The 72,089-nt window shown below is 41.1% G+C and overlaps 3 protein-coding genes and 1 pseudogene across 4 annotated transcripts; 2 read left to right on the forward strand and 2 right to left on the reverse strand.

The window, feature by feature from the left end:
- The first annotated feature begins 6,397 nt into the window (after nucleotides 1-6,397).
- Nucleotides 6,398-7,333, forward strand: LOC102926593 (olfactory receptor 1N1-like). Its single transcript, XM_006996829.1, has one exon. It carries the CDS (start codon nucleotides 6,398-6,400, stop codon nucleotides 7,331-7,333), a length of 936 nt encoding a protein of 311 aa, XP_006996891.1.
- A 23,604-nt stretch (nucleotides 7,334-30,937) lies between these two features.
- On the reverse strand, nucleotides 30,938-35,477 carry LOC102903182 (olfactory receptor 1J21-like; annotated as a pseudogene).
- Nucleotides 33,593-42,480, forward strand: LOC102926285 (olfactory receptor 1N1-like). 2 transcript variants are annotated; one of them, XM_076568773.1, is made up of 2 exons: nucleotides 33,593-33,707; nucleotides 37,298-42,480. In XM_076568773.1, exon 2 carries the CDS (start codon nucleotides 40,412-40,414, stop codon nucleotides 41,606-41,608), a length of 1,197 nt encoding a protein of 398 aa, XP_076424888.1. In that variant the 5' UTR covers nucleotides 33,593-33,707; nucleotides 37,298-40,411; the 3' UTR covers nucleotides 41,609-42,480. The 2 variants fall into 2 exon arrangements, with proteins under 2 accessions (XP_076424888.1, XP_006996890.2); XM_006996828.3 differs by lacking the exon at nucleotides 33,593-33,707 and adding an exon at nucleotides 36,044-36,069 and having other exon boundaries at nucleotides 40,675-41,613.
- A 3,005-nt stretch (nucleotides 42,481-45,485) lies between these two features.
- LOC102925980 (olfactory receptor 1J4-like) lies at nucleotides 45,486-46,424 on the reverse strand. The gene has a single exon (XM_006996827.3). It carries the CDS (start codon nucleotides 46,422-46,424, stop codon nucleotides 45,486-45,488), a length of 939 nt encoding a protein of 312 aa, XP_006996889.3.
- Between the last annotated feature and the right edge of the window lie 25,665 nt (nucleotides 46,425-72,089).

The raw sequence follows: 72,089 nt of genomic DNA on the forward strand, positions 1-72,089 counted from the left end.
ACTGCCTAGATGCCTCTGAAACACATCAAGCCAATCAACTGTCTCACCTATTCAGAGGGCCTGATCCAGTTGGGGGCCCCTCGGCCTTTGGTTCATAGTTCATGTGTTTACATTCGTTTGGCTATTTATCCCTGTGCTTTATCCAACCTTGGTTTCAACAATTCTCGCTCATATAAACCCTCCTCTTTCTCGCTAATTAGACTCCTGGAGCTCCACCCCGGGGTCTAGCTGTGGATCTCTGTATCCAGATTCCTCAGTCTTTGGATGGGGTTTCTAGCATGACTATTAGGGTGTTTGGCCATCCCATCACCAGAGTAGATCAGTTCCAGCTGTCTCTCCACCATTGCCAGCAGTCTATTGTGGGGGTGTCTTTGTGGATTTCTGTGGCCTCTCTAGCACTTTGTTTCTTCCTTTTCTCATGTGGTCTTCATTTGCCATGGTCTCCTATTCCTTGTTCTCCCTCTCTGTTCTTGATCCAGCTGGGATCTCCTGCTCCCACAGGCTCTCTTTCGACATGTGGACCAATGAAATCTAATTGAAGACCCTGACAATCCGCACACCTATGAACATATAATTTTTGACAAAGAAGCCAAAACTGTACAATAGGAAAAAAAGCATCTTCAACAAATGGTGCTGGCATAACTGGATGTCAACATGTAGAAGGCTGCAAATAGATCCATATCTGTCACTGTGCACAAAACTTAAGTCCAAGTGGATCAAGGACCTCAACATAAATCCAGCTACTCTGAACCTGCTAGAAGAGAAAGTAGGAAGTACTCTTGAACACATTAGCACCGGAGATCACTTCCCAAATATAATACCAGTAGCACAGACACTGAGAGAAACAATTAATCAATGGGACCTCTTGAGACTGAGAAGCTTTTGTAGAGCAAAGGATATGGTCCACAAGGCAAAGCGACAGCCTACAGAATGGGAAAAGGTCTTCACCAACCCCACATCTGACTGAGGACTGATATCCAGAATATATAAGGAACTCAAGAAATTAGACATCAAAATGACCAACAGTCCAATTAAGAAATGGGCTATAGAACTAAACAGAGAATTCTCAAGAGAGGAAACTCAAATGGCTGAAAGACATTTAAGGAATTGCTCAACATCCCTAATCATCAGGGAAATGCAAATCAAAACAACTCTGAGATACCACCTTACGCCTGTCAGAATGGCTAAGATCAAAAACACTGAAGACACCTTATGCTGGAGAGGATGTGGAACTAGGGGAACTCTCCTCCACAGCTGGTGGGAATGCAAGCTTGTACAACCACTTTGGAAATCAATATGGCGCTTTCTTAGAAAATTGGGAATCAATCTCCCCCAAGATCCAGCTATACCACTCCTGGGCATATACCCAAGAAATGCTCAATCATACCACAAGAGCACTTGCTCAGCTATGTTCATATCAGCATTGTTTGTAATAGCCAAAACCTGGAAACAACCTAGATGCCCCTCAACTGAAGAATGGATAAAGAAAGTGTGGCACATATACAACATGGAGTACTACTCAGCAGTAAAAAACAATGATATCATGAAATTTGCAGGCAAATGGATGGAACTAGAAAATATCTTGAGTGAGGTAATCCAGACTCAGAACAAACATAGTATATACTCACTCATAAGTGGATACTACATGTGAGAGAAGGCATGGCCAGACTGCAAACCACAGCTCCAGAGAGGCTAGCTAACAGGGAAAGATCCTAGGAGGGACACACGGATGACCCTGCAAAGGAGAAGTGGATGAGATCTACAAGAGAGGACTGGGTGTGGGTGGGTGGCAGAGGGCGAGGTGTGGGGGATGAGAACATAGGGAAATGGGAGTGTCAAGCTGAAACAGGGACAGAGTGGGAGGGCCGGGAGGGAGATACCATAATAGATGAAGACATCATGGGAATAAAAGAGGCAGGGTGCTGGGGAGGCTCTCAGGAATCTACAGGGATGACCCCACCTTGGTCTGCTGGAAGTCTTCCAGAGGGTACCTGGAATGGTCTGCTCTGGTGACCGGTCTAGCGAATAACCTAGCTGTCATCATAGAGCCTTTGTCCAGTGACTGATGGAGGCCGATGAAGAGATCCATGGCCAGGCACCAGGCTGAGCTCCGGGAATCCAATTGATGAGAAAGAAGAGGGATTCTGCAGGCGGGGGACCTCGAGATCATGATGGGAAGATGTGCAGAGATGACCGGCCACACTAGTGGAAGCCCATGAACTGTAGTCTAGTGGCTGTGAAGGCCCCATGGGACCAGACTAGGCCCTCTGGATATGGAAGACAGTTGTTTGGCTCGAACTCTTTGGGGGGCACCCAGGAAGGGGGTTCAGTATCTGTCCCTAGTTCATGGGCAGGCTTCTGGGAATCTTGTGCCTATGGTGTGATGCCTTGCACAGCCCTGGTGCAGTGGGAAGGGACTTGGACCTGCCTAGGCTCAGTGTTCTGGGTTCTGTTGACTCCCCATGGGAGACCTTGATTTGAGGAATGTGTGGATGCAGGTTGCATGTGAGAGAGGGCTGAGTGGGTGGGAGGATTGAGGAGGGTGATCTGTGGGTGGTATGTGGAGTAGAAAATTTCTTAATAAAGAAAAATGAAAAAAGATAATATCCACCATAAAAAACAAATAGCTATTTACATCAATACTTTTTCACTAATCCATGCATTCTACATTTCTTTTTATTTATTTATTGATTTTTTAGGAAAGATTTTTTTTTAAGATTTATTTATTCATTATATATACAGAAGAGGGCGCCAGATCTCATTACAGATGGTTGTGAGCCACCATGTGGTTGCTGGGAATTGTACTCAGGACCTCTGGAAGAGCAGTCAGTGCTCTTAACCTCTGAGCTATCTTTCCAGCCCAGCATTCTACATTTCTTAGATCTTAACATCTGTTGCTGGTGTTTCTACAACCCTGAAGCAGCTCACAGTTAGACATCAGAGCTCTTCAGCAAAGAGCTTGTTAACAAGTATTCTAGAAGGCCACAATGGAAGCTCAATGATTTCTGAAGCTTATGGAAATCTAAGAATCATATATTCACTGCCTTTTTTTGGTGGAGTAGAGACATTATTTATAGTTACAAGGCTTCTAAAGTAAATGTAAACAGAAAGGAGTTCAGGAGCTTACATCTGGAAGAAAATATCTCCAAATTTCCATCAAGTTGAGGGCGACATTCAGGTTCACTGTTCTATCTGGATTCCAACTTCAAAATTTTTGTTACTATAATTTACTCTCCTTGTTTCTTTTGTTTTTATGTCATTTGTGCCTTTGAAAAAAGCATCACCTATAGTAATTATGATTGGAATCAGATGCATGAGTTTAGTATAACATCTTTAACCATAAACATGAAAATTCTTCAAAAAATTCATGCCCTGTGATGTTAAACAGTGTGCATGGTGGACACTGGCAGATTTGGAATTGCTTTGATAAGAGTTTAGGAGCAGGGTCCTTGTTCCATGGAGATATGCTTATTTTCTTACAAAGTACATTTTTACTATAACTAACATTATAAATCAGTACAAATAAAAAAATTAATGTCACTACATAGGAAAAGAAATAAACTGTCACTTTGAAGTGACACTGGTGCTCTATTAACTTGGTCAGTTACAATACATAGAGAGTCGTGAGATAATTATTAGTGTCTGCACGAACAAGGCTCATGGGACTCTGTCCCCTGACTCTTTATATGTGTAGATGTCCAAAGTGGGGACTTCCAAGCCTTTTCTAGGGAATATACTGATGAGCTAATGTCTCTCTTTCTCTTTAAGTTCAGGTTTGAAACTAAAATTATACAATGCTTTAATATGCCTGAAGCTCTGGTTCAGGTGGGATCTGAGCACCATGTGTTCAAGGTCATCTCCAGGGGTCAGCTCAAACCCTGTCCTCTTGTGCTCTTTTTCTTCCAGCCAGAGAAGACAGCTGTGACTGCAGCAGCCTCCAGTTCAGGCCCATCCTTGACTTGACTTTGCAATCCTTTGCGAACCCGCTGACTCCTTACCTAGAACCGTCATCTCCTTTTGTCCCTACCATTGTCCCTTTTAAATTATATTCTCAATCTAATTTAGATATGTGATTTCTGGTCGCTTGCTGTTTGTTTTTATCAGTTATGATCATGACCCATAATTCCAATTCACAGAGTCTGTCAGGAAGACTGCGCATTCTCCTTGGGATTAGGGAGCATTTGCACTGCTTCCTGTTCACTGACTAGGGTAGAAGTGAGCACTGAAACTTGAGTCAAATAGCTCAGGCTAGCACTACTTTGTCTGCCATCCTTGAGCCAACTCTTAACCTATTTTGATTGAAACAGTAACAGAAGAAACTGAAGGTAAGTAAAATTTCTTGTCCTTGGATGTCAGAGAGAGAGAAAAAAGAGGTTTCCCCAAGTCTCTGGATGCACCTCATTGGTGTTTCAAAAATCTATATAGTTTTCTGAGGCCACAAATATTACAATAAGGGTAAACTTTTTCAACGAAAGAGTGAAGTGTAGGGTACCAGTACCAAATGCTTGAAGAGAATAACAAGAGAAGGCAAATGCTGGCATTAGGTGCATTCAAAGAATTTGGGAGGTGGTTCCTACACTAATATTCCATGCCATAGACTGAAAAACACCTCCATATAGCAGTGGGATGACCAATGCATTGCATGCTGGCACAGCTAATACAAGACTCATTGTTCATTCCTAAATTGATTTATAATTTATTTCAAGAGACTCAATGGAAATGAATGAATTTCCCTGATGAAGAAAGGCATATTATATAATATATATGGGTATATATTATATAGAATACAAAGGTATATAATGCTCTCTTATATATCCATCATCTTGATGAAGTTTCATTTCATTGGGTTTTAAGAGAGTCTTTCTCATTTTAGAATTTGATTATGTGTTAAATACCAGATTCTAGCCTATATGTGACATGGTGTTCCTCATCATGAGATTGAGTAGGAAAAGAAACAGCTTTCAGCTCTTTCTGATTTCTCTGGAAGGCTGTATAATTCTGAGATGTTATCCAATTCAGTTAGTGTATGATATAGGAGGAGAGAAATATGTAAGCACTTTCAGCTATCCCTCCTGCTAACATAGGAAATATTGACTTCAAAAATGAATCATATTTAGATATCTCTACTGATTTGCAGGTAAATTGTTTTCTAGGTCTGGACTCCTACTAATGAAAAGTGGGACCAACTCTGACTCAGTAGAGCACCAATTGAGAGCCTAATACAATAAACTATGTACTTTGTTATTTGATGTATTCTAATGCATATTGAAAACTTTTCAATCACCTCACACTTGAACTTAGCTGTGACTCAAACACACGTGTCAAACATAAAAACAAAACAAATCTTGACATGCTTAAGCATCAGAACACTCGAGGAAGATTTAGGTTTCAAGAAAAGTTTTGCAGACTGTATCATAGAAAATATTAGTTTAATAGTTCTCAATGGAGGATAAAATTTTATATTTTTAACAAGCTTTTGATGTGGTTTTGATAAGCTCGTCTACTGCCAAAGGCTGCAAAGTCTCTGTGCCAGCTGATCTCTCTACTCAGTTCTTCAACATCACTTTTGCTCTACTGAAGTCAAGGAGACAAAGTAGTGGGGGACAGAGACACAAAGTTGTTAAACTAGGAATCCTGGGAGGGTAAAGATGAGTTAAGTGATAGAGAGATACTCTCTTTGTATTGATTAATGACCAAACTCCAGGTATATCTGTATTTATGAATGGTGGGTGCCTGTGAAAACCACTCAAACACCTACACCCCTACCCTCCATAGGTAACAGTGCTAGCCTCTATGCCTCAGTTCACTTAATGATGAAGAGAGTCTGTGTAAGTACTTAACAGTGCCTGACACTTAACAACTGGCTAGAAATTGTTACCTAAAGGAAGAAGGTCATGCCAAGGGCAAACCTCATATTCAGAATTTGATATCTATGTCAGAACAAGTGATGAAAATAAGTAGACAGAAGTTATTCAGACACATACCCTTTAGTATAAAAGGAAGTTTTCTCTTTCTTTGTCCCTGTCTCTCTCTCTTTCTTTCTCTGTGTATGTGTGTTAGATCATTTCCCCCAAAAAACATATAATTACCCCACCTCAGCATATTCATGAATACACCATTTTGCACTATTGGAAATGATAGGAGTTGTAAACCTAGGCTAACGTTTGATAATCCTAGATAGAGCCTTAAAGATCTTGCTGTGTATAAATGTCTAATATGGAGAAGAGGGAATATGAGAGTCATCAAAATGACATGAACATGAAAGGTCATGCTGTAAGTAAAGAGACTGAACTTAATACAGACTTGAGTATTGGAAGGCTCAGAAGCCAGTGCCTACAGCTTAAGACTCAATCCTACATTCTGACTATCTTTTCTGACTCCCAGATGCTTTAGGCTCATGGAAAACCACTCCAGCATCTCAGAGTTTTTCCTGCGAGGAATAACAGGGTTTCCAGAGCAACAACAGCTACTCTATGGGCTTTTCCTATGTATGTATCTTGTCACCTTGACTGGGAACGTGCTCATCATCCTGGCCATTGGCTCTGACCCACGTCTCCACACTCCTATGTACTTCTTTTTGGCCAACCTGTCATTTGCTGACATGGGTTTAGTATCCTCTACAGTGACGAAGATGCTATTTAATGTTCAGACTCAGCACCACACCATCTCCTATAATGGTTGTCTAACACAAATGTACTTATTCATGATGTTTGGTGATCTGGATAGCTTCTTCCTGGCTGTGATGGCCTATGACCGTTATGTGGCTATCTGCCGCCCTCTCCATTATTCCACAATCATGAGTGCCCGATTCTGTGTGCTGATGCTTGCCCTGTGCTGGGTCCTCACCAACATAGTTGCCTTGACTCACACTCTCCTCGTGGCTCGACTGTCCTTCTGTGTTGCTGGGGAAATAGCCCACTTTTTCTGTGACATTACTTCTGTTCTGAAGCTATCATGCTCTGACACTCATGTCAATGAGTTAGTGCTTTCTGGCTTTGGAGGCACAGTACTCATGGTCCCCTTTGTAAGTATTGTCATCTCCTATGTCCACATTGTATTTGCTGTCCTTAGGGTTAAGACTTCTGGTGGGGGTACAAAGGCTTTTTCTACCTGTAGTTCCCACCTCTGTGTGGTCTGTATTTTCTATGGGACGCTCTTCAGTGTCTATCTGTTCCCTCCCTCTGTAGAGTCCACAGAGAAGGACATTGCAGCTGCTGCAGTGTATACAGTGGTGACTCCCATGTTGAACCCCTTCATCTACAGCCTAAGGAACAAGGACATGAAGGGGGCCCTGAAGAGGCTCCTCTGTCATAGGAGAACTTTTTCTTCTTAGATATAGCAAGAGCAATGTTTAATGAAGAGACAGGGCTTGAGTCAGATAAGTGGCTTCAGTTTGCTAGCTGAGGTTGTTGTCCAATTTATTCAACTTCAGTGAACTTTAATCTTCTCATACATAAAATTAAGACTATGGATAATATAGAGATTCTTTCTGAGTTTTTTTGTTTGTTTTTTGTTTGTTCATTTTGTTTATTTGAGATGGAGTCTTTTCTATACTGTAGCTCACAATAGCCTGAAACTCATAACCCTCCTGCCACAGCCTTCTGAGTTTTGAGATTACAAGCATGCACCACTCCTGCTAATTCAAGATTTTCTATTTAATGAGGTGGAGGGTTAAGTAAAACACAGCATAAAAGTGTATTTATTGGTAATACAGTCACAAATAGTAAACAATAGGTATTCAAAAATGATGGCTGCTGCTGCTGTCCCTCCCATGACTCCCTCAACTCAAAAGTAACACCTTCTCTGAAGTTCATTTATTCAGCAGGTGTTCGCAGAGTATTTACTGTGTCCCTGGGGTCAAGATCTAGCTCTCACATAGCACTAAATAGGTAAAATCCCTGCTTTCCTGCCATTTCAGTCCAGGTTAGTAATTGTCAACCTTCCTAATGTTGTGACCCTTTATAACAGTTCCTTTTGTGTGGTGACCCCCAACCATGAAATTATTTCTTTTGCTACTTCATAAACTGTAATTTTGCTACTGTTATGAATCATAATGTAAAGATCTGATATGTAACCCCCAAAGGGGTTGCAACCCACAGGTTTAGAACCACTGTTCTAGGCTATCAGTTAGTAGATGAATCAAAAGTAAGAAGTACCGCCATGTTTATCGGAGTAAGTACGGGTTAGGCGTGAAGAAGCAAAGAGTACAGTGGTGTCCCTGGAGAGACAGAATGGACGGAGGATCGCCCAATAAAGGAAACTTAATCTTAGGTTTCTGTGGTGGTTGTCCTGCTTCCCATCATCTGCCAAGAGCTCATGGAGGATGATGTTGGAACTTCTCCACTGCTGGTCAAAACTACAGCTTCCTGGGACCACTGGGTGAGAATCATGAGAGGCCCTCCCTATATTTGTTTATAGCTCTGTCTCTGTATCTAAAATGTATTCCAGCAGTTTAAAAATCATTTGAGAAACAGAAAAAAAATATTCAAAGACATATAAGCTGGTATTTCTGTCTCCAGGGATTTTAGAAATACTAACTTAAAAATCTGGGCCAAATAATTTTGACTATTACATTTAGTGTGGCTACTGCCCACTGTTTACCTATGTCCCTCCTTACTGCCGTCTCTATTTTCAAACTAGTCGTTCTAAATAAAGAGCTTTGGATCAGCAAACGTTAAATTGATTTAGTTACTTGTTTCTTCTACATGGGGAGTGCAAAAACAGTACAGTTACACACAGCCTGGATTCCCATATTTAATACACTTTTGAAGAATCACCATTCTCCTGGGCTTTAATGTAATTCGGAATATAAAAATCAAGCAATGCAATTTGGCAGTCTTCTGTCTTGCAGACTTAGGTGAGTTTTCTTTCATCTCTAAGAGTCCACTGCAATCACAGAATGCAAAACACTTGCCACTTAAATAAGGGGATTTATTTAACGGTTTTACTCTCTGGCCGGGGTTTAAAATGTTACAGCAACTCTGAAAATTCAGGTGTCCTGTGGGAGATCAAGGTACCCCTCAAGGAATTTGCCATCACGTGCAGTTGATTTTGGCCTAATTTCCCATTTATTCCTTTAGAAAAGAAGATTTCAGGATGGCCCTTTTTGAAATATTACCAAATTGTGTAAATGAAAATTCTCTGAAGGTGTCATTAGTTTACTCAACACTGACCAACCTGCATTTACATACTGGCTTCCTAAATGAAAATTGAGAAAGAAAACTCAAACCTTAGTGTGCATAGGCATTCTTAGAGAGCTTTCTTTATACTGAATCCAGTCCTGAGATCTACAAGCACAAATTCTGAATCAGTGTTTCTGGGATGGATTCCCAAGACTTTGCATAAGTGCCTCAGGGCCCTAAAGAAGGGTGACATTGCAGAACAGTATTCTCTTTCTCCATGCTGATTCCCAGCCCACCCCATAGTGTAATATATGTCTTAAATTCAACTTATTTCCCACAAACTCAAAACCAATTAAGAGAGCTAAGAGTGTGTTGAATGTGTTCTTCCAAGTACTACTGTGGCAGTAAGGAGGTCTGTCAGTTCAGAGCATGCAGAGGACCATCAAGGGACACTGTCAGTTAAGAGCACAGAGGGAACCACCAAGGGACACTGATGGCCATCACTATTTATTGTTCTAACACTCTAGATTCTGCTCGGTCAAAGTAACTACCACTGGGTTTGAAGTTCTAAATTTCTCCCTTGATATTGTAGAAATAGCCATCCTAACAAGAGCAATCTACTAATTCAATACAGTATTATAAAAGGTTAAAGGAGAATAATGGAAGAGGAAGGCTTAAATCAGGCTGGAGTAGGGCATCAGGGTAGAGAAAGGGATACACTGAGGGATAACTAATATTAAAAACCTTTCAAAAAGGTCATATGGAAACTTACTATTGTGGAAGCTTCTGAAAGTACATACATATACACATTTAAAATAATTTAAATGGAGTTATACTACAACCAGGTAATAATGCCCTTCTCAACACCAAAGGTTACAAATAAAAAGCCCAGTGACAGAAATGGGTTACATCTTTGGGAGTTATTCAGTGAGGGTCCGTGGACCCCTAAACATTACAGGCTATTATCAATGCTCTTGTTTACCCTCAAGAAGGTGGCAATAGGATCTTATTGCTAAAGATACCATATACTTGAAATCATGAAAAAAAAAATCAAGCTGGTGTTTACTTGGAACTTCATCCCTACTGGCTAGCTTTCATAGTGCTGGAAGGTTCTGTGCATACCACTGGAGGAAAAAAGTAATCACTTTTCTTACATAGCTATGAACCCTGTGAGCTACAATAATGAGTGACCTGGCAAGACATATCCTTTGGTGCCATAGTGGCAAAAATGTCATGGGAGTAACTAATCACTTTCTGATTGGATTTAAGATCCATTCCACAAGGTGAAATCCATACCTGACACTATTTTCAGGTGCAAGGACCTAGGGGAAAACCTACTTATTATTGCTTTGTTAAATGGGCACAGTATTAGATTGACTAATGACTTAATGAGTCTCTAAGCCTTCATCAGAGTAGCCCTTTTTTTGAAGCAGATAGTAATGAACACAGAGACTGACAGCTGGCCAAGGTACAAAAAAATAAGAAGCTGCAGAATACTTAGCCACAAATGGGACATATATATCACTCCCACTCTCTGGAGATCACTGTGGAAGAGGAAGTTGAAAGATTGTAAGAGCCAGGGAAGATGCACATACAAACTCACAGTGGTTGTGATCAAATGCACGAAATTTGCACAAGCTCAGTCCAGACCAAATCCCAGTGAGGAGGAGGGAGGTGATCATGACATTCCATCCCTAACTAAGGAGCTATTGGCAATTGATAGCTGCTAAAAAGAGTCAGTTTTCCTCCAGGAGATGGGACCTGAGAGGCTGTTCATGCTCCAGTAGATAGTCTCATATCCATGTGCATAGAGGCAACCAACAATGGACTCAGTAGGTTTGGTGGAAAAGAACATATGATGTTAGGAGAGAAATGTGGTGGAGAGATTGGTAAGAGATTAGAGGAGATGGAATAGGGGTAGATTTTTATTAAAACCCATTATACATGTATGAAATATTCAAGCAATATAAAAAATCTATTTGGTTTTATAAGACACAAAAGAAATTTATTTTAAAACAATTCATTGTTATACACATAGAATTCATCATTTATTAAAGACAAAAGAAAATTTGCATTCTAATGAGATAGCTATGCTTCTTGGTACAATACAAAAAATGCAATATAAAAACACACTGATATGGTACTTACATGTTGAAGTATTATGGTAGGAAAATATTGTCTTTTTATTTCTGTAATTAGGCCATTACATTTCTATAAGAATAGAAAACTATACATAGTAAAATGCTGCAATTTATAGCATATAGTAATCTTGAATATGAGCTGTAATACAAATCCTAATTGGTCTTAATAAAAACCCAGAGCCAGATATCAAAGTGAAAGCTGAAATAACAGAGAAGCAGACCAGCCAGCTACTTCTGAATCTACTGAATCCTCAGACTGAAAGGGCCCCAGATCCTGTCTTTACCCACCTTATATTCTTGTCTCCACATCCCTAGTGCTGGGATTTAAAGGTGTGAGCCACCACCACCACCTGGCTCTGTTTCTCTTTTAGACTGGATCAATCTTGTGTACCCAGGGTAATCTTGAACACACAGAGATCCATCTGCCTCTGCCTCCTGAGTGCTGGGATTAAAAGTGTGTGCCACCACTATCTGGCCTCTATAGTTAACTAGTGGGTGGTTCCACACTCTAATCTTCAGGCAAGCTTCATTTGTTAGATCATAAACAAAGTTTCACATTTTCCCTTTTTGTCTAAAATAAAAGAGATTATAACTAATATAAGAGAAACTATATACAATAAGCACAATAACTATATACAATATATTGTGGTGATATTGTGTTCCCCAAAATATTGTGTACCCTAATAAACATATCTGGGGTCAGAGAATAGAACAGCCACTAGATATAGAGGCCAGAAAATGGTGACACACACGCACCTTTAATCCTAACATTCCATCTGGATCTCTGAGTTCAGTGTCACACTGGAAATAGCCAGGCATGGTGACACACGCCTTTAATCCCAGGAAGTGATGGCAGGAAGCAAAAAGGTATATAAGGCATGAAAACCAGGAACTAGGGTCAGTTAATCTTTTAGGATTTTGAGCAGCAGTTCAGCTGAGAGGCATCCAGTTTGAGGAAACAGGATCAGCTGAGGAATTGGCGAGGTGAGGTAGCTGTGGCTTGTTCTACCTCTCTGATTTTCCAGCATTCACCCCAATAACTGGCATCAGGTTTGATTTTATTAATAAGACCTTTTAAGATTTATGCTACAATATATACAGGCAATAAATACAACAACAGTTTCTAGTCCATTAACATTTGACAAAATCAGAGAAAATACTCCATCATTTATCCTATTTTGGTAAGTCCAAAACGTTGTATCTAATTTATTTTCTTTTCTAACTTGCATTACCAAAACTATCTTTTAATGTCTCTCAACCCTATACACTTTACACCTCTTTAGTGAATTTCTTTTCTGAATCTGGTAACAAGGAAAACTATAACTATAGTCTTCAATTCTATCAGAGACCCAAGAAGGAAATAATATTACCTGAATAAGCAGGAAGTGCAAGCAAGTGACTTCCAAAAAAATATGAGACATGACAGAAACAGCTGGCTACCTGGACAGTCACCCAAGGTTCCTCTACAGTGTTGGACCATCCACCTTCAGCATGCAGGCCTACAATATCTGACAGACTAATCTATGAACCAGGATTTTCTGAAGGGCTACCCTACCTTGTCTTGGCAAAGTTCAGCAGTCCTTTCTTTTGTTTGTCTCATTTGGACAGTATAGTGTCAGTAGTTGAGGCAAGGACACTTTCTTGCCCAGTGGCTAATTTTTGTCACAAAGAAAGTAAACTCCATGTGGAGTTTCTTTGATGCCCATCATCTTCTCTGAAGTAGATTGGTGCTGCCATGTCTCATTGTCATAAAAAAGAACCTATATTGTTAAAACATCTTAAATACCATATTCTGTAGATCTCTGAAGTGTCTGAAGATGACGTGTCTATCTAAAAAATATCTGTTTGACCTTGATAACATACCTAATATGACAACAAGTTTCATTGAAATAGGTGACTAATTACGAAGCTGCATTTCCTTATTAACCTAAATAGTTGGTAATAATAACTTTCAAGGACTAGAAATTTGAATTACATTGTTAAATGAGTTGTATAAGTACAATATCTTGAACAAGATTAAAAATATATGTACCGTATGTTCTAACAAAATTAATCTCAAATTTGTATCAATATACAAAATTTGTAATCAATATACAAAAATCCATTCCAGTGTTATTGTTGGACCCTAATGGCTTCCTCCAGGGTGAGGGTGAGAAGGCACAGCATCAATGACACAGACATCAGGAGTCAGGTCAAGGCAAATAATGAACTCATTTATTCAATAACAGGGAAGACCTTATATACCCTCCTCCCAGCACCCAGTATTGGGGACTATGGGGGTCCCTTGATAGTCCCCTCCCAGGGTCCGGGAAGAATCTACAACCAGCTGATAATTAATCTTTGATGAGAAGAAATGAATCTATGTACATGAAACTCCTTAGTTCATACACTTTATTATTATTCTATGATAGTTCTCTCTCTACACAGCTTCTATTCTGCTCTCATGCCTAGCTCCTTCCTTGCCTGATTTCTCTATATTTGTCTACTGTCCCCTCTAGGTTCTATATTAATTCCTTCATCTAGTTATGTCCATTCTAGGTTCTCATCTATCTAGTTCTTTCCCCTATCAGCTCCTCTCCCGTCTCCTTCTCTCTCATCTGGTTCTTCCTCATCTTGTTCTTCCCCATCTGGCTCTTCCTTATCTTCCATCTCGTTCCTCTAGTACTCTCTTCTAGCCCTTCAATCTAGTTCTTCCCCATCTCAGTTCATTCCTCTCAAGTTCTTACCCATCTGGTTCTTCCATTCTCTTTTCTCTTCTCTGTCCTCTTGTGCCCTGGGAGTCCTGGTATATATACACTTACAAGCAGTATTCCCTTAGCAGTGCAAAACCAGGCTTCCAGGGTCAAATGGAGGGGTGATAAGAATCACATAGGGAGGCAATAAACATTAATTACCATTTGCAACCCCAAAGGGAAGTGACCAATGGGGAAATGGATTAACTAAAGGCTAAATTCAGGTAATATCTAAGAAGAGGGCTCTTATGTGCTCAACTATAATCTTAGAAAGTGTTAAGAATCTATAAGTTGCTAGGTCAATGGGAGAAAATAAAACTGTCTTGTTTTTTTTCTGTGGCTCCTATCTGTTCAAGCTATCTGCTGTTTTTCTGCAGGGTGGGGGAAAGTGTGCTCAGTCGCTAGGCAACCTGTGTACAGCTAGATGCCTCTGGTGATAGTTAAAGGGAGATCTGGAACTGGAGGTAAGGTTTGGGAAAGGCTTAATTGGCACATCCACCAGGCCTTCTCAAACAGGTAGGCTGGATGCTTAAGTCTATTCTTAGAAAGTATGGAGGTATCTCTGATAAGGTACTTTCCTCCATCTGGGGATGGACCTGGCTGGATGCTGCCAATGATGATAATTACAGGGAGGCTTGAACTGGGGTTCTGGCTGAGCATAGCTGTCAGCGCAGAAGGTTATCTAAATATTCCTAGAAGTGGTTAGGTAAGGAGTTAGCGGTCTATAAAGTTAGTAAGGCTGTAAGAAAGGAGGGTCCGAGCTGAATTGTGTAAAGCTATTACTTAACATCCACCTGACCTAGGTGGTGTCTCCTTATGGAATTTATCTTAAATCAGGAGAGTTACATGTGGACTGTTATTACTGCTAGTCCTTGAAAGTGGCCAAGGGAGAATCTGATTCCAGAGAAAGCATTTCCTAAGGCAGTTCTCCAAATACCTGGAATGTGTATGTCCAGAGAGTGATCAGTCCATACTGTTAGCCCTTCTTAGGGAAAAGTCAATTGGGAAAGCTATGAAGGCACACATGATTTTCATAACAGAATACAACTGATATATAACAAGCCAAGTAACACCAAAAACTCCTTGGGATTTGGCTTCCTCTGGAGGAATTCCCTGATTCCTCCAGGTAGTGACTTTGCCATAACCAGCTGAGTTCTTATGATATTCCTGCTATTATCTCTTCTTTGAAAATTTGGTAGAATTCTGTGCTGAAACCTGGTCCTAAGCTTTTTTGGGGGGGTTGGGAGACTTTTAATGACCATTTCTATTTTCTTAGGGGTTAATGGTCTATTTAAATAGTTTATCTGGTCTTGATTTAACTTTGGTATGTGGCACATATCCAGAAAACCGTCCGTTTCTTTCAGATTTTCCAATTTTGTGGAGTACAGGTTTTTGAAATATGACTTGAGGATTCTCTGGATTTCCTTGTTGTCTGTTGTTATGTCTCCATTTTCATTTCTGATTTTGTTAATTTGGATGCGTGCTCTCTCTCTCTCTGCTCTTTGGTTAATTTGGATAATGGCTTGTCTAATTTGTTAATTTTCTCAAAGAACCAACTCTGTGTTTCATTGATTCTTTGTATTGTTTCTTTCTTTCTATTTTATTGATTTCAGCTCTCAATTTGATTATTTCCTGGCATCTCTTTCTGCTGGGTGAGTTTGCTTCTTCTTGTTCTAGAGCTTTCTGGTGTGCTGTTAAGTCATTGGTATGAGATTTTTCCAAGTTCTCTATGTGTGCATTTAATGCTATGAATTTTCCTCTTAGCACTGCTTTCATGGTGTCCCATAAGTTTGGGTTTGTTTTACATTCATTTTCATTGATTTCTAGGGAATCTTTAATTTCTTTCTTTCTTTCTTCCTTGACCCATTGGTGATTCAATTGGGTATTATTCAGTTCCCATGAGATTGTAGGCTTTCTGTAATTTTTGTTGTTGTTGAAATCTAAATTTAAGCCTTGGTGGTCTGATAAGATACAGGAGGTTATTTCAATTTTTGTATCTGTTGAGGTTTGCTTTGTGACCAAGCATGTGGTCAATTTTGGAGAAGGTTCCATGGGGTGCTGAGAAGAAGGTATATTCTTTTGTGCTAGGGTGGAATATTCTGTAGATGTCTATTAAGTCCATTTGAGTCATAATGTCTGTTATTTCCCTTATTTCTCTGTTAAGTTTCTGTATAGCAGACCTGTCCATTGGTGAAAGTGAGTTGTTAAAAGTCTCCCACTACTAAAGTATGGGGTTTTATGTGCAATTTAAGCTTTAGTAATGTTTCCTTTACAAATATAGGTGCCCTTGTATTTGGGCATAAATATTCAGAATTGAGACTTCATCTTGTTGGATTTTCCCTGAGATAAATATATAATGTCCTTCCCAATCTTTCAATTGATTTTTAACTTGAAGTCCATTTTATTAGATATTAGTATAGCTATACCAGCTTTTTTCTTAAATCCATTTGATTGGAAAGTCTTTTCCCAGCCTTTTATTCTGAGATAGTGTCTGTCTTTGAAGTTGAGGTGTGCTTCTTGTATGCAGCAGAAGGATGGATCTTGTTTTCATATCCATTCTGTTAGTCTGTGTCTTTTTATAGGTGAATTGAGACCATTGATATTAATGGATATTAATGACCAGTGATTGTTAATTCCTGTTTTTTTTGGTGGTAGTGTTGTATTTTTCCCTTCTTTGGTATGTGTTAGTGTGGAACTATCTATCTATTGCCTGTGTTTTCATGGGTGTATCAAATTCTTCAGGTTGGAATTTTTTCTTTCGAGTGCTTTCTGTAGGGATGGATTTGTGTTGAGATATTGTTTAAATCTAGTTTTATCATATAATATTTTGTTTACTCCATCTATGTTGATTGAGATTTTTGCTGGGTATAATAGTCTGGGTTGGCATCTATGGTCTTTCAGTGTCTGCATAATGTCTGTCCAGGACCTTCTGGCTTTTAGAGTCTCCATTGAGAAGTCAGGTGTTATTCTTATAGTTCTGCCTTTATATGTTACTCGGCCTTTTTCCTTTGCCTCTCAATACTTTTTCTTTATTCTGTATGTTTAGTGGTTTAATTATTATGTGACGAGTGGACTTTTTTTTGGATCTAGTCTATTTGGTGTTTTTGGTGATATTGTGTTTCCCAAAAGATTGTGCATCCTAATAAACTCATCTAGGGTCAGAGAACAGAACAGCCACTACATATAGAAGCCAGAAAATGGTGACACACACGCCTTTAATCCTAGCATTCCAGAGGCAGAGATCTGTCTGGATCTCTGTGAGTTCAAAGCCACACTAGAAACAGCCAGGCATGATAACAAGAGCCTTTAATCCCAGGAAGTAATGGCAGGAAGCAGAAAGGTGTTTAAGGTGTGAGGACGAAGAACTAGGCCTGGGTAAGCTTTTAGGCTTTTGAGCAGTTCAGCTGAGATCAGTTCTGGATTAGAACTCAGAGGCTTCCAGTTTGTGGAAGCAGGAACACCTGAGAAGTTGACCAGATGAGGTTAGATGTGGCCTGTTCTGTCTCTCTGATCTTCAAGCATTCACCCTAATACCTGGCTCCGGGTTTGTTTTTATTAATAAGACTTTTCAAGATTCATGCTACAGGTGTTCTGTAATCTTCTTGTATCTTTATAGGCATTTCCTTCTTTAGGTTGGGAAAGTTTTCTTCCATGATTTTGTTGAATACATTTTCTGTGCCTTTGAGTTGGTATTCTCCTTCTTCTATCCCTATTATTCTTAGGTTTGGTCTTTTCATGGTGTCCCAAATTTCCTGGACATTTTGGGTCATGACTTTGTTGGCTTTAGTGTTATGAAATGATTTAGTTTAGAAATGATTCTATTTCCTCTATCATATTTTCAGTGCCAGAGATCTGCTCTTCCATCTCTTGCATTCTGCTGGTTATACTTGCATCTGTTGTAGTTCCTGTTCATTTACTCAGAATTTCCACTTCCAGCATTCCCTGAGTTGGTGTCTTCTTTAGTGTCTAGATTTCAGTTTTCAAATCTTGAACTGTTTCCCTCACTTGTTTAATTGCTTTCTCTTGGCTTTCTTAAAGGGATTTACTGATTTCTTCCCATTTTTTTTGTTTGACTTTTCCTCAAATTCTTTAAGGGAATTTTTCATTTCCTCTTTAAAGATTTCTATCATCTTCTTAAGGTCATTTTAAGGTCAATTCCTTCTGTTTCTTCTGTGATGGGATGTTCAGGTCTTGCTGATGTTGGTTCTGATGGAGCCATATTGGTTTTTATGTTGTTGACTGTATTTTTGCACTGGCATCTATCCATCTATTTCTCCACTTGGTGCAAGTGGTGTCTGTGTCTGAGGGAGCCTCTCTTTGTCTGATAAAAACTCTTGGTTCAATGGGAGCTCTTGGTCTAATTGGTTCTGATGGACTCGTTGACTCAGGGAGAGCTCTTAGTCCAATCTGGCACTGGCAGGCTCTGTCTCAGTGAACACTTGCAGTCTCAGAGGGTGGGTGGGATTTGGGGGAGGTGGGTCTTGTGGGCTACAGGGTCTGATGGGGGATGGTGGTAGTCTCACCTGTCTGCAGTAGGCCTGCCTATTGGCTTGAGACTGGGACTGCAATGGGTGGTGGTGTGGGAGCACAGGGTTGTGCCCCTGGGCCCAAAGCCTAGGGGCTTGTGTGTTCATGTATGAGGATAAATACTTACCTCTTAGTCCAATTGGGTACTGGCAGGCTCTGTCTCAGGGAACAGTTTGTAGGTTACATTTTAAATAGCAACTCTTTTAAACCAGACTACAGAGGGGTATATCTAATGAGTCATCTACAGTAAGTTCTGTATATTTGTGCACCCTTGAGTAGAGTATGGTGGTGCATGCCTTTAATCCCATCACTCAGGAATAAGATCTCTATACATCTAAGGCCAGCCTGGTCTGCATAGTGAGTTCCAGGCCAGCATGGTCTATGTAAAGAGATGCTCCTGCTGAAAATTTCTACTCTACTATCTCTCTGCATTTGTCCTGATCTCACATCCCTTCACCATCATCTAGAAAACAGAATTACAGGATGATTGACACTTTCAAGGTGATTTTATAGAAAAATCCTATTAGAATTTTATCATAATGATGCATTAATAATTTTAAGCTTATAAAGTTAAGCTTACATTACATATGTAAATCTTAGGCATTAAGATAGTAGAAGAACTATGGTGTTCAAAATAATGGTCTTTAAATAATGACACAATTTGCAATATATAAAATGAACTAAAATTTTCAGATTTTATCAAAATTATCTACAGTGCAGTAATGAAAGATGAAAGCAAACCTTTTATTTATATGTGTAAGGGAAACAATGAATGTGTAGCATTAAGAATATATTCTGGGCATGGTGGTGCACATGTTTAATCCCAGCACTCGGGAGGCAGTGACAAGTGGATCTCTGTGAGTTCCTGGCCAACCATGGCTACATAGTGAGACCCTTTCTCTAAACCAAACAAACAAACAAACAAACAAAGAATATAACTCACTTTTTACTGTCTAGTCTGATACTATAGTCAAGTTTTCATTTTAACTGCAAAAAATAATTGTCTATTGCTGGGGGACGTCTTTCTGTATGCTGTGAATGTGTGTTGCTCCTATTTGCTAATAAATAAAGCTGTTTTGGCCTATGGCAAGGCAGCTGAGAGGCAGGTGGGAAATCCAAGGAGAGAGAAAGGCAGAGTGGAGAGATGTGAGCCAGCTGCCAAAGGAGCAACATGTAATGGGACACATGTAAAGCCACAGAACATGTGGTGGTATACAGATTAATAGTTATAGGTTAAGTTATAAGAGCTAGCTAGTGAGAAGTCTGCCATAGGCCATATAGTTTGTAAAGAATATAAGCCTCTGTGTGTTTCTTGGGTCTGAGTGCCTGCAGGACCATGGGCGAGGGGAATTTGTTTGGATCACAGGGGGCTGGGCAGGACCTTACAGCTTACAGCTATAGTCTGTTGTGACAGAAGTGAGAAAAAGGAAAATAGTATCATAAAAGGCCATGACCATTTGTGTCATATAAATAGGTAGCAAGAAGGGCTATAATGGGGACACTTGGGCCCAGTCATGGTCTACCCATGACTTTATCTCCATGGTAATTCAGGAGTCTGGTATAATTTTCTCCAGAGAAGCATATAATTTGATCCTACCCATAGAAGACATCATTTTCTTAATGTTCTGATAATAGTCAGACATGGCTGCATAATCCTGCAATCCCAACACTTTAGGAGGCTCAGGCAGGAGGTTTGTCCCAAATTCTAGGCCACCCTTGACCACATAGTAAGAAGTATGTTTTCCAGGGTTATACAGCATGACCCTGACTCTTAAAATATAAAATAAACAAAATTCATTGTTAGGAAATAACATCTTCTTCATACTAGGTCATGGCACTTAGAAACTTCTATTAGGAAAGGTGCCTCCTGCCTTGCCCCCTATGAGGAGGAGATGGGGGTGATTTGGGGGGGAAGGGGGACAGGAGAATGGAAGGGAAGGGGAATAGAGGTTGGCATGTAAAAATGAAAAAATAAATAAATAAAAAAAGAAAAGAAAAGAAAAAAGAAAAGGTGCCTCGTATGGCAATCTGACATCAGTACATGTGGTGGATAGCCAGCCATCTTTCATAATGAGTGAATTGCAGTTCAGAGAGTTTTCCTTTATTAATGAGCATGGAAATTTAAAGTAAAAGCACAATGAGATACAACTGTGGGTCACTACACTTGCAAAAACTTAAGATTATTTGTAGGCAGAGTTTTTGTCAAGACTACCGGCTCCAAAATAAATGCACAGAGACTTAATATGAATATAAATGCTTGACAGATAGCTCAGGCTGGTTACTAGCTAACTCTTACATTTTAAATTAACCCATATTTCTTATCTACCCTCTGCCTCATGGCAGTATCTTCTTTCAACAGGGGACTTTCATCTTGCTTCTCTCTACATCTGCTTGTGACTCGTTAGACTCTGCCCTTCTTCCCAGCATCCTCCTAGTCTGGCTCTCCTATCCAATCTCTTCCTGCCCAGCTATAGGCCAGTCAGTTCTTTCTTAACCAATGAGAGTAATACATATTTACAGTGTGCAAAGATTGTTCCACAGAAATTATTTAATTACCAAGTGCTGTTTAACAGGTAAAATAATACAAATGAGCATATATTGAGAAGCTTACATTGGAGTGTGAATATCCTGTCAAGAATTGTAGACTGTGTTTAGAACAATTTTATACTTAACTGAAAATGCTGAGTAAAAAGTGTAGGCCTTTCTTCCTACCCATGGACAGTATTATAAGTTTTGTTAGCTTCTGATTATTTAAATCTAGAGCTCGTTAAATGAATATACTACTCAATGATGTTATTTAAAGTATGGTTACCAGTTATAAATACAAGCACACATATAGTGGGGAAATATAACATCATCCATAAGTGTATGTATATTACTGCATATGCTATGTGTGTTGTTTTGTTTCTAGTTTACATTAATATTATTTTTTGGTTTTTTGAGACAGGGTTTCTCTATGTAGTTTTGGTGCCTGTCCTGGATCTCACTCTGTAGACCAGGCTGGACTCAAACTCACAGAGATTCGCCTGGCTCTGCCTCCTGAGTGCTGGGATTAAAGGTGTGCATCACCACCACCCAGGCACACTAATATTTTTATAAAGATTAAGGTAAATTTTTGGGTAAAAAGAGTAATTGGGGAGATTTTCAAAGTATTCATAACTCAGGATTTTATTCCATACACACAGTGGTTTGAATTCCACTCCTACTACATGTTGCTAGCTTAGTAGAATGGGGCTAGTTAGAAAGCTCTCAGTTTTAATGTCCTGTGTTACAGAAGCTTCTAGAACTAGACAAAGTAATGACTATGGAAAGGTCCATCATGGAATCTTCTGAGAGCAGTGAATTTCAGAGCCTTTGCCTTGCAGAGAGGTGTTTTCTAAAGAACTGAAGGCAAAAGATTTACCATTCTGATGTAGAGAGGCAACTACATTATTGTAGTTGAGCATAGAAATACATTTCCCTTATTGAATACTAAAATATAACTGAACTAAACCGCACTCAGGTTGTCCTGGCTCCTGCATCCTGCCCAGCTTTGTTCCGCACATACACTTGGTGACTGAATCTGGCCAACTGGAAGCCCTTTGGTACGTCTCTATGCTCGCTGCTCTCAAAACCCTATACCTTGCTGGCACTAGCATATTCCAATCAAGTTTTTGTTCACACTTGGGGCTTACATTAATTCTGTCTGGAACCTTACCTTGGCCTTTTTGTCAACTCCTTTGTAATCAGGCTAATTAATTTTGAGGAAGATCAGGTTGTGCCTTTCCTAATCCTTAGACTGTAATGAATGGATTTAGTACAGACATTACCAGTATGTAGGCAATAATGTTTTTTTCCAGCAGATACTATAAATTAATTTATAAATATAGAGTTGTATTAGCAATAGTCATAAAAGTCCTTATGACTCTTCACATACAAAAATATTAAGAAAAAATTTTTATGCACCAAGTTTGAGACCAAGTAGTTTCTTTGGTTATATTTTTGCATAACAATTAATAAGCAATGGTGATAGAATTTGTACATCAAGAGGCCATTAAAATTTTCCATACATTTCTAAAAAATTTAAACTAAAGCTATGAGTTTTAATATACAGGGGGCATAAAGCCTATCTTAAAACAACAACAAACAAACAAAAAACAAAAAAACACCACCACAGGGATTCTCCTGTGCCCCCCCACAATTTCATGAGGTTCCTGTTTCATGTCAATATTAAGAACATGGTAGCATGGGAACTTGTAGATATTACCTTCATTTTAGTGGTGGGCTGTTCCTGTAAATCCAACAACCATTCCTGACTGTCAGCAGCATTCTTTGAATGTGTTCAACTAATGATGACCAAGCATTTCCTGCATGATGCTGTGCTAGATTCTCCCCACTACAAAATGATTCAAATTAAGTTACCTTAGAAGTGAGGTGGTGGTGGTGTTGAAACAAATTTATATACAGACAACTTTTAAAAGAATTTGATTAGAATAGTTTCTTATTAAAAACTGTAAGATTAGTCTCAGAGGTAGATCTCTGTGAGTTTAAAGGCCAGCATGGTCTACATAGTCAGCTCCAAGACATCCAGGATAAGCAGGATCTTGTCTCAAAAATCCAAACAAAAAGAACCTGTAAGATTTCACTGTCCTGGCCCAGAGCTCACATCTGGCCCAGAAGTGAGTGACTCGGTTCATACCCAGGGAGGCCTACCCCTAGGTCCCATCCCTGGGCCTCAGCCCTTCCCAGGGAAGGCCCGCCCAACTCGGCCCTAGTTGCCAGCCAGCGGGCAGGGCTCCTGCAGGAAGATTCCCCTTCTCTAAGACCCCCCAGCGGACCCTGTAATCTACACACCCTGCCTCCACACCCATCTGCCTGAGACCCCTGCCACTTCCTGGGGAGACCAACCCCCAGCTCCCATCTGGCCCAGAGAGTTCCCATCTGGCCCAAAGAAAGAGAGAGCTCCCATTAGACCAAGAGAGGCTTCTTGAAATGCAGAATCTGTCAGCTCTGACTAGACCAAGAGCCCTGATAAGACTAAGAACAAATCCATGAGTCACAGAATCATGAATCACAGCTTGGGTTGACCCAAGAGCAGCTCACTGAGACACAGAAGCTACCTGCTCCAATCAGACCAAGAGCTAAGATTAGATCCAGAAGGGCCCCCTGAGACACAGACACAACAAACACAGAGTGGACCAACAGCAACTCGCTCAGATACAGGCACCTCTTATACCTATAGATGAGGAGATGGGCAGACATCAAGGCAAAATTACATACAACAACATAATGAGCAATATGGCAGCACCAGAACCTAGTCCTCCTCCAAAAGCAAGACCTAAATATTACAATGTAGAAAAGAAAGAAGAAAGCAACATTAAGAATAACATCATGAAGATGCTAGAGGCCTTTCAAGAAAAAATGAAATTGAGGAAAAGACAAACAAAAGAGAGGAGGAAATCAATAAAGAAAATGAGAAAAAGTCAAACAAAAAATGGGAGGAAATCTATAAAGAACTAGAGAAAAAGACAACTTAAAAAGTGGAAGAAAACAATAAATCCCTTAAGAAAATCATGAAAAAGCAATGAAACAGGTGGGGAAACAACAGTCCAAGACCTGAAAAGGGAAATAGAAACAATGAAGAAGACACAAACAGAGGGAATGCTGAAAATAGAAAATCTGAGAAAACGAACTGGAAACACAGATACAAGCATAACCAACAGAATACAAGAGATGGAAGAGAAGATAATTGGTGTAGAGAATACAATAGAAGAAATGGATTCGTCAGTCAAAGAAAATACCAATGCCAAAAAAAGTCATAACACAAAATGTCCAAGAAATCTGGGACACCATGAAAAGACCAAACCTACAAATTATAGAGATAGAGGAAGGAGAAGAATACCAACTCAAAGGCACAGAAAATATATTCAACAAGATCATAGAATAAAACTTTCCCAACTTAAAGAAGGAAATGCCTATGAAGATACAAGAAGCTTATAGAACACCAAACAGACTAGACCCCCCCCTAAAGTCCCCTCGCCACATAATAATTAAGCAACTAAACATACAGAAGAAAGAAAGAATATTAAGAGCAGTAAAGGAAAAAGACCAAATGACTTATAAAGGCAAACCTATCAGAATAATACCCAATTTCTCAATGGAGACTTTGAAAGCCAGAAGGACCTGGACAGATGTAATGCAGACACTAAGAGACCATGGATGCCAGCCTAGACTAATATACCCAGCAAAACTATGAATCACCATAAACGGAGTGAACAAGACATTCCAAGACAAAACCAGATTTAAATAATACTTATCCACAAACCCAGCCCTACAGAAAGCACCAGAAGGAAAATTCCAACCTAAGGAAGTCAGATAGACCCACAAAAACACAGGTAATAGATAACACCACAGCAGTAAACCCCAAAGAAGTACACACATACTACCACCAAAAGATAACAGGAATGAACAATCACTTGTCATTAATATCCCTTAATATCAATGGACTTAATTTGTCTATAAAAAGACACAGATATCAGAATGGATATGAAAGCATACAAGAAACACACCTCAAATTCAAAGATAGACACTACCTAAGAACAAAAGACTGGGAAAAGTCTTTCCAATCAAATGGTCTTAAGAAGCAAGCTGGTGTAGCCATCCTAATATCCAGCAAAATAGACTTCAAACTAAAATTAATCAAAAGAGATCAAGAAGGACATTACATACTCATCACAGGAAAGATCCACCAAGATGAAGTTTCAATTCTGAATATTTATGCCCCAAACACAAGAGTACCCACATATGTAAAAAAAAAAAATTACTAAAGCTTAAATCACACATTAAACCCAAACATTAATAGTGGGAGACTTCAACACACCACTCTCACCACTGGGCGGATCTGTCAAATAGAAATTTAACAGAGATACAAGGGCCTTAACTGATGTTATGACTCAAATGGACTTAATCGATATCTACAGAACATTCCATCCTAACAAAAAAGAATATACCTTCTTCTCAGCAACCCATGAAACCATCTCTAATATTGACCACATATTTGGCCACAAAGCAAATCTCAACAGATACAAAACAATTAGAATAACCTCCTGTGTTCTATCAGACCACCATGGTTTAAAGTTAGATTTCAACAACAACAAAAACTACAGAAAGCCTACAATCTCATGGAAACTGACTGAATCACCAATGTGTCAAGGAAGAAATAAAGAAAGAAATTAAAGACTTCCTAGAGAACAATGAAAATAAATATACCACATACCCAAAACTTATGGGACACTATGAAAGCAGTGGTAAGAGGGAAATTCATAGCTCTAAATGCCCACATAAAAAAGTTGGAGAAATATCATACCAATGACTTAACAGCACACCAGAAAGCTCTAGAACAAGAAGAAGCAAAGTCACCCAGTAGGAATAGGTGCCAGGAAATAATCAAATTGAGAGCTGAAATCAATAAAATAGAAACAAAGAGAACAATACAACGAATCAATGAAACAAAGAGTTGGTTCTTTGAGAAAATCAACAAGATAGACAAGCCCTTATCCAGACTATTCAAAAGGCAGAGAGAGAGAGCATCCAAATTAACAAAATCAGAAAGGAAATAGGAGACATAACAACTAACATTAAGGAAATCCGGAGAATCATGAGGTCATACTTCAAAAACCTCTACTCCACAAAACTGGAAAATCTAAAAGAAATGGATAATTTTCTGGATAGGTACTACATACCTAAGTTAAATCAAGAACAGATAAACTATTTAAAGAGTCCAATAACCCCTAAGGAAATAGAATCAGTCATTAAAAGTCTCCCAACCAAAAAAAGCCCAGGACCAGATGGTTTCAGCATAGAATTCTACCAGATCTTCAAAGAAGATTTAATACCAATACTCTTTAAATTGTTCCACACAATAGAAACAGAAGGAACATTACCAAACTCCTTCTATGAGGCTAAAATTACCCTGATTCCCAAGCCAAACAAAATGCAACAAAGAAAGAGAACTACAGACCAATCTCCCTCATGAACATTGATACAAAAATACTCAATAAAATACTGGCAAACAGACTCCAAGAACACATCAAAACAATTATCCACCATGATCAAGTAGGCCTCATCCATGGGATGCAAGGGTGGTTTAACATCCGAAAGTCTGTCAATGTAATACACCATATAAACAAACTGAAAGAAAAAAAAAAACATGATCATCTCACTAGATGCCGAAAAGGTATTTGACAAAATCCAACACCCCTTCATGATAAAGATCTTGGAGTGATCAGGAATACAGGGAACATACCTAAACATAATAAAGGCAATTTACAGCAAGCCAACAGCCGACATCAAATTAAATGGAGAGAAACTCAAAGCGATTCCATTAAAATCAGGAACAAGGCAAGGCTGTCCGCTCTCCCCATACTTATTCAATATAGTACTTGAAGTTCTAGCCAGAGCAATAAGACAACATAAGGAGATCAAGGGGATACAAATTGGAAAGGAAGAAGTTGAGCTTTTGCTATTTGCAGATGATATGATAGTATACATAAGTGACCCCAAAGATTCAACCAAGGAACTCATACAGCTTATAAGCACCTCCAGGAAGTAGCAGGATACAAGATTAACTCAAAAAAAATCAGTAGCCCCCCTATATACAACTGACAAACAGGCTGAGAGGAAATCAGAGATATACCCTTTACAATAGCCATAAATAATATAAGATACCTTGGGGTAACTCTAACTAAGCAAGCAAAGGACCTATATGACAAGAACTTTAAGTCCCTGAAAAAAAGAAATTGAAGAAGATGTCAGAAAATGGAAAGATCTCCCATGCTCATGGATAAGCAGGATTAACATAGTAAAAATGGCAATTTTACCAAAAGCAATCTACAGATAAAATGCAATCCCCATCAAAATCCTAACACAATTCTTCACAGGCCTGGAAAGAACAATACTCAACTTCATATGGAAAAACAAAAAACCCAGGGTAGCCAAAAGAATTCTGTACAATAAAACAACCTCTGGAGGCATCACGATCCCTGACTTACTATAGTAATAAAAACAGCTTGGTACTGGCATAAAAACCAACATGTGGACCAATGGAATGGAATTGAAGACCCTGACATTAATCCGTACACCTATGAACATATAATTTTTGACAAAGAAGCCAAAACTGTACAATGGAAAAAAGAAAGCATCTTCAACAAATGGTGCTGGCATAACTGGATGTCAACATGTAGAAGGCTGCAAATAGATCCATATCTGTCACCATGCACAAAACTTAAGTCTAAGTGGATCAAAAACTCAACATAAATCCAGTTACTCTGAACCTGCTAGAAGAGAAAGTAGGAAGTAGTCTTGAATGCATTGGCACCAGAGATCACTTACTAAATATAACACCAGTAGCACAGACACTGAGAGAAACAATCAATCAATGGGACCTCTTGAAACTGAGAAGCTTTTTTAGAGCAAAGGACATGGTCAACAGGACAAAGTGACAGCCTTCAGAATGGGAAAAGATCTTCACCAGCCCCACATCTGACAGAGGGCTTATATCCAGAATATATAAAGAACTCAAGAAATTAGACATCAAAATGCCCAACAGTACAATTAAGAAATAGGCTATAGAATTAAACAGAGAATTCTCAACAGAGGAAGCTCAAATGGCTAAAAGACATTTAAGGAATTGCTCAACATCCCTGATCATCAGGGAAATGCAAGTCAAAATGATTCTGAGATACCACCTTACACCCATCAGAATGGCTAAGATCAAAAACACTGAAGACAGCTTATGCTGGACAGAATGTGCAAGGGGAACACTGTTCGTGGGAATACAAACTTGTACAGCCACTTTGGAAATCAATATGGCCCTTTCTTAGAAAATTGGGAATCAATCTCCCCCAAAACCCAGCTATACCACTCTTGGGCATCTACCCAAGGAATGCTCAATCATACCACAAGGGCACATGCTCAGCTATGTTCATAGCATCATTATTTTTAATAGCCAGATCGTGGAATGAACCTAGATGCCCTTCAACTGAAGAATGGATAGATAAAATGTGGTACATATACACAATGGAGTACTACTCAGCAGAGAAAAACAATGACATCATGAGGTTTGCAGGCAAATGGATTGATCTAGAAAAAATCATCCTGAGTGAAGTAACCCAGACTCAGAAAGACAAACATGGTATGTACTCACTCATAAGTGGATACTAGATGTAAAGTAAAGGATAATCAGACTGCAACTCACAACTCCAGGGAGGCTACCTAGTAAAGAATACCTAAGAAAGACACAGGGATCGCTCAATGACAGAGAAATGGATGAGACCTACATGAGCAAACTGGATGTGAAGGGGTGGGTAATGAAGGGCAAGGGTCGGGAGAAAGAGAGCTTAGGGGAGCGTGAGATCTCAGTTGGATCAAGAACAGAAAGGGAGAACAAGGAAAGAGAGACCATGATGAATGAAGACCCCATGGGAATAGGAAGAAGCAAAGTGCTAGAGAGGTCCCCAGAAATCCACAAAGATACCTCCACAATAGACTACTGGCAATGGTGGAGAGAGTGCCTGAGCTGACCTGCTCTGGTGACCGGATGGCCGAACACCATAACTGCCGTGATAGAACTCTCATCCAGTGACCGATGGAAGCAGATGCAGAGATCCATGGCCGGGTGCCAGGTGGAGCTCCAGGAGTCCAATCGGCAAGAGAGAGGAGGAATTGTATGAGCAAGAGATATTGAGACCATGATTGGAAAAAGCACAGGGACAAATAGCCAAACTAGTGGAAACACATGAACTATGAACCAATAGCTGAGGAGCCCCCATGGAACTGGATCAGGCCCTCTGGATAAGTGAGACAGTTGATTAGCTTGAGCTATTTAGGAGGGCCCCAGGCAGTAGGACTGGGACCTGTCCTTGGTGCATGAGCTGGCTTTTTGGAACCTAGGGCCTATGCTGGGACACTTCGCTCAGCCTAGGTGAAGGGAGTAGGGGACTGGACCTGTCTCAACTGAATCTACCAGACTGAGCTGAATCCCCAGGGGAGTCCTTGCCTTGGAGGAGGTGGGAATTGGGGATGGATTGGGTGAGGGGGGTGGGAGGAGGGAGGACAGAGGAATCTGTGGCTGATGTGTTAAATTAAGTATAATGTTAAAAAATAAATGTTAAAAATAGAAAAAAAAAAGATTTCACTGTCAATGAAATAAATACATAGGACACAAGGGGGCAGGATGCCGGATTTACCACGAGGAAGTAAAACAATGATCTCCAGACCTTATCCCATGGATACTTTTTCTATCATGAGGCTGACATGTTTAAGAACCAATTATTTCCCATGAGTGACTTTGGTATGTTATCCGCCATCTCAAAAAGATAGTCATACCTATCTCCCACACAGAATTTGGCACTTTTGATGGCTTCAGAGACCTAGTATCTTGAAGCATAAGGGACTTACTGTACAGAGAAGTAACTGAGTTGACATTCCAGATCTATAGAACAACATTTGACACATAGCATCTCTGCAATAGGCACCCACCATTTCCAAACAGAGGTAACTTGTGAGCTGGATTCAGAAAGGGTTTGTGACATTCCCTAGATACAACAGAAGGCAAAGGATACAAAATTGGAATTTTCTTATTTAAAAAAAAATCCAGATTATCTGGCTTTCCTCGAAAAATCAGAATTCTGTCATGAAGGAAATGACCAGCTGGTCAATCCCCTGTGCTTCCAGCTGCCAATGGCTTTAGTTTTTCCACCCATAAATTCAATGGCCTTTTCCCCACCAAGCTGCCTGTATACATTTGAGCTTGCTGTTCTGATAAACAAGTGAATAATAAAATAGATGCAGTTCTCACAGAGTTCTACCTACTGAGTAAGGTGCCTTTTATCTCCAGAGAGGCACACAGCCAGAGAAACCTAGAAAAGCTTGTTGGAGTCTAAGAACCACTCTGGTTACTGTGAGCATAGTCAGCGGAGTGTAGGATCATTCAGGAGCTCACAGAAATCAAAGAAGCGCAGTCCTACCCCGACTTCCTGAGCCTACATTCAAATCGGATCTCAAGTGTACATGTGAAGTCTGAGGAGCTCTATTTACGTATCAGAGCCATCCCGGGGGTAGATGAGGCTGCTGACCATGCTGAAGTTGTAGAAAGGGCCGCTGAAGGGGCCACTCTGGTCCCCGCCGCCGCTGCCGCCAGGGAACGGGCTGTAGTAGGAAGAAGACAGCTGGTTGCTTCCACCCACAGTGCTCAGCTGCACCGAGTCTGGAGAGCTGTCAGGGGTGGAGGTGTTGGGGAATGTGGGGAAGGGCAGCTGAGTGCTTTCACTTCCAACGGAAGTTTCCACTGTCGAACATATTTTCACAGTTTGGATCTAGAGTCAAGTAATTACCATTTCCTGGGTCGTCCTCGTCGCAGGGCACCTTCTTGAAGCAGTCATTGAGTGATAGGTTGTGCAACGAACTGGTAGATGTGGCTGAGGGTGAGCTTGCGCTCAGGAGCGCTCTGGATGGCCTTGGCGACGAGCGCTGAGTAGGAGGAGTAGGGCGGCTGTACCATCTTCATCATGGATGGCCGTCGACGGACAGCCCAGCTCGCCCGGAGCTGCCAAGGCGGTGCAGGAGCAGCAGCCGAGGGCTGCGCGAAGTCCCGCTGGGTGCCCGGAGCGGCCAGGGCCTGCAGGATTGGCCCAGGGGCTGCAGTATTGGCCCCGGAGCTGCTCCAGCGGCCGGCGCCGCCGGAGGGCCCAGGTAGCCTGCAGCGGAGGCCGGGCCGCCCACGCCGGCCCGTTGAGCACAGGTAGGCGTGTTATCCGACAGCCTTAGGGCGCCCTGGAGGGCAGCGGCGGGCTGTGTGCACTAAGCTTTCGCGCCAGTACAGGGCCATGTGGGCTTTGGGGTGAATGGGGCTGGCCAAGGTGCTTCGGAGAGAGCATTCCTTGGAGGACCAACCTAAAGGCCCTCCCGGGCCTTGGCTGTGAGTACCGACCTGGAGCGCTGAGGAGCCGGCAACAACGTGTTTTTGTTTGTTTGTTTGTTTGTTTGTTTGTTTTTGTTTTTTGTTTTGTAATGAAGAGGAAATTACTACTTGGGAAAACAGAAGGCATAGAAATAGAAAAATGGTGGTCAACCGATGCTAGTTATAGAGGAAATAGGTTCTATTGCTGTGTTCTATTGCTAAATAGTGTGATAAAGACAGTGATAATATACTGTGATAATATATATATATATATATATATATATATATATATATATATATAGAGAGAGAGAGAGAGAGAGACAGTGATAATATACAGTGATAATACACCCACACATATATATATGTGTATATATATATATATATATATATATATATATATATATTCCTTTTATTTTAGTTTACAATACCATTCAGATCTACATATCAGCCACGGATTCCCTTGTTCTCCCCCCTCCTGCCCCCCCTCCCCTTACCCCCAGCCGATCCCCCATTCCCACCTCCTCCAGGGCAAAGCCTCCCTGGAGGACTGAGATTGACCTGGTAGACTGGTAGACTCAGTCCAGGCAGGTCCAGTCCCCTCCTCCCAGACTGAGCCAAGCATCCCTGCATAAGCCCCAGGTTTCAAACAGCCAACTCATGCAAAGAGCACAGGACCTGGTACCACTGCCTAGTTGCCTCCCAAACAGATCAAGCCAATCAACTGTCACACCTATTCAGAGGGCCTGATCCAGTTGGAGGCCCCCCAGCCTTTGGTTTATAGTTCATGTGTTTCCATTCATTTGGCTATTTGTCCCTGTGCTTTATCCAACCTTGGTTTCAACAATTCTCGCTCATATAAACCCTCCTCACAGGAGAGATTTTGAGTATTTTTCACCTCAAAGAAATAATAAGCTTTCGAGGAACCACACTTCCTCTGATTTGAGCACCTCAAATTGTATGTATTTATTCAAACATTACTTGGAACCCTGCAAATGGTTACTGTTTCATGGGTTTGATAAGTAATAAAGGAATTAAAAACAAAAAATGGGGCTAGAGAGATGGATCAGTAGTTAAGAGCACTGCCTGCTCTTCCAGAGACCCAAGTTGCATTTCCAGCCCCCACAGAACAGTTCACAACCATTTGTAACTCCAATTCCAGGGGACCCAATGTCTCTTCTGATCACGCATGTGTGTCATGTACTTGCATGCAGGGAAGCAAGGCACTCCTACGCATAAAACAATTTTTTTTTTTTACCAAAAGCTATACTTCCATTTCGAAGTCTATTATAAAATTAAGTATAAAAATAAAACAGTAACCTTACAGAGGACACTTATTGCTACCATGAGAAAGAGAAAAGTCTTTGTTATAAGAGGTTATAAACTATCTAAGAAAAGGAGCAAAACCCCGGATCATAGGAGGATTTTAAATGTCTATAAAACATGAATACTAGGCAAAGAGAAAATGTACAGGTGTGTTCAAAAAATATTCCCCCAAGACTTTGAAGACTGACAATTATACAGGAAGAAAACTACTCTGGCTGAAAAATGCAGACTGCAAAAAGCCTTATCAAGAGGTGCCAACTGCAGCAATTCAGAAATGGAAAGACAGACAGACGGGTGGGAGTGAGAGGCCTATGTAAGTCAGGAAAGATCACCCCATTATTGTGAATACACCTCCTGCTGAGGATATTTCTCATGGCTCCTTTCATATTCTGATTCCTCAGACAGTAGATAAAGGGATTCAGCATGGGTGTGACCACAGTGTACATCACAGCCACAATGACATCCGTATTATTAGTGTTACTGGAGGAGGGGAAAAATATAACCCAATAATAGCTCTATAGTACAAAGAAACTACACAGAGGTGAGAGCCTCATGTGGACAAGGCTTTGCCAATTCCCTTAATGGAAGAAATTCTTAGGATGGTGGCCCCAATGTGGCTATAAGAGACCAGAATGCACATCAATGGCACAGTTAGGATCACCACTCCCACAGTGAAGAAAACCAACTCCTTGATGGTGATGTCTGAGCTAGACAGCTTAAGCAGGGCAGAGACATCACAGAAGAAGTGGGGCAGAGTATTGTTCCCACAGAAAGAGAGGCAGACAAGCAGGAGGGGGTGCACAGGGTACAGGCAGAGGACAAGACCCAGGACACAACTACCAGCAGGATACAGAGGCTCTGACTCATGATGGTGGTGTAGTGCAGAGGGTGGCAGATGGCCACATACCTGTCATAGGCCATGGAGGTGAGAAGGAAGCTGTCAAGATCTGCAAAAGATAAGAAAAAATACACCTGGGAAACACGCCCAGCATATGAGATGGACTGACTGTGTGTCAGCATATTCATGAGCATCTTGGGAGCTGTGACTGATGAGAAAGAGATGTCAATGAAGGCCAAGTGGCTGAGGAAGAAGTACATGGGGGTGTGGAGGGGAGAGTTCAGCCTGATGAGCAGGATGATGAGCAGGTTCCCCAGCACTGTGCCAGGAAGAGGGTCCTCTGGCCAGATGGGGAGCCCCAGGAGGATAAATTCAGACGTGACACTCTGATTATTCCTTCCGATTATTCCTTTTCTCTTTTTCTGGAAATGAAAATGAAATAGAAGTGGGAAAAGGAACTGTCTACAGCTATTATGTAACAAAAACTCTATCATTTTTGAGCCAGTTAGTTTGTTCTTTTCACCCCAAACCAGCAGCTTTTGGCACTACTAACAAGGTAGTGAGGATCTGCTCAAGGGACACCAACCCAACATCTGATAGAGAATCTGGGAAGCACTGTTTTGGGAGTTCATGGTATAAATCTGAGATTAGGTAATTAGAATGTATGGCCAAGTGAGTAAGAAGTAAATTTTAAAAAGTAGATGTTCTGCAACCATCTGTCCACCTTAAGCATGCCTCAAAACCATGTATTAGCCAATGCCTCATTTTCAAGAATTGGACCAAAATGAATGGACCCACACTGGATTCTTTTGATACTTTACCATATGAGGAAATAGAGATCTAGTGGAGAGTGCATGAATGTCTGTGTAAGAGGCTTGGGAAATGAACCTAAAATATTGACTGACATCACATCTAATATGTCGCCAGTTCTTTACAAATATGGTTTCACATTCAATCATTTCAGAATTCCTTTATCCTTCATGGAAAGCATAGGGAAAGACTGTTTTTCTTTCAAACTCCTTTGTGGTGTATTCAGTCATACCATTCTTTTTCAAGTCCTTAGAAATTCTTGGGCTTTCTAGTCAAATACAGGATCTGTGAGGAAATGGAGTAAGTACTTGATTATATATATATGTATATGTATATGTATATAAAATAACAGAAACATTGCTTCTTTTTATTATTTCTAATCTAATTGTTTATGATGGTGTTTTTAACTGATATTTTTTCTAATTCATATTTCTAGCATTTTTTTTATATTTCTCAATGATAACTTCTTTGTTTATCCTCCATGCCTTTTGGTATTAGAACCACCCATGAAAATGGTCTCAATGTAATAAAGTGAACATTAAAAAGTGTCAATTTAAAAGTAGAATTCAGAGCTATGAGATTGCTCACTGAGTAAAGGCACCTGCTCTCTGTCAATCTACATGGGATCCTATCCCCTGGACTCACATGGTAGAAGTGAGAAGTGACTCTCACAAGTTGTCCTATGACCTCTACATGCATGTCATCATGGCATTCATGCACACACAGAGACACACACAAACACACAGACATATGTGCATGCACACACACTGAATATATGTAATAAAAATAATTGTAAGAATAAATAAATTCATATTTAATTATCTGCAAAGACTTATTCAATTTGAATGCTTTGTTTGAGGGCTACAATGTCTTATATTATGGCTCACTATTCATTTTTGGAGATGAAATTTATATTGCTCTACAAATTTTCGTACCTTGAATGAATAAAATCTCCTTTAGAATTTCTACTTTTTCAACCTGATATGTTAATTTTTAATGTGATACCCTTACCTGGGTTGTACATACAGTTGTTCTACCCACTACCATGTTAACAAACATTTTATTATAATGAAAATGCTAATTAGTTCTCTTTTAAACATTTATGTATGTTTTATGAATCCCTAGAAACGGACTCAAAAGGAGTATAGTCTCATGATATTATCAATTACAGAGGCTAAAGTGTCGAGAACATTGAACTCTAAATGTTCTTTAGAAAGGAGTCCTAATACACAAGCCTGTCTTTTTAAAACTATGCAGATGGGCACTCCAGTGCAGGGTCTGGTGACAGTGGGGTCAGGGCACATGAAGAGCAGTTTGCTCTTATGTGCAGCCTGGACAGGTATCAGGTTGCAGGATTACTGAGAAACTAGATTATAGAAGTCTTTTCCAGTTTACTAGAACATTCTAGTTCCAGTCTCAGAGCAGTAGGAACTATTGGTATACCCAAGACAGTGCTTAACAAAATAAGAAACCACATTTCTAAATGATCTGCTGCCTGCTGATGTGAGAGCAAATTATAAAGCAGTATTGTCCACTGGAATCCGCAGTTGCTTCAATAATCTAGACAACACCCACTTATGCTTGGATTGTGGCAGTAAAAAATGAGTGAAATTGAAGGGATGTGGGGTAAATTTGGAAGAAAACCCACCAAAACTTACTGAGAGATAAAGACAAGCAAAAAAAAAATTCCCCACTCTCTTTTCAAGAAGTAGATACAGAATCAGCTTGAATGAAATTATTTTATGTAGATTTGGTTTTATGCTATCATTTCAAAACTTGGATTGCCTGTTCAAGACAAATTTCCACCGGGAGTTATTGGCATACTATATTAGACATAGAATTCACAGTTAATAACACACTGTGGTTATATACAAACACACAGACACTTCAATCATTGCTCAACATATATCTCTATACCTGCTTTCAAATGATGTCTTAGGTGATGAGAACAGATACTTTCAATTAAAAAATGGTAAAATTCTTCCATTTGTTTCAAGATAACATAGAGGTTGGTAAAACAGATGGAATCTCTAAGGACTCCATATCACACTTCAGCAGGCAACAGAATTATAAACTCACAGCCAAGCAAGATAGATATATCAATGTACTTTGGGTTAGAACAACTGACTGAAAATTGGCATGAATTATAATTTTTTAAATCTTCAAGAGGACCCAGGGGGCAATACACCCATACTCAGCTCAAATTAGAGAAAGTGGGATATAATTGCTTAATTACCTGGGTCCCCTCTGGGAGTGGAGCTGCCTGTTGAAGAAGACATCGGGTTTGCCTTTGGAGAACTCACACACTATTAATGACAAAATAACCATCAGGAATTTAGTGGCTCATGAAGAATTTTGCTTTTCTGGTTCACTCAAGGAAAATGTAATTCAGAGTACATAATGAACCAAACTGAAGGTTAAGAGTGATAACCAAAGTCTCTTAATTTTACACTTAATGGCATTTTGTGATGGGGGGAGTATACATGTGGGGGTGTGAGTGAGTACATACAATGCACATACATGTGTATGGAGGCCAGAGTTCAATGTAGGGATGTCTTCCTCAGCTGCATTTTTTTTTTGAGACAGGTCTCTCATTGAAACTGGAGCTTACTGGTTGGCTAGATTGGTTGGTCAGCTAGCCCAAGAGACTGTCTCCGCCTCCCCAGTGCTGGGTCTATAGGCAAACACTACCATGCTCAGTAGTTGTTTTTAAGTATTAATTCTTGATAATTTTATATACTGTATCTTTAGTCCTCTCCCCATTTTATCCCAGATTCACCCCCTTATTTCATACCCACACAACTTTATGTCCTCAATTTTTTTAAGCCCCTCATGTCTAATTGGTGTGCCTATATACTCTTACTTAGGTGTGCGACCATCCACTGGAGTGTTGAATCTACCAGGGGCCACATCCTTGAAGAAAACAAATCTTCTGGAAGCTATCAATTCCTAACAGCTCCAAGTGAGACTTCACGCTCACACCCACCTCAGTGCTGGGTTGTGTCTGGCTTTAGTTTCTATAGGTCTTGTGCATGATGCTGCAACCGCTGTCAGTTTGTATGTAATTGCCCTATTGTGTCCATAAGAATCAGAGACTGGACGAACACAAGCAAGCTGGTTTTTATGTGTATGTGCATATGTGTATATATGTTTACCATGTATATGCAGGGGCACACAGAGGTCAGAAAAGGACATTGGATCCCTTGCTCCAGAGTTAGAGGATGTTGTAAGATACCATGTGGGTGCTGGGAACTAAATCTGGGTCCTCTGTAAGAGAACCAAGTGCTCTTAACCACTGAGCAATCTTTCCAGGCCCAAATTAAATTTCTGATGTTTAACTTTTTTCACTTTAAAGTAAACACAGAGGAATTTGGAGGTCTACAGCTGGGGAAATTTTCTGAAATTTGGCCTCGATGATGGAAATATTCAGGCTCACTGGTCCATCTGGCTACCAACACCCACATTTTTGTTACTATTATTACTCTTCTATTTGTGGATTTTGTCTCTTAAAAATCATTTATAGAATATAATCAGGTGAGTGAAATTAAATAGGTGCTTTTTATCCTTAATCAGAAGCATGAGAAACTTTTAAGAAAAGTGGTAGACAGTTTTAGATTCCTTTAGTGAAGGAGCTTCTGAGCAGAGGGATGTTGTTTCACAGAGGCAGATATGCTTTCCTAGAAACCATGCTTTACTGTAGACCCATGGCTCCCAGCCTTCCCAACCCTTAACACAGTTCCTCATGTTGTGGTGACCCCCAATCATAAAGTTATTTTGTTGCTAATTCATAACTGCAATTTTGCTACTGTTATGAATAGTAATGTAAATATCTGACATGCAAGATACCTGATATGTAACCTCCAAAAGGGTCGTGACCACAGGTTGAGAACTCCTGTTGTAGATTGTCATTATCAATCAGTGACAAGAGTGTTTAACGTCTAAAGAAAAAATAAAACATCTCAGATTTTACAGAGCCCAGTGCTGAACTAATTTTGAGTGTTCTAATAGAGACAGAGGGGAACCAGGTATCATAAGTGTTCACTAACAAGGCTCTGGGGAATGTTATTCCCTGACTTCTTGGATCTATAGACATTTAAAGTAGATTTGTTCACCCTCTTCTAGGGATTATCCTGATGAAACAGCAGCTCTGTCTCTATCAAGTCAGGCTTCAAACTGAAAACATAACACACTTCAAAATTCCTCAAAACCTTGTCCAGGCAGAACCAGATTTGTCTCAGGTCATCACAAGTTTTTAGCAAAGAGACTCATCTCTCTGGATTTTTCTCTCCAAGCAGATGACTATCTATGACTATCTAAAACTATCTATGACTGCTCCACTTCCCATCCAGATATGACATCGACTTGTCTTTGCAATCTTTTTGCTCATTTCTTAGACTCCTCCTCATCTAGAACCTTGATATATTTTTCTCCAAGCTTCTATTCCTTCTACACAATTTTTCATCTTCATTGAATAGCTTGACTTTTGCCTTGGTCTATTTGCTGTTTGTATTTAATATTCTTTATTCAGATCCCCAATCCTAGTCAATCCCATTAAAGACCTTTTCAGGAAGATTATGAGTCTTTCTTCCCAAATAAATACTTTTTCATGGCTTTCTTGTCAGTGAACAGGGTGGCAGTGAGCACAGGAACTCGACTGAAATTGTCATAGATGAAGAGGCAGTGGTGGTAAGTAAAGGGACTTGATTGATTTGAATGACAGAAAGTGAACCAATTTATGGAAATACTTCATGGTTGTTTCAAAGATATGTTGAGATTTCTGAGGACAAGACTCCAAGAAGGATGATAAAGCTTTCTAAGGAAAAGTAAAACCAAGAAATAGAGCAGAAGATGCTAATACAAAATACTGAGGAGAATAGCAAAAAGATGAAATGTGAAAACTTGGCACCACAGGGCTCATTTGGTGAGGGAAGCTGCTGTCAAGGCTGTTGATCTGAGTTCAATTCCTAGAATCCAAATGGTGGAAGGAGAAAACTGACTCCTCTAAGTTGTCCTCTGACCTCTACACAGACGCAGACACAAGCACACACACACACACACACACACACACACACACACACACACACACACACACGTGCACACACACAATAAATAAATGTTTTAAATGACTTTAAAGCAGAGATATTTGGGTTTATTTAAAGGAGTTTGGAGAACTTACTCATGTGAACTATTTATTGCTATAGCAATAAACTGATTGATACGTTTTGTGCTGGCTTAGGTAGTACAAGACTTATTCTCTAAAATAACATGCAGGGCCTGGGAAATGCTCATTGGAAATAAAGACAGAACCTGGAAGTCAAGGAATCCTGGACCTACCTGCCAACCGGTATTCCTCTTTGTCTAAGAAATTAAAAATCCACTGAGTCCTAGAAGAGTCTTTCCCTTCAAAACATGTTATTTGAATGTACTCAGTCACCAGAGTCTTTGTAAGGCATCACCAAGTCAGAAACAAAATTGTCTGTGGCTCTTTCTTACCTCTCATCAAAGTTGTGACATTTTGAGATGTGTTAGTCAATTCAGTTAGTGTAAGTTTCAGAGGTTCACATATAAGTAATCATTTTCAGATTCTCCTCTCGGAAAAGTTTGAAATTTTGACTTTGAAATCTAAACACTACTTCAGGAAATTCTTTGGTCTGCATATAGGCTTATGTTTAGGTGTGAACTCTGATTAATGAAAAACATTTACAAGAAGGTGATACTGTTGACAGAAAACCCAAGGACTTGATATTTTTCATCCAGAGAAGTGGTCAAAAGTAGAGAGAAGAAATCACTCCACTGCCTTTTCCATGAAATGGGTTAGCATGAAGGTTTGGTAAAGGCAACCTTTTTGTATGTTTTGGGACAGTCTCACAAAAGAATGTATAATTTGGCTCACATTAACATAGCCATAAAGATATCCTAGTGTGATAGTAGAGCTGGTAGCACCTGATGAGCCTATTCTAAGCTGGGTATTTGGGAAGCCGATGATGCCTAGACCCTTACTGGGAGAGATCTCCTTGTATCACAGACTGAACAGAGGGAAGGAGAGAGGAAAGGTAAAAAATATGGAATTCTTTAGGAGGAAAGAATTAAAGGAAGTAAGACCTGATAGCAGGAAACATCAGGACTGGGGAGTAGTGAACTTAAATACAGACTTGGGTATTGGAAGGCTTAGAAGCCAGTGCCTACAGCTTAAGACTCAATCCTACATTCTATCTTTTCTGACCCCCAGATGCTTTAGGCTCATGGAAAACCACTCCAGCATCTCAGAGTTTTTCCTGCAAGGAATATCAGGGTTTCCAGAACAACAACAGCTACTCTATGGGCTTTTCCTATGTATGTATCTTGTCACCTTGACTGGGAATGTGCTCATCATCCTGGCCATTGGCTCTGACCCACATCTCCACACTCCTATGTACTTCTTTTTGGCCAACCTGTCATTTGCTGACATGGGTTTAATATCCTCTACAGTGACGAAGATGCTATTTAATGTTCAGACTCAGCACCACACCATCTCCTACACTGGTTGTCTCATCCAGATGTATTTCTTCCTGATGTTTGGTGATCTGGACAGCTTCTTCCTGGCTGTGATGGCCTATGACCGTTATGTGGCCATCTGCCGCCCTCTCCATTATTCCACAATCATGAGTGCCCGATTCTGTGTGCTGATGCTTGCCCTGTGCTGGGTCCTCACCAACGTAGTTGCCTTGACTCACACTCTCCTCATGGCTCGACTGTCTTTCTGCGTTTCTGGGGAAATAGCTCACTTTTTCTGTGACATTACTCCTGTCCTGAAGTTATCATGCTCTGACACTCATATCAATGAGCTAATGGTTTTTGCCTTAGGAGGCACAGTACTCATGGTCCCCTTTGTAAGTATTGTCATCTCCTACATCCACATTGTATTTGCTGTCCTTAGGGTTAGAACCCCTGGTGGGGGTACAAAGGCTTTTTCTACATGTAGTTCCCACCTCTGTGTGGTCTGTGTTTTCTATGGGACGCTCTTCAGTGCCTACTTGTGCCCCCCCTCTGTAGTCTCAGTAGAAAAGGACATTGCAGCTGCTGCAGTGTATACAGTGGTGACTCCCATGTTGAACCCCTTCATCTACAGCCTAAGGAACAAGGACATGAAGGGGGCCCTGAAGAGGCTCCTCTGTAGTAGGAGAATTTTCTCTTCCTAAATATAATGAGAGTAATGTATAATGAAGAGACATGTCTATGTTAAACAAGTTTCTTTTAATTTGGGGTTGGACACATTAGCCATGAGATTGATGTCTAATTAATTAGCCTCAATGGATTTTAGTCTTCCCGTCTATAAAATAAAGATTATAGAAAATACATTATTTATTTATTTCCTTGCTTATTTTGTTTATTCTTTTCTCCATCCTGTCTTCTTATTTGAGATAGGTCTTTGATGTACAACCCAGGCTAACTATACATTCGCTGTGTAGCCTGAGTTGGTCTTTAACTCACAATTCTCCTACTTCAATCTCCTGGGTGCTAGGTTTGCAGTCATTAACATCAACACCCAGTTCAATTGTCTCTATTTTTTTTGAGACAGGGTTTCTCTGTGTAGTTTTGCACCTTTCCTGGAACTCACTTTGTAGACCAGGCTGGCCTCAAACTCACAGAGATCTGCTTGCCTCTGCCTCCCAAGTGCTGAGATTAAGCGTGCACCATCACCACCTGGCCAATTGTCTTTATTTAATGAGAGTGTTGGAAGATTGGGTAAAATGAGCTAGGAAATGCATTAGATGCAACAGCAAATGTAATTGACACCCAACAACTGATAGCTATTGGTGAGATGGATGTCACTCTTCATATGTACCGCAACCCAGAAGTAATAAACTGTTCTCTGAGATCCATTTGTTCAACAAGTATTCAAAGAGAATTTTCTATGTGCCTAAAGCTAAGCAAAAGCCCCTACTCTAGTGACATTTCATTCTAGATTATCAGTTCATCACTTGATGCATTTGTCTTCTTCATAGGAATAAGTGGAAGTTAAGAGAAAATAAAGGATAGACGTTACATTCCAGGAAGTCCAGAATAAGTTAAAAAAAATCCCATTACTATGAACTCAGCACTTAGATTTCTGTGCTGGCTAAATGACTTTCCACAGCTTGAAAAGGTTTCTCCAGGAATGTTGTTAGGCTTCTTCACAACACTTCTGCCCATTGCTTCTCAGGAATATTCAGTGTTGAGGCTGCAAAGATGGTTCAGTAGATAGAGCACTTGTTGCCCTTGCAGTGGACTAGGTTCAATTCCCAGCACCTAGGTCAGGCAGCTCACAACCACCTGCAACTCCAGCCCCAGGAGATCCAACACCCTCTTCTGGCTTCCATGGACACATGCATGCATATGTGTATGCTCACACATAGACACACATGTATATAAATAAAAATTTAAAAAGAGAAAAAGAAAAAACACTCCTTAAAAAAAAAAAACAAAAAAGATGTTCAACTCTGGCAGCCTTCTAGAGACCACTAAATGAGAATATTAAAACCTATTTACTTATTTGATTGCAAATTTGTCTTCAAGTCTAAACCTGAATCAGAATCTTAGCTTTAGATAGAGAAAAATGAGATGTGTAAAGGTGCTTTAGCTTCTCCCCTTTAAGAATCACACAAGTGTTAACATTTTAGAGTAAGTACCATCAAATTGGATTCTTCTATTTGGCTTGACCATTGTCTACCATCTACCTAAACAACCAATCCAGGTAGGTGAGCAGAGTATGTTCACTTTGGCTTGACCATTGTCTACCATCTACCTAAACAACCAAGCCAACTAGGGGAGCAGAGTTCACTTTGGCTTCCCCAATATTACTGCAGCAGTAAGGGTGTAGGTCAGCTCAGCATGTAAAGGACCACCAAGGGATATGATTACTTGTCCCCAATCAACTGTCTACAATCTTAGATTCTACCCAGTCAAGCTAGTTACCATTGTACTAAAAATTCTAAATATATTTCTTTCTTGATATATAATTTTTACCTTTGGCTCTAAAGTTTAAACTTCTACCTCTTTAAAGTCACCCATTATAATGTGTTGTTGGTACTTCAGTGACTTACACTGAAGTAAGGATTACTGTTAAGTCTTTGCACCTCAGCAGTACAATGGGATTTTCACTGGGATCAGAGGTGAGTAATGAGCAGTCTATTTGTGTATCTTGACTACTTAAGGTACCTACTTTTTATTTGCTTAGAACCCACATAGAAAAAGCAGGTCATCTTTAACTCATTACCCCAATTCCTTACAGTTATTAAACATAATCAAAATTGTTCCAGCTATCTAGATTTCTATTATTCCTTACATATTTGTTTATAAAGCAAAAAATCAAGAACATGGCACTGCTTCCTTTCATTACTATTACCAGTCTGGCATGCTTCCATATTATGCTCTTTCCATCCTCATATCATGATATTCATCCAGGCACTTATTGTCTGTTACCCAATGTACAAGGACCAATCTATTGTCAAATTATCTGCAGTGGTTACCCAAGTACCTAACCTACTTAATATGGCATCTTGTGTCCTGCATAATAAAATACTTACCTGCTTGTCCAGATTCATATGTGATGCTCTCTTGACTCCCACACAGGTGTGCTTTAGCAACACAAACCCTTTTTAAATTTCCTTGAACTTAGCAAGCTACTGTATCAACCCTGGTTTAGTCTATCACTTCCATCTAGATTGTCATTTGTCCCATTGTATGTTAATCCTGCACATCCTTCAAAACTCAGTTGAAAGCTTTCTTCCCCATAATGTTTTTGCTGGAACCTAGTCAGCATTTCCTATGTCCTCTCTTGTGCTACATCATGTAATTATGTCATTGAGCTAAGCCTCAGTTTCCTTAATTATAAAATACATGTAATAGTCTGTACTGTATAGGATTGTTAGGAGGATCAAAAGAGATAACACAGATAGGAGGCACTGTTAACACATGGCCTGTCATACAGAATCATGTAAAAAACAATGACCATTTCATTATTTTATAGTAAGGCATTTTTGGTACTCTTTCATATTTCATTCTGTCTCTACATAACTAGAATGCAAGCTAGAGGTATGTCCTTTTCTTGTTCTATAAGAGCAGAGTGAGGCACACTGCCTGCCATAGGGTAGGTATTGTGCTAAATGACTGCTAACTGACAGGATCTATAAAATAAGGAAAGTAACACTCTAATTTTTCATACTTAGTGATAAGTACATTAATTTTATGTATATGTGTGATAACCTTGCTTCATTTACAGCCTCTTTCTTTCAAATTACATATATACATATATAACATATATGTGTGGAACCAGTTAGGATTGAGTTTGCAGGCAGCATGACCCAATTCCTGTAGTTTAATCAGGGAAATGATCAGGAGGTTTTCCTTGTCACTGTTCTCAGAGCCAAGAAGCCTCAAGTCCTGAAATGGAATAGCTGAACTCATAACAGAGTTTCCTGGGTTAGAGAAGATACAATAGATTTCTTCTCCTGATCCACCCTCATTAAAACCAATTTCTTAAAATAAGAAGAGCATTAGATTGGAGGTGAAGTAAGGAAATTATATAGATTTTAAATGCCCCATTCTTTGAACTTTCTACACTATTGTTGGCATCCTCTAACAATTTTTTTTTTTTTTTTGGTTTTTCGAGACAGAATTTCTCTGTGTAGCTTTGCGCCTTTCCTGGAACTCACTTGGTAGCCCAGGCTGGCCTCAAACTCACAGAGATCCGCCTGCCTCTGCCTCCCGAGTGCTGGGATTAAAGGCGTGTGCCACCACCGCCCGGCTTCTCTAACAATTTTTATGAACAAACGTATTTCCAGGAAATCAGAAGAGTGATTAAATTACTCTAATAATTGTAATTTTCAAATCCAGAGGCAAAATAGATTGGCAACAATAACAGTTTTCACTTTTTACACTAAAGAGATGCAAGGAAAACAGAGAATAAGTATACCAGAATGCCATTTAAGTAATCAAATATTTACTATGTGCTCCAAAATGCGACCACAATTGGGGTTGTAGTATTGGGAGATATGTGAATACATAAGTTTATTATGAGCATATGAAATGATGTCATTAAGTTGAGATTGTTGCCCTGTTGAAGAGCTTCTTCAGAGCCTCTTTCACATCTTGGTTCCTTATGCTATAAATGAAGGGGTTCAGCAATGGAGTGACCACTGTGTACATTATAGAAGCAGCTATGTCTTTGTCACTGGAAGAGCTGGATGAAGGTATAAGATAAAGTCCAATAATTGCACCGTAATACAGAGATACCACAGAGAGGTGGGAACCACATGTGGACAAGGCTTTGCAGATCCCTTTGGTAGATGAGATTTTCAGGATGGTGGTCCCAATTCGGCCATAAGAGATTAAGATGCATATTAGTGGCAGAGTAATGACTGCCGTGCCCGCTGTGAAAATGACCAGCTCATTGGGGGAGATGTCTGAGCATGAGAGCTGCAGCAAGGCATTGAGGTCACAGAAGAAATGAGGAATGGTGTTGTTGGCACAGAAGGACAGCCGGGCCAGTAGGAGGGTGTGAGAGAGAGCACTAACACAGGACAGGATCCAGGATATAGCTACCAGTGAGATACACAGCTCTTCCCTCATGATGGTGGTGTAGTGGAGGGGATGGCAAATGGCCACATACCGATCATATGCCATTGAAGTGAGAAGAAAATTGTCCAAATCAGTGAATAATATAAAAAAATACATCTGTGCTATACAATGTGCATAGGGAATGGATGGATCCTGAGTTTGCATGTTCCTTAGCATCTTGGGTACAGTGACAGATGAGAAAGAGATGTCCGTGAATGCCAGGTTACTGAGGAAGAAGTACATGGGGGTGTGGAGGCGAGAGTCCAGCCTGATAAGCAGGATGATGAGCAGGTTCCCTAGGACTGTGGTCAGGTACATGGCCAGGAATAGGGCATAGTATGTGCCTTGATCCTCTGGCTGGATGGGGAGCCCCAGGAGGATGAACTCAGACACAGTGCTCTGGTTCTCCCTCCTCATGTTCTTCTTCTCTTTGCTGTGAACAGAAAGATATTGAAGAATGAGAGAACAAACAGGCATTGATTTACAGCAGGGAAGTAAAAATATGATTCCTTTTTATGGGTGAATATTAGTATTAGTCATTAAAGTGGGTTGCACTTTATGCTGGTATTAGTCATTTTAAAGTGAGTTGCACATGAAATGAGAGAATTTGCCAACAAAGAAGAGAGTTTAATAAAGTGGCATCATTGGCATTCATCAGGATCTGGGACAAGGCAAATGGGACCATGTAATGACTTTCAACTACACAGTCAGGAAGAACCTCCACTGTTTTAGGAGATGACTTTGCACCTTCAGATTGCAGTGTGAACTTTTGAAATGTGACTTAATTAACATTAATTGTTAAAGTATAAGGTGGATATTTCAGTCTTCAGTTACAAAGACTTAACAAAATTGGCTCAAAAATAAATTTCTGGGGGTGTATCACATTGATAAATCACTCGTTCTGCATACATGAGGACCTGGGTTCAAGCCCAGCACTGCAAAAACAGACATCCACTGCAAAAAAAATAAATTTGGTGAGAAAACAAACATATCTGTTTATTATGATATTAAGTGGAAATGTTGCTGATAAGTATACATTTTTTGACAGTTATCACACTTATCAGGACATTTTAGATAATTTTCTGATCTCCTGATTCAATGATCTCTTTTGATGCCATGAAAATACATAATCCAATACAGAAAGAGAGTTTTGTTTGTTTGCTGTTCTCTTTTGTCCTTTGCAGCTTTCTCATTTAGGGTTCCAGCATCTGGACCTCTGAGTTATACTGAGTAGCCCTGTCAGAGCTCCAGGACCCCTAGTCACTAGTATCAGGTATCTAAAAATTCTGATTGTCATCTTCCCCTAGAAATACTCTAAAGCATAAGTTACAAATGAGGTAAGAATGTAGGAAAGAGAGTCTTGATTTTTTTTAAAGTTCATTTTAAGCCCAAATCAATGTGTGTGCCTACTACACATGTGCAGAGTGAGCAAGCTGAGCTATCAGGGTTTGCTGTAGTTCTCAGTCACAGCAAAAGCTAGAAGAGCATGTGAGCTTAGAGGTCTCTGACAGTTACTGTTCTCCTTTCTCCCATACTCCCATGCCACATCAGCACACCATGTTCCTTTGGCCCTTACCAAAAAGTAGCCAAACAACATTAGTGGGAATCCTGAGTGGACAGGAAGGCAAGACCACCCGGCCCAGGCCCTCGGGCTGTCACTGTTCACAAGTGTTTTGAGGCTGCGTGGTGCTGGGGTCTGAAGCATGAAGCACTGTGGCTGAGTGCAGCATGGTGTGTTGAGACTAGCATCACAGAGGAAAAGAAAATAAGAAGAATGTGCACAGGCTTGGCTAGTTTATCACAGCAGTGTGATGTGTACACAGCTGTTAAAATTTGTGGAGGGGTCATTTTTAGTTTTTCACTATCATTCTTAACTCACTTACAAAAGCAGGTTTCCTTATGACATTTTCATTACAGTCCATTTTGACTGATCTCTCACATCCTCCCTATCTCCTGGCTCCTTATACCTGACTAAACCATTCAATTCCCAGGATTATTCCCCTTCTACTTTCTTAAAAATTAATAAATATTTAAACAAGTATTTAAAGTATAAAAGAACGTGTTTTGATAAACGTGAAATGACTAACTTAAAAACTGAGAAACTAAATATAATATGCAATTAAAACATCAGTTAAAAGGAAAGCTTGACATGAAATATTCCGAACATTAATAATAGGTTGGTAGTTGATTGCTTATGATCACTATTTTCTTTTATCTTTAAAAAATATCATTTTCCAGAATATGATCAAAATATATTGTATGAAATTCTCCAAGAATAAGTAAAAACAGAAGAATCATTTGCCACTTTTCTCTGTAAGTGTTTTTTATTTTTATTACCTAAAGATAATTTCTTCATTCTAAAAAAAATTGCTAGAGCACTTTTATGGGTAGGATTCCTAAAGGTAAGAAGTCTTTCTAGTGACTGGCTGTTCTGCTTCTCTGATCTTTCAGCTTTCACCCTGATATCTGGCTCCAGGTTTTTATTGTTAAGACCAATTAGAGTTCATGCTCCATCAAATTACCAATGAATTCTTACAGGAAGCTGGGAAATGATGGCTCTGTTGAGTAAGTTGAACTTTCTAACTAAACATATCCTCCAAATATACTTTGACTGCCGTCTAAAATGAAGAGAAAGTTTACCCTAGACTGGTTATTCACTGTCTACTCTAAATAAGCACACATCATTATACCTAAAAATGTGAATTATAGACAAATTTCTAAACAGCCTTAGTAAATAAGAAACGGAGCCAAATACAGGGGTAACAGCCAAAGAGATCAGAGAATTTAGCGAAGAGCCACTGACTACCCTTTAGCTTACCACTAAGCTGTAGTTTACCACACGAGAGAGCTTCTTTCTGCCTGACCTGCATTTTTAATTGCTTTCCTGTTCTGCCTTCTCATTGGCTCTAAGTACAGCCACATGACTTCCTTGTCACTGCCTGTCTATACAGACCTCCAGGTCTCTATGGTTGGTACTGGGATTAAAGGCTCATGTCACCATGCTTGGCTGTGTCCTTGACCAACAGAGACTCTGCATGCCATGTGATCAGATTAAGGGCATGGGCTACCACTGCCTGACTTCTGTTCCTGGCTCGCTATGATCTCTGATCTCCAGGCAAACTTTATTTATTAACATGCAAATAAAATCACATTTCAGCACAATTAAAATATCACCACAGTGAATGATGATATCAGATCCCCAGATGGGATTTCAGGGTATGCTGCTAGTCTGTGTAGTCAACTATCTCAGTCTCTTTTCTTCAATTCCTAAACCTTTGGGGCAAAATACAAAGGAGTTATTGGCCAGTGATGATTGCTACATTGCTAGGAACTAGGAATAAAAAGTTACTTCAGCAAGAGCACAGAGAATTGCTGAGCAACTAGACAGATAGACAGACAGACAGACAGACAGACAGACACACACACACACACACACACACACACACACACACACACACACACACACACACACACCTCCACTACAGTCCTGTTCTGAAATTCATGTTCAGGCTACCCAGCTCTCAGGAGCTTCTTAGCTCATCTCTGGGAGATCCAGTGCATCCTCATGGTCTAAACCCCTCATTGACAGCAAAGAGAAAAGTCACGAACCTGTATCTTAATCTTCCAAATTCAGGAACACAAATGTGAAGACTCCAGTCTGTACTGAAGAAAAAAGACCCAAAGGGATAGGGAATCAAGCTTTCAGCTAGAGAAAGCCATTGAAGATGTATTGACTCCCCCCAGGACAGATGCCCTAGGGCAGCCATCCCTAAAGTTTGATAAGTACCCAGGGAACTTATTAGCTAGTCTACCTCTACAGATGTTTAATCATGAGATTTGAGATTGGGTCCTTCTCAGGCACATGTTTCTAAGGTCAGACTTTGAGAAAACACTGTCCTTAGGAAGAATGCCAGCTTGTCTGTGAATGTGAACCCAAGGGGAGGTGGGGAGACCCTCTCAGCCAGTCAGATTTCCCATGGCTAGGTCATACTTAGGGAATTTTTTTCCAAAACGGAAATTCGTTGCTTAGAAAATTAATTTCCTTTTATACCAAAAATCTAGATAATATAGACATTGGAACAACCTTTCCAGTGTTGATTCACTAATCCTGCTAAATATTTTTTATTAATAAGCACATATGTTTAAATAAGTGGAGCTTATTTTATAGCTGTCTTTTATAATAATTTAATGTGGTTATGTTTATATATCCGTGCCTCTATATATCATTACATTTAAAAGCTGAAAATGGTAAAACGCCAGTCTTACTCTCATGTATTTCAGGAGAGAAAGTGGAATTCATATGTCCTGGAGACTGTAGAAACAGTTTTGGTTGCAAACCCTTTATGCTGTTGTAAAGAATGAGTGTGAAAGAATATTATGGAGTGGGGATCAGCAGACAGTTTTCCAGTGTTAACAGAAAGGTAGTAACTATTTTAGGCCTTGTGAGCCAGATGCTCTCCATGAAACTACCTCAGTTCTACTACTGTAACTTGCTGTCAGTCATTGAAATCACGTGAATGAATACATCTGTATTCCAATAAGCTTATTGTTCTTTCCACTCATCAATAGCCAGGGTTAATCATGCCTCCATTCTTGCTCATTATGAATTAGTTTGGTATTTTCTAAAACTTCTTTAAGGGGATTATAACAAATAAATTATTTTTCAACTGACTCATTTTATATGTTTTTCCATGACACTGTATGTATTATTAATTTTTTTTACTTTTATCACTAATTAAAAAGGCATGGGTATATTAAAAATTATTGTTGAAACTAAAAAAGTTAAAGTATTAATTTATTTATCTCTTTTTGAATTAACCAAAGATTCAGCATAAAACTTTCTTAGAGACTGTATGAGGCCTTAAAATCACCTGTTTTGCTAACTGCCTGAATAATGCTACTTTAATATCTCTAAAATGATCAGCATTGTTGAAATTAGAGATGGCTCTGCAAGTAAAAGAACTTGAAATGCAAGTCTGATGGTCTGAGTTCAATCCCCAGATTCTACAATGAGTGTAGAGAACCAACTCACTAGAGTTATCCTCTGATCTCCACAAGTCACCATGGCAAGTACATACCTGGGGACACACATACACACATACACACACACACACCAATCTACCAATCAATCTAGAATAAAAATGAATCATGTTGAGTTTTAATAAATATGTAAATAACTAGGTTTTTATGAAATTTTCAAACATAACTTGATTTGTTGATCCCTTCCTCACCTTAAGTATCCTCTCCCCATGCTTTGTACCTGTCTATCACAATATCTTCCTTTATATTTTCATGTCACATATTTTATTACTCTCCTACTTTCCTCAAAACTTTCTTAAAACTTCTTTTCCTTATCTTGTGACCCCCTTTCTAGTTTATTACCCATAACCAGACTCATACCTATATATGTGCATGCACACACACACACACACACACACACACACACACACACACAAACACACACACACATACACACACACAGAGGAGAGAGACAGAGACAGAGACAGAGAGACAGAAAGAACCATGTAGGCGTTCCCTGGTTATATAGAATTTGTAGGTGGGTTTAGGTATCCGCCAGCTGAGGAGGAGGCTGAGGGTGGGAGCCACCCAGGCCTTTGGAATTTGCCCTGCGTGAGCGCTAGATATTGATGAAATTATTAAGGCCACTCCACGTAGTTTAAAGGGAGGTTTATTAGTGGTGTAACTTACAAATGAAGGGATAGGTAGGTCACAGGGTCTGGGAAAGGTGTGTCTCAGTCTGGCGGTGTACTCTGGAGAACTCTGTTCAGTCAACCTCCACCGTCCAGGGTCCAGGAACAGAGAGAGCATGGTGCATCTGGATCTCGGGTCTTCAGGGTCTCTTGGCCCCACCTTGTAGGCATGACAGTTACCAAAGCCTCAATGGAGGTTGGAACTTCCAGATCAAAGCTGGAATGGCTACCCACTACAGCGAGCCACAGAAGAATATATTATAGAGATTCTCCTGTGTATTAAAGCTATACTTTGACTGCCAAAGGTCTGTCAAAAGGCAAGCCATTTATTATGAATATTTGGTGATATCTAGCTCTTAATATTTCAGCTGTCTTCTACTATGAAATTCTTGCCTGCCCAAATATTTTCAGACCTGCCCAACTTCTAGGTAACTAACTCCCCCACTGAGCCTAGGAGATGAGCTGGCTGGAGACGCATTGCTTTGCTTCTTGTGCAAATGAAGCTCAGACTGTCCTCCTGCCTCCAGGCCTAGACTCTCCAGAGCAGCTGACTGAGAACAAAAGAGGTTTTCACATATCAAGGTAGAAGGTAGAACAACATTCTTGAGGAGGCAGAGAACCAAGTGGCCAGCAAAAGAAAGGGCAGGCATTTTCTGCAGAGCAGACATAATGGCATGGCGAGAGAGAAGAGAGGAAGACAGAGGTTTCATAGAGGGTAAGCAGATCTTGGGTAAAGTTTTCTGAGAGCCTGGAATAGAGAGTGGTAGAGATGGAAAACAAGGAAACAGAGGGCGAAGATGAGGTTAGAAGCATAAGAGCTTAGTTGTTAGCAGGACTGAGAGGGAACTGGACAGAACTGAAGCTATGTAGACAGGATTTCATCCCAGATAAATAAAGTAGACAGACAAAGAACTTGGTGTATCTAGATTTATTATTGTCCTGAATATCTGATGGAGCTGTCACTATGAAGATAGAATTTTGTCTTAGAGGAATAAAGATAAGAGACATAAAAGCAAAATATATGTAGATTTTTCCCCTCAGATATCCCATGTCAGACATAGCGAGGTCCCCAGGGAAAAGAATGATAAGCGGCACTGGTGGCTGCGCTGGTTACCGGCAGAAAGGTCATGGTCAGAACCCCATTACTTAGCAGCAGAGAGCTTTATTAGGGGGAAGGGGGCAGAAATAAAAGGACCAGGCCTGGGAAAGAACACCTGCAGAGGGCAGAGAGAAAGATGTGGGGGAGAGAGAGCAGAGAGAGAGGGTGGGGTCTGTGTCTGACCTTTTTAAGGCACAGATTGTGGCCACGCCATGCATACATGATCACCAGTGCACACTGATGATGTCAGACTCAAGACCCTTTGCTTAACTCCATGAACTGTGCATGTGCAGTCATGTAGCTGGAGTGAGGGCAGAATTCTAACATTCCAGACTTTTTGCTTATTATAAAAAAGCAAGTGAATAGGAATAGGGGTGCCATTTCTCTCAGAAAAACTGCTTCCAGTTGCCTTGGTGGGTGTCTTGAGGGTAGGCGTCCTGGGGTGGTGGGCTGTCCTGCTACCTCCAGGTGGCTGTCCTGCTACCTCGGAGGGAGCCCTTCATCCCTATTCGCTTGGCACTCTGGCTGCTTTTGTGTCTGACAGGACGCTGTGAGACAGAGAAAACTTAGGAAAAAGAGTCATTATTATTTTTATTTTCTTTGGAGTGTTCCGAGACCAGGGGAGTTTGTGTTTGGCACTTATCTGAAGTAGATCCGACCTGTCCAGATGGACTTAAGCTGGTTTCTGGAGCTTGGGAAAAATTTTGAACATGTTAAGAAGCAGCCATGAGAAAATTAATGACCATTGTAGTGTTTAGTACTCTGCTTAATTTTTACCTGAGATAAGCTTTATTAGAGGTAGATTATTTAAGGCACATGTTTCCTTTATCAATTTAGCATTCTGGAGACATGGGGGATCAATTGCTGAGAGCATTTAACAGTAATAGATGGTTATATTAAAGTCTGTTTTTGTAGAGCCCAGATACTTTTGAGTCTCAGGGTGTAAATACCTTTTAACTGTTACAGTTTCCTACTTGATGATCCCTGAACTCCAGCTCTGTGGTGGCCCTGTAACCATAGCTGAGCAGTTAATTAGAAGAGGGAACTGGGAAGAGAAAAGCTTGTGGGGTGAGAACTCATTTTTTTGGAATTAGGGACAAGGCAGAGATCAGGGCCCTGTCTGTGTGCATGAGGAGGAAAAGCACTTCTGACAGGTCTGGAGTGAGGCACATGGAGGCAATGAAATGAAAGCTCCTACCGTAGTTGGAAAATCTTTTCCCATTAACTAACCCTGAAAGTACAATTAAGTCTGGGGAGGGGGTTAAGGCTGTCCTCCCTACCCTGACAATAGGGAAATGAGGAGAGGTGGGACCCCAAAACTCCCAGGACTGGGTTAGTGGCTCCAATGTCCAGAAGGAAAGAAATGGATCACTTCCATGCTGCATTCTGGGTTCCTTGCAAGCGAGCCTGTGGCCCAGCCTAGGTCTGCTGGAGGTCTTAGCTTGATGCTTCCATGTCCCTTGGTGCCTGAGTGCGGTCAGCTGACCAGTTGTCTTTCTAGGTGGCACTTTGAACAAGGCTCAACTGATGGCCTGGCAGGGCAAGCACTAGCCTGCATGGCCTTCCTCCCCGCACCCCACCCCATACTTAAAACAGGGACCCGGCAGCTTCCAGGAGCCAGTTGGACAGCATGTGCCAGCACTTGGCAATTCTGTTCTCGAGCTTTCTCATCTCTCCCCTGGTATACCTTAAATACCACAGCTGACACTCCCACCTGTGGGGTCAGGAGCCTTGTTCTCCAGATGCTTAACTTTCAGCCTTTATGTCAGGGAGCTCTGGGAGACAAGAGACAGATTTTGTTCCATGTCTTGGATTATTATTTTTTTTTTTTGATGTCTGCTTGCTTGAGGACAGCTTTAGGAAGACTCACCAGGAGGCAAGGTGTAACTGATCTCTGGTTAAAGAGCCATCCTGATTACTATGATCCCCATGTGGGTCCTGATCATAAACTTATTTGCATGCATCCTAGCCTGCACTAGTCTGTGCTTCTCAGGGCAGCTTGAGAATGAGTGGGGGGAGTTAAGGTGAGTTAAGGTGAAAGCCAGGGTTGGGCAAAAGCAGCCTGTAGGATACTGGAGAGCCTGCCCAAAACTGGAGAGCAGAGAGTGGAGCACAGAGCGGAGAACAGACAAGATAAGGTTCTTTGGAGTCAGAGATTCCTTAAGTTTAGGAATGCATGTGGTCAGGAGAGAGAGAGTCAGAAAGAAAGAGGGGCTTTAGAGCTTGGGTAAAGCATGGGGATAAGGTAACTCTTTTCATTTGCCTGTTTGCTGGCAGAAGTTAGATAATTCCCGTGAAGCCATTATGTGGCCAATTACTGGTATCTGGGGATACTTAAGGCATTTGTCAGTGGAGGAATGGAACTACGAGAAGCCCCAATGTCCCATGGCTGTAGTGCTGAGAGAGTCATCCTGCCAAAAGAAATGGGACTGGCAATGCTCAAAAAGATTCACTGATTATCTCATTTGGGAACCTGAAGAATGCAAGATTTACAGAGACAAGCTAGCATAAAAATACAAAATGGCAACCAGGCTATTGAAGAAATAGTATTCAAGTGCCGTGCCTGCCAGATGACTAATGCTTTACCAACCCCTTTCAACCCTGGAGCGAGGCCAAGAAGGACTCGACTAGGTGCGTATTGGGAGGTGGACTTTACTGAAGTCAAGTCAGGGAAATTTGGGTATAAATACTGATTGATATTTATAGACACATTCTCTGAATAGATTGAGGCATACCCAATCAAACATGAGACCACAAACTCAGTGGCAAAGAAGCTGATGGAAGAAATCCTGCCCAGGTATGGTTTTTCAGCCATAATAGGGTCTGACAATGCCCCTGCTTTCACCTCTCAAGTAAAACAGGGAATAGCCACTGCATTCCCCAATGATTGGAAACTTCATTGCACTTATAGACCCCAGAGCTCAGGACAAGTCAAAAGGATGAATGAAACTCTAAAGGAGACCTTAACTAAATTAGTCCTAGAGATTGGCACAGGTTGGGTAACTCTCCTCCCCTTTGCCTTATTTAGGGTGCATCATTCACCCTATCAGATGGAACTTACCCCCTTTGAAATCATGTATGGGAACCCCCTACCTAGGATACCAAGCTTACAGACAGAGCTGGTTGCCTCCCTCAGTGACCAGGATCTCCTGGATGCTATCCAGAGGCTCCAAGTCACCCATCAAGATATCTGGCCTAAACTTCAGGCTATTTATGAGGCTGCTTCTACACTGATTTCCCATAGGTTCAAGCAAGGAAATTGGGTCCTGATCCATAGACACCAACCCAGGACCTTGGAGACAAGATGGAAAGGGCCCTACGTTGTCATCTTGACCACACCCACCACTCTCAAAGTGGATGGCATTGCAACCTGGGTCCACTACTCCCACACTTGACTGGCAGACCCATTCGCCCCTCTGGAGGAATACCGGGGCAAGACCTGAGAGGCATCCAAACACCCCTCCAACCCACTGAAGCTCAAGCTCCATCGCCAAAAGAAGTAAAACCTACACTGCTCCTTCTGTTGCTGCTCCTGACAGCCTCCTGTGGAACAAGTCATCTTGGCAACCCATATGCACCCTGGAACCAGAATTGGCTTATTGTCAACACAGAAACCAGACACATAGCAAACTCCACCTTCTCCACAATGGACCCAAGGGATGCTTGGTTCCCTGATCTATGTGTATATCTCTATAATCTGGAAGGAGGAACATGGGATAGGGCAAATGCGATCGGACAGCCACTGGCAGAGTACAGATGTGACACCCTACAGGCCAGAATGTTGACTCAGGGATTCAGTTACTATGTATGTCCAGCTCACTCCAGGGATAAACACCAGGTGCATAAATGTGGATGAATCAGAGATGCTTACTGTGCTAGCTGGGATTGTGTGTCAACTGGAAACATATGGTGGGATTCCCTTTAAAAAGGAGATTTGATCATAGTGAAACAAATACCACAGAAGAGACTTGAGTGATAAAGATCTCTACCATAACCAGCCTGGGGCCACCCTAGGGGGACATTATAATTTTATGGTCATATCATTTACTGATCAGAAGAAGAAGGCAGATTGGACAACTGGTAGGACATCAGGGTTATGGTTGTATCATACTGGTTTGGACCCAGGACTCATTTTTAACCATCTGGCACACCCTATCCCTAGTCAAAATTGCAATAGGGTCCAACACAGTACTCAACCCTCTCCAGACAATGCCTAGGGAACCCAGCCCTACTATTGACTCCAACCACACAACCAAGGCCCCCTCAAAGGGTACCCCTTCCCCATCCAGCCCAGTAGACAGGGACCCACTATTCTCCCTGCTTCAAAAGTCCTATCTGCTCCTTAACACTGCCAGGCCCAATTTGACAGCTATTGGCTCTGCTGATACTCAACCACCGTTTTATGAGGGAGTTGCAGTGATGGGCAAATATAACATCACCACTGACCCCCAGCAATGTTGTTGGCAAACTAAGGCCTCCTTTACAATTCAATGGGTAGGGGGTCAGGACTTACACATAGACCAGGTCCTGTACCAGGTCCACTGTAATTCCACCCAACCCTTCAGGTGTACACCTGGATACCTCTTGCCCTTAGATGATACCTGGTGGGTATGCTCCTCTGGACTAACCCTATGTGCACATGTCATGGTCCTTAATACGACCTAAGGGTTTTGTATACTGGTCGTACTTGTGCTCTGGTTATTGTATCACCCCCCCCCCCAGGAAGATCTGCAGGACCTAATCAAACCTGCTAACCCCTGTCACTACAGGAGAAAGCCTGTTACAGCCCTCACCCCATCTATATTACTGGGGGCTAGCCTAGCAGGACTGGGGGAAGGTGCTGCATCCCTGATTACTCAGCAGCAGCACTAGTCCAGCCTCCACCTGTCTATTGATGAAGACTTAGAAAACTCCATTTTGCACCTTCAGGACTCCTTGTCTTCCCTAGCAGAGGTGGTCATGCAGAACAGGAGAGGACTAGACCTCATTCTTCTGAAGGACAAAGGGCTGTGCTGCACTGGGTGAGGATGCTGTTTCTGTGTGCACTACTCGGGAACTGTAAAAGAATCAATGGCCAAGGTACAAGAAGGGTTAGCTAAAAGAAAGAGAGACCATGAAGCCAGCCAGAGCTGGATCGAAAGTTGGTACTCCAAGTCCCCATTGTTGACTACCCCTATCTCTTCCTTCACAGGACCCTTGATACTCTTTTTCCCTGGCCTTCACCTTGGGGCCCTGTGTCATAAATAGACTGCTCCAATATATGAGGGAGTGACTAGGTACAATCTGACTTATGGTGCAGAGAACTCAAGGCTATATGCCCATAGCCGAAAGGGATATAGAGAGAGATACTTAGGAGCTAACTGTCCAGAATCCATGACTGGGTTCCATAAGGCACATGAGAATGGGGAAATGAAGAACTAAAGCACCTCCATTTTAAGCAAGCTCTAACCCCAGCTTGAAACAAGCCTAAGTTTTGAATTCTCAGAATTGCCGACATAGGTTCCAGGAACTCAAACGTACAAAGTCAGAATGTCTGGAGGGCCATCTGGTAGCAAGTGATTAACCACAGAATGCCGGATGTAGCCTATAAAAAGTTTAACCAACAACCGGTCAAACTGCAAAGTAAGATAACACAGAAATTCTGGAAAGCCTCTAAAACTTGAGCCAATCAGAACTGTACCCATACTGGAACCCTTAACTGATGTAACCTTGTGGGTTTTGCCTTTGAAAATTGAGCTTGCAAAGGGGCGGGCACCTCCTCTGGCCTCCGCTGCATTGGTGCACTTGACAAGGTTGCTGCTGCAGCTTGTACTGCTTTCAGTAAATCTTACTTTTGCATTTCAGAGAGTTTGTGTCTCTGGTGGTCTCTTTGGGGGTCTTGTGACCAGGGTACAACACTATGTAACAGATAAGGGAGAGGAAAACAAAATAAATGGACAACTATTCCTAATGGGGATTATTGTTACTTGTCTCATACTCTTGGTTTTGGCTCAACTCTCTAAAACTTTTGCTAAGGTATAAATCTTATTTTGTAAGACTTTTGTGTAAACTTTTTGTACCCCAGGATCTGCAAGCATATTGGGTAATGTTAAAAATCTGTAACACTGGGTTGATAGTTTGTCTATAAATAGACAATCATAAAGGAAATGTGGCTTGATGACATCATAGCTGCTGTCCCCACAATAAGGATGGAGGCAGCCAAATGGCTGACAACTATCTTTGCTAGGGTTGGAAAGGATGGACTTTGCCATGTGACTTCACTTCCATCTTGATTAAAAGTTACCACATGGCATGAGCCAACCAAGAAAAAGAACAGCTCCTCTTAGTTATGAAGCCCAACCAGATGATCCTCCACAATCATGCTCAGGAGCCTCCCCACTACCAACCTCAATCTACAATCCTTTCTCTTTTTCTCTGGTTCCCTTTCTCCCTCTTCAGTGACAAGCCACCCAGCTCAACCCTCCCTGGCACCTACTTTCAGCCTACCAGCAACCCCTAGTTCCCCTGCTGCTCATTCCCACTCCACTACAAATCCTTTTTCTTCCCACTACCCAGCCTAAATTGGCCACAGTTCTCCATTTGGGGAAAGTTGTCAGGGTAGGCGGCTTGGTAGGGTGCACACTCCCTACTCATTAAATGAACACTCAAATGGAAAAGAGATCAGGGTCCTACACTGCTAATTCTTCTATCTCTATTAAAGAATTTCAGTATATTACCCAATCTAACAATCTCACCTTCCATGATGTTTATATGATTCTCACCAACAATCTTCTCCCCAAGGAGTGCAAGTGTGGGACTACGCTAGTGCACATGCAGACAAAATCCATCAAAGTATCTCTGCCCACCCCCTGGAGCTGAGGTATACCCAAATGGAATCCTGAATTATTGAAAGCACCTCAGGTGCTTGCCCTGAGGAGGTTTCTCCCAGAGTCCTGGGGAAGATGCTGAAGGGTTCACAACATGCCCTCATGGTTGGGCGTGTTTGCATATGCCTGGCGGACCTGGACACTTCTGCCTAGCAAGTTCCAGGTCAAGATAGCCATTTCTGGGTCAAAGCTTCTCACACGTGACCAGGATCCATGACTTTGCGTGGTTACATAAGCATGCAGCGTAGCCATGTGATCTATGCACATGCATGGAGTAGTTACGTCGACCTGTGCACGCCCAGCCTTTATAAGCCAGCGCCATATTCCCGGCTCCTTCTTCTCTACACACATGTCTTCCACAGGCCTGGGCACTCTCTGTCCCTTTCATCTTAATAAAACTCTTATTAGCAGATTCTGTCATGTTTTGTGACATTTCCTTTCAGGGTAAGAGCGCCGCAAAATAACTAACATCTGGTGCCATGAAACCGGGCGGGCGCTTCCAGGCACCCTGCACCTGGAAACCCATAAACCAGGGATTGCTTCACACAAACTGGGAACTCTGCTCCGTGCACAACAGACTGCTGTCCATTTCGCCTGGCCACACGTAAATTACATCCAACACCGCTTTCTCCGATTGGTGAATCCCCCCACTTTTCGGCCAGCGTAAACAGTTTCTTGAATCTGTGAGAATGACCATTGAGTGTCCGGCGCCTCACAAGTATTCTTGAGACTGGGGGGAACCCCTGGCCATGGTCTTTATTGGCTACGGTCAGCCCCTATCGCAGGCCTAAATTTCTAGCCATCTCCCAAGTCTGCAGCCTGAGATATTTCTCTCAGTGGGACCACTGCCATTGAGTGCGTCCTGGGGGCCATGTGAGGCTGACACATTCATCTGGCTTGATGAAGCAGCAAACGCTGTCCAGATTCCCCGGGTATCCTTGCCTCATGTGGCGTGGGGGGGGGGGTAGGGGGGCCTGCTTCTCTGGCTGATGAGCCGAGTAGCAGCCTGTGCCCGTTATCCGTCCTTGGCCTTGGGGACACCTGGGGCCTTGGCTCTGGATCATTTTGTTTTTTTTTAATTTTTCTGCCTCTCTGCTGCAGACATGGGAAACAAGGCTTCCAACCCTGTTAGTCCTTCCTCTCCAATAGGCTGTCTTCTTTGAAGCTTTAAAACCTCTACGCTTAATGCCTTACATAAAGATTCCTAAGCTGACCCATCTCTCTATTAAAAAATGGCCCAAATATGCTTTAGAAAACAACAAAAAATGGCTGCCGAGTGGCTCCTTAGATCCCGATATTTTACAGGAGTTATCTAATTTCTGTTAGTGTTCAGGCAAATGGAAAGAGTTGCCCTATGTGATAGCGTTTTTCTTTCTGAGTGCTAAACCGTCTCTTCTGGATTCCTTCTCTCCTGCTCATATGCTGTTAGCTACGCCTAAACTGGAGGATTCTCTGACTCTGGAATCTCGAACTTTAGACCCTGCTAATGAACCTCCACCTGTTCAACCTGTTCAACCTCTGGCTCCGACTCCGACTCCTACTCCTAGAGCAACTGTTCCTTCAGCTCCTCTTCCAGGTTCTCCTTCTAAAGCTGATCTTCCTTCGGCAACAGATGCTCCTCCCTCCTGGCTCCGACCTTCACTCCTCCTACCACCCACTCTCGAACTGCTAAATTGCCTGATTCCAGCCATCCAAACCCTTCCACTGTTCTCCCTTTGCGAGAGGTGGCTGGTGTGGATGAACTGATTAAGGTTCATGTTCCATTCTCTCTAGCAGAACTCTCTCAGATAGAAAGTAAGCTGGGTTCTTATACTTCTAATTCTGCTTCCTTTATTAAACAGTTTCAATATATAAGTCAATCTTATAGTCACACCTTTCATGATATATACATGATACTTTCTAATAATTTACTTTCTGAGGAGCACAGGTGGGTATGGGAACAGGCTAGGACCCATGCAGACAAAATTCATCAGACTAACCTTTCACACCCCCCAGGAGCTGAGGCGGTTCCTGACCAAGAACCACACTGGGACTATAACACCCAGGGTGGCTGTCTAGCCAGAGATAGGTTTATTACCTGTCTCCTGACAGGTCTCCATAAGGCTGCCCTAAAACCAGTAAACTATGAAAGACTAAAAATGATAATTCAGGATAAGGACAAAATCTGTCTCACTTCTCAGAGCAGCTCACCAAGGCTCTACTTCAGTTCACTAGCTTAGACCTGGAGAGCCCTGAGGGCAGGCAGCTGCTAATGACCCACTTTGTCTCACAGAGCTTCCCCGACATTAGAGATAAACTTAAACGTTTGGAGAACGGCCCTCTGACTCCACAGGCAGATGTACTGGCAATAGCATTTAAGGTGTACCATGGGAGAGATGAAAAACCCAGAAAAGGAACTGCCAGATGATGGTAAGCACCATCTGACCGGCTCCCCAAAAGCCATCTGGTCCCTGTTTCAAGTGCGGGAAAGAAGGCCATTGGGCCCGGGCTTGCACCACTGGCCCACGAAGGGCACCAACAAAGCCTTGTCCAAAGTGTTGCCAAAAAGGTCACTGGTCAGCTGACTGTCCGAATGTCCCAAGCGACATAGGAACACCAGATGAAGACCACCCTCTGGCTGACTTTCTAGGCTTGGCCTACAGTGAGAACTGACGCTGCCCGGTTTCTGCCCCGGCCACTCCCATCTCATACAGGGAACCAAGGGTAATAATAAAAGTAAATGGGTGCCCCATCTCATTCCTTTTGGACACCGAAGCTACCTACTCTGTCCTGAGAGAGTTTTTGGGGTCCACCTCTCCTGCTTGTCTCCCTATTGTCGGGGTTGGGGGACAGCCTTACCTACCTCATCAGACACCACCATTCAATTGCATTTTCAGAGGCTCCCTCTCACACACACATTCTTAGTGGTGCCAAGCTGCCCTGAACCTTTAATGGGAAGGGATCTTCTAGCTAAGGTAGGAGCATCCATTTCTTTCGCTCCACATATTCGCCTCATCCCAGATGCACCAGCAGCCCCTCTACTCCTCCTCCTAGCCACTAACTCTTCTGACTCTAACAGTTCTGCCAGCTTCTCAGGTAGACCCAAAAGTCTGGGATACCCAAAATCCTTCTATTGCTAGGCACCATCAGCCTGTTATTATCCAGCTACAAGAGCCTACCAAGTATACCACCCAAGCTCAGTACCCTCTCTCACTCCAGAGCCAAAGAGGACTTAAGCCTATCATTTCTGACCTTCTCAGGAAAAAGCTGCTCCACTTAACTTCTTCACCTTTTAACACCCCTATACTTGCAGTTAAAAAATCTAATGGAAACTACCTCCTGGTTCAAGACCTCCGGCTGATTAACTCTGCAGTGGTCCCTCTCCATCCTGTAGTGCCTAACCCTTACACTTTCCTATCGACTATCCCTTCGGAAACCTCTCACTTCTCAGTTCTAGATCTCAAAGATGCCTTCTTTTCTATTCCTCTCAGTCCTCAGTCTCAAAATATCTTTGCCTCACCGGTCCACACAGCTGACCTGGACTGTTCTGCCACAGGGATTCAGAGACAGTCCATACCTATTTGGTCAGGCTCTGACCTCTGACCTGCTTTCTCTGGCTCTCCCTAGCTCTAAACTAATACAGTATGTAGATGATATTTTACTCTGTAGCCCATCCTTACAGGTTAGCCAAACTAACATCTCTGCTCTCCTAAATTTCTTATCCAGCCGGGGTTACAAGGTATCTCCTTCTAAAGTTCAGCTGTCAACTCCCCAGGTCACCTATTCAGGTCTATCCATTACTCCAACTCACAAGGCTATTAATGTAGACTAATCCAGTCCCTCAGAGTCCCTTCTACTAAACAGGAGATTCTGTTATTCCTAGGAATAGGTGGCTTTCTATGGTCTTGGGTTCCATCTTTTTCTCTCCTTGCTTGCCCCTTATACGAGGCAGCTCAGGGCTCGCCACATGGGCCCCTCCTCCATCCTGTCACTAAAACTTTCCAAAATCTCCAGCAGGCTCTGCTTCATATTCCAGCACTCCATCTTCCATACTTAACCTGTCCCTTATCCCTCTATGTAGCAGAGAGAGAGGGATTTGCCCTTGGAACTCTAGGGCATCAGCTGGGACCCTCCTTTGCACCTGTAGCCTATCTGTCAAAGAAACTAGACCTTACCAGTCAGGGCTGGGCACCTTGTATCCATGCCTTAGCAGCTGCAGAGCTCCTTATTTGGGAATCAAAGAAGCTAAGTTTTGGGTCACCCATTACTATTTTCTCTCACCATAATCTGTCCCATCTTTTAACTTATAAAGGCTTACAAACTTTACCTCCTTCCCAAGTTCTTTCTCTCAAGGTGGCATTACTAGAGGATGCCACACTTACTTTCCAGACTTGTCCACCTCTTAATATTTCAAGTCTCCTCCCTCAACCTAATGCTGACTATTCTCCTCATTCCTGCACTGAAACCTTAGAAGAGTTGTTACCTCACTCTTCACACATACAGGAGGGCATATTGCCCCAGGCTACTTATACCTGGTACACAGATGGCAGCTCCTTTTTACATGAGGGGACCCGTAAAGTGGGCTATGCCATAGTGTCAGATACTGATATAATAGAGACACGGGCATTACCCACACACACCACTAACCAACAGGCTGAGCTGATAGCTCTCACTAGTGCCTTCCAATTGGCACAGGAACCATCTCTAAATGTTTACACAGACTCCAAATATGCTTTTCATATCCTCCTGTCCCACACTGCTATTTGGAGGGAGCATGGTCTTCTCACAGCAAAAGGGGAATCCATATCTAACTCAGGCCAAATAATTGCCATGCTGGAGGCTTCCCACCTCCCCAAGGCCATAGGAATTTTCCACTGCTGGTCTCATCAGACCGATAACTCCATTATCTCTAGGGGAAACAACCGGGCTGACCAGGCAGCCAGGACAGCAGCCCTCCAGGGCCAAGCTTCACTTCACCCACCACAGGGAATCCATATAGTACAGCTCACATCCTCATAGGGAACCCCTGACACTAGACAAATTCTTTCCTATCTACACCAACTCTTTCATCCTAATAATCTTGCTCTGTCTCAATTTGTAAAAGCTCACCTGAAACCCACCTCTGAGGGCTTACAGTTCTTAAGAACTATTACTGCCTCTTGTGTGATCTGCCAAAAAATAGACCCTAATACTAAGTACAGGAGTCAGCCTTTTCCCACCCATCAGGCTAGAGGTTCCCTTCCAGGGACTGACTGGCAGCTCGATTTTACCCATATGCCCACCATCAGGAAAGTTAAATATCTCCTCGTAATGGTAGACTCATTTTCAAATTGGGGGGAGGCATATCCAGTTTCTAATAAGTGGGCTCAGACAGTTACAGACCTCCTTCTCAGAGAAATTATTCCTCTGTTTTGGGTTCCTGCTTCTCTTCAGTCTGATAATCGCCCAGAGTTCACTTCTCATATTTCTCAGACACTAGCTAAGGCTCTTAACATTCCTTGGCATTTTCATATCCCATACCATCCTCAATCCTCAGGAAAGGTGGAGTGTACCAACTGGTCTTTAAAACCTATTCTTACTAAAATGTCACAGGAACTTCACCTTGACTGGGTAAGATTATTGCCTCTAGCTCTTCTCAGGCTCAGGGCTCTTCCTAAAAAGCCTCTTTCAATCTCTCCATTTGAACTAATGTATGGAAGGCCAGTTCTAACACCAGGTCTTTTATCCAAGCCTCCAACTGTTCCAGATAGCCTGTTAACTCCTCTTTTATGTCACCTAAGGTCTATTCTATGGAGCTATGCAGACTGTTCATTACCTCAGCCATGTGACAATAATTGTCCACCTCCAATACACACTGGGGATCAGGTTCTTCTCTTCCCTCCAGGCCAGTGCCCTTCACCCCTTGCCCCTAAGTGGCAGGGACCCTTCAAGGTAATTCTTGTGACTCCTACAGCTGCTAAGCTTGAGGGCTTTCCTCACTGGGTCCACCTGTCTCATCTAAAACCTTGTCACCAATTCCAGAGGAATAAGGTATCACCCCTTCCTTTCACAACCAGGTCCACACAGAACCGGAGGCAAAAAGGACCATCAAAAATATCCGTGACTTTGCATGGTTACATAAGCATGCAGCGTAGCCATGTGATCTATACACATGCATGGAGTAGTTATGTTGACCTGTGCACGCCCAGCCTTTATAAGCCAGCGCCATATCCTGGCTCCTTCTTCTCTACACACATGTCTCCCACAGGCCTGGGCACTCTCTGTCCCTTTCATCTTAATAAAACTCTTATTAGCAGATTCTGTCATGTTTTGTGATATTTCCTTGCAGGGTAAGAGCACAGTGCCACAAAATAACTAACAGATGCTCTGAGTGGTGGGGAATACTAATCTGAGGGATATCAAATGAATCTACTTACACAAAACTCCTTAGTCCATTCACTTTATTCTTCTGATACAAAATTCAGAAGTTTTCTCTGGTCCTGCCTGGCCAATGGTCCTGCATCCACTTATAAAATAATTACTCAGAGGCTTATATTAATTACTAATTACATGGTCTGTGGCAGGCTTCTTGCTAGCTATCTCTTATAACTTAACCCATTTCTGTTAATCTATGTTTTGCCATGTGACCATGGCTTGCAGGTACTTTCACATTTTGTTTCTCCTGGTGGTGCTGATATCTCTCTAGACTCCACCTTTCTCTTTCCTGTCTCTTTCCTTGAATTTCCTGCCTGCATCTAAGCTGCCTTGCCATAGTCCAAAGCACCTTATTTATTAACCAATGGGAACAACATATATCCACAGCATACAGAAAGACATCCCCTAGCATTCAGCTTCAATTCTGTTCTCATACTTCACTCCTCTATGTCCTTTCTCCTTCTATCCTCTCCTAGTTCTGTTTAAGTTATTTCCATCTCATTCTCATCTTTGTCTTTGTTCATATATCCACCTTCATTCCTTCCTCTCCTCTTCCTGTGATCTATGTCCCTACATCTAACATCAGCCATACTCTGCTCTGCCACTTTCTGCTTGAGCAGCATGAGTCTGCGCAGTAGCTAGGAAGCCTGTGTCATAGCTTGATTCATCTGGTATGTGGAAGCTCTTTTGTTCTGAGTTAAAATGTTAAAAGGGGAGCTCTAGAGATACTATTTGGGCTATGGAAGAAAGAGTTAAGCTTAATTTGCACGAGAAGCAAAGGTTTGTGCCTAACATCTGCCTTGTCTGTATGGCCTAGGCTGTGTCTCCATATGGATATTTAATTCAGGAGACCAGCAGGTGGTCTGGAATGCTATTTCTGTCTGCCATTTGTCTTTTGATGTTTGAGAGGTAATTCAGATAAAATACACTGTTAGAAGTTCTTAGAAGAATTAACTGGGAAAGCTACCATAGTGCACAAGAAAATCATTACAGGAACTGGGTAATATATATATTTAAAAACTAATATCACCAAGACTCCTTGAGGCTTGGTTTTTTTCTTCTGGAAGAGCCCTGCTTCTCCCTGGTATTAGCTTTTGCTATAGTCAGCAGAATTCCTGCTTCATATTTCTGTGGCCCACAGGACTGAATGGAATTACAATATCCCAGAATCTATCCTTGATAGGGATCAATTTATAATTTGCCTCCTGGCCAGTCTCTGCAAGCCACCCTTGAAGTGGTAAATTATGAAAATAAAATCCAAGATGTCAGCCAGGACAAACACAAAAACCTGTCTCAATTCCTACACCACCTCACAAAGGCCCTCCTACAATATACCAATCTGGATCCAGAGACCCCAGATGGGAAACAACTCTTTATGATCTACTTCTTCTCCCAGAGTTTCCCTGATATTATGACCAAGCTTAAAGGTCAACAGAAAGGATCCCTAATTCCACAGGCAGTCTTAGCTGTGGCCTTGAAGGTGTACCAGTAGGAGGGATAAAAAAGCCCCTAAACAAAAACATCTGATGCTGGCTATGGCCTTTCAGCCTGCAAAGCAGATACCCAGGCTCCCAAAGCCTGAGAGCCTCAGGGTACCTGTTTTAGATGCTGCCAAGAGGTCAATGGGCCAGGGTGTGTCTGAAACATCTCTAACCATTCCAACCATGTGCACATGCCATCAAGAGGGACACTGGGATATTGACTATCCCCTTATCCCTTGTGATATGGGGATTACAGGCCCAGATTGCCTTCCAGCTGACCTCCTAGGTCTGTCTATGGATGACTGAGGGGGCCTGGGCTCCTTTGGCCCAGTCACTGCCATCTCCAATAGGGAGCCTTGGGCAGTCATCACAGTATCAGAGTGATCCATCTCCTTCCTTCAGGATACCTATAACAACTTATCCATAACCCTAAGAAAATGAAAACTTTTAGCATAGGGGCAGACCAGATAGAGTTGTGGTTTTGGGGCCCCATCTTCATTCTGGAACTTCAGGGATTGCTATTGGAAAGATCTATTTTTCACTGTGGAAAACTTGAACATTATTAATATCAAAACAGAAAGTTTGAATCTTAAGATGACATGACGTGAGGAAGAATACCAAGGAACCAAGAATAGGCATGGAGAGAAATAGAATTTTGACAACAGTGGTCCCTAGATTATTAGTTTTCTTCTGTCCCACACCAGTTGGCTCTTCTGATATGAGATAGAATCTCCTTATTTTTTCTTTTAGCAATATGCTTGGGTTTAGAAATGGAGAGAGCCACTTTCCAACTCCAAAGGCAGCTTGATTTATAACTGAGTTGGGACCATAACTATACTAGAGTTAAAGAGATATTGATGTTAGGCAGTGTGATATTACCCTGTGGAGTATATTGGTACCAATAGGTCCTTCCCTTCTGTTGTAGATGTCTAGGTGTCCAAGGCCTTATAATTTCTTGAAAATAGGTATTTCTATTATCCTATAAAGACCAAAAACAGAACCCTGCCCCAACCCTTGTTTATTGAGTTTTCCTTACAACTTGTAGAGATTTCACATCAGTGGATGAGCTGCCACTTCTCCTCATCAAGGGGTTTCTTCTATTCGAATTGAATTTTATTAATTTTGTTGAAATTTTATTAATTAAAATCCATAGCTTTTCTTCTGCAGAAACAAAAGCAAAACCTTTTCTCCAATGTAGAACATATCCTGGTTTCCATTCTGAGGTCAACACATCTTTGAAGTAAACCAGTTGGTTTAGCTCAGGAGTTAATCTGTTGTCCAATGTCTCTCTGCAGCTGTTGTCCCTTTCTCATCAGTATTAAGAAAATTCAAGGTTAGCAAAGCATTATGTAATCTATTTCTAGGGATCATTGCTACCTGTTTCTGTTTATTTAGCATATCCTTTAAAGTTTGATTAGATCTTTCTATGACTGCTTGGCCTGTAGGATTGCATGGTGTACTTGTAGTATGCTTGATATAGTAATAAGCAAAAAAAAAAATCTCATTTTATTTGAGACATATACTGGAGAATTGTCAGTCTTAATTTGTACAGGTATTCCCATAATGGTCATAAATTCTAATAGATATGTAATTACATAATCTGTGTCTTCAGAACTCATAGGAGTTCCCCTTTAAAATCCTGAATAGGTGTCAATGGTATGGTGTACATATTTAATCTTCCAAATTCTATGAAATGAAACACATCAATCTGCCAAATTTCATTTCTTTGTATACCTTTAGGATTACTTCCTGCAGGTAGTGGAGTTTGATTATAGAAGAAACAAGTAGGAATTTTATATTATTACCTTGGCTTTTGCCAAGTGATGGAGCAGTCCCTTTTCAAACCTTTGCTATTCACTTGGTGTTTCTTATGAAATTCTGATATTTTCAGCACATTACCTATTAATAACAGCTCATTTTCATCATTACCTTGTGCCAGAGAGCCTGGATGACCCATGGGATCTGATATATATAATATATCATTATATATATTATGTTCTCTATTTCTGATGATTTCCTGTAATTGTATGAATAGTAAAGTTAATTCTATATTATCAGTGATAAATTCATCAGTTTTAATATTTAAAACAACTCTCTCTGCATATTGAGTATCAGTAAATATCAGTATATTGAGAGGTTCTATAAAGTCCATGTGAGTCTATTAAATGGGTAACAGAATTTATTAAGATATAAATTGGGGAAATACATTCACAAATACAGAATGGAGTAGACAGCTGAAGTTGTCCTCTGATCTGACCAGGAGCAAATCCACCTCACATGCAGGAGCAGTGATAAGGGGCATGTGACCCTTCTCCCTTCCCTTATATGAGGTCGTATATAATGGCAGGAAGCACCACCTTCTTTAGGCTCTATAACCCAAGGTCATGGCCAGAGAAAATACTACTAGATAAATCAGGAGATTTAAGTAAAGTGGTCCAAGTCCTTAAAATTCTGTACAAGAGTCAGAACTATATGCTGTTCTTATGGTACTTATGGACTTTATAGAACCTCTCAATATAGTTACTGATACTCAATATGCAGAGAGTTGTTTTAAATATTAAAACTTCTGAATTTATCCCTGATGTCTCTTGTTGATCTGCATTCATTGGTTCGGTGTCAGGCTTTGCCACATCTTCTGCATAATCTGAAAGGTTGGGGTCTTCTGTTTGGGTTATTTCTAGAAGAAGCATTGCTTCTAGGAGTGCTCCATGTACAATTCCTTCTTATATGACCAGGTTTACTGCAGTTAAAATATTTGATACTTTGATGCCTTCTTCCAATTTTGGAAATTGCCTCTCCTATCGAAGCCTCATCACAATAGTTAAGGGACTCAATATTATTTGTTTGTTGGATCCATTCTTCTATAGGTGCTGATCTGATCTTTAAAGGTGAGAGTATCCTTTTTCATTCTATATTAGCATTATCAAAAGCCAAAGTTAATACTTGTCTTAATGCTTGATCTGATATTGCCTTGTTTATAACCTTGGTCAGTCTTTGTAAAAAAAAAAAATCAGTAAATGGTTCTTTCGACCCCTGGAAGACCTTTTTATAAAGGTCAGTTGGCTTTTGTGGTTCTGGAACTCTCCCCCCACCCACCCAGCATTTAAGGCTGCTGTATGGCATATGGATAATGTATGCTCATCAAAGGTAGATTGTGCATCCATATCAGCAAAGCAGCCCTCACCAAGAATTTGGTCTTAGGTCATCTCAAAACCTCTCAGTTTACTTTGCTGCTCAAGGGCCTCGGCTTCTTCTCTCAACCAGCGATTGTAACTGCTGGATATATTCTAAAACAATTGATATTAACTGATTCCAATCATTAGGCATGATCCTGTTTCTAGAAGACCATGTATTTAACATCTGTTTCACATATGTTGAGTGTATACCATAGGTAACTACAGCTGCCTTGATATTCTTTTAAATCTCTCATATGAATAGGCTGCCAGATAAATTCTACATATCTTACAGGATGTTTATCATTGGCTGGCTTTTCACAAAGGGTGACAGGGTAAATCATAGCATGAGCACCACCTGTTGTTACTTTTGGTAAGTCATCTCTAACTCTGTAAGGTACTGGTGATGTTACAATTTCTATAGCCTTGACCTTCTGCTTGTTACAACCCTTATTCTCAGTTCTAGTAGACTTCTCCAAAGCCTGAAATTGATTAACCACAGCCTTTTCTAGAGTTTGTATCTCTTGTAATGTAAATGATTCTAGTGACTTCATGGACTCAAGCAATTTTTTGTGTGCATCAGAAACATATGGTTCCAAAGACTTTATTCTATCAATTAATGATGATCATTTCTCCTTAGAAATGATCTGTATGGCATTAGGATTGCTCTGAATATTTACTGTTCTACCCATTAGGTATTCACATTTATTATCAATAGAATTAAATCTGGTTGTCCAATTATTATTAGACGACTGAAGTTTTGTGGAAAATTACCATATTCCAAAGAAAGAATCATTTTGTTTAAGTTCTCATTACCACTTTGCAAAGTCTACATCAGTCACATTAATGTCTCATTTTTGGTGCTGTTATTAAACCAGTTTTTCAATGATGTGATATGAATTACTATGCTAATTGCCAATATGGTAAAAAATATGTATGTCCCAGGAAGGTCATATATCTCTTGTAAAATTTCATCCATAGTATAAACAAAGAAGTTTTTAAATTCCTGAACGTTAATATTATCTGCCACGGCGTAAGAGAGACTTAAAATTTATAAGGAAATTTTTTATGTATGTATGTATTTATTTATTTATTTATTTATTTATTTATTTATTTATTTATCAGTTTAAGGTGTAAAGTTATCAGATAATTTACCTTAGATAAGATCCTCGAGTCCTAAGTGTTCAGCTGTTCCAGATGTAATTAACCAAGTTGGGTGAATTTGGGGTGTGGTAGCAATGTTGGGCCAGCAGGTGTCACAAGTGTAGCTCTAAAGCAGGTCTGATGCAAGCTGACTCAGCTCCTGAATGAGCTTCTGTGAATCAAATACTTATGCTAAGTAATCCCTACCCATGAATA

Source organism: Peromyscus maniculatus, chromosome 4, assembly GCF_049852395.1.
Source record: "Peromyscus maniculatus bairdii isolate BWxNUB_F1_BW_parent chromosome 4, HU_Pman_BW_mat_3.1, whole genome shotgun sequence".
NCBI lineage: Eukaryota > Metazoa > Chordata > Mammalia > Rodentia > Cricetidae > Peromyscus > Peromyscus maniculatus.

Bases quoted from the DNA above. Each gene is read 5' to 3' on its own strand.
- LOC102925980 (XM_006996827.3), bottom strand. From the start codon at position 46,424: ATGAGGAGGGAGAACCAGAGCACTGTGTCTGAGTTCATCCTCCTGGGG.
- LOC102926593 (XM_006996829.1), top strand. From the start codon at position 6,398: ATGGAAAACCACTCCAGCATCTCAGAGTTTTTCCTGCGAGGAATAACA.
- LOC102926285 (XM_076568773.1), top strand. From the start codon at position 40,412: ATGATGCCTAGACCCTTACTGGGAGAGATCTCCTTGTATCACAGACTG.